The sequence below is a fragment of the Mustela lutreola genome, chromosome Y (genome assembly GCF_030435805.1).
Source record: "Mustela lutreola isolate mMusLut2 chromosome Y, mMusLut2.pri, whole genome shotgun sequence".
In the NCBI taxonomy this organism is placed as follows: domain Eukaryota; kingdom Metazoa; phylum Chordata; class Mammalia; order Carnivora; family Mustelidae; genus Mustela; species Mustela lutreola.
The window spans coordinates 309,300-380,573 of NC_081309.1; the positions used below are offsets into that span (position 1 = coordinate 309,300).

Consider the following 71,274-nt stretch of genomic DNA (forward strand, 5'->3'; position numbering starts at 1 on the left):
TATCCTTGCTACCTTCATGGAGGGACCCCGATGTGGCCGGGCTAGTGCAGGAGACTCCTGTGGCAGGGGCCCCGGCTCACGCCTCCGTGATCGGGAGGGTTTCGAATTCCTGCTTCCGGGCGGGGGTGCCCGGTGGGGCCGCAGGTTGTCCTCGATGTGCCGGGGAGGGGGCCGTGGGTCCAGCTTTCTCTGCTAGCGCCCAGCAGGGAACCACCTGACTTAACGAATGCAGCGGGCCGTGCGGGGGCGCAGGGGGCCTTGACACAATCTGTGAGGAGGGAGTGGGTCCCAGTGGTAGGGACCCAAGGCTGCACTTGCTGTGCAGACTTGCTCCGTTGTTGTAGCTCTTTCTTCTCCAGCCCTGGGAGAGTCCTTGACCCGAAGCAGTTTGGGAACCACCCGCAGCTGTCAGCCATGCTCAGTGAGCAAGATGAAGGCATACTTGGCTCCATGACGGATTTGCAGGTCTGGCCCGGGAGATGGAGGCCGGCCTGGGGGATGGGAGAAGAGGGGATAACAGAAGCGATTTCTCCCCAAGGCCAGGGGGGCAAGGGTCTGCTGGACAGAGATTTCAACCCTCCTCCCCACTTTGCCGCCCGGCAGGTGGAGGAACTCGGGTCTCCCCGTGATCGCCGCAGGGTCCTGCTCTTCTTTCGCAAGAACTCCTACTTCCGCAATGAAGTCGTTGAGAAGGAGTATGTCCTCAGGGCTGCTGGTAAGGGGGCCTCTGCGTGGAGGGGGTGGCAGCAGGTGGAGGCGGCAGGGTTGCACCTGATGCATTAGGCGGCGCCTTCGCACGTACCCATCTTCCTGCAGGGTACGAGCCGTCTCATTCCACTCCCATCCAGTGGCACCCCTGTTATGAACGGGAGGCCCGTAGCCGCAGACACCACAACAGCAGCCTAAACTTCTTCAACTGGCTCTCTGACCACAGCTTTGCCGGGTCTAGCAGGATAGCTGAGGTGGGTCCCGGGGACAGACCGCGCACGTGAACCTGGCTGTGTTCCCCAGCCGACTGGGATGGGCCTCTGAGCCCCGCCCCGTTTCCCCTGCCAGATCGTCATGGACGACCTGTGGCCCAATCCCCTGCAGTACTACATGAGGAAGAAGGCCCCAGCCGAGGAACTGAGAGGAGTGCAGGTGAGAAGACCGGGGCGTGGGTGCAGAAAATGCTCCGTAGGCCTCCGTGGGACCTGGGTGTCCCAGATGAAGAAACGGCGGCTCAGCGGAACGCTCAAGAGGCGGTGACCCCGTGTGCAAAGGGCATCAGCATGAGTCAGGGAGTGCGGTGTCAAACTGGTTCTGCCTGGGAAGCTTGAGGCACGCGGGTCAGGCCACACCAACAAGCAGAGCTGGAGAAGCAGGCGCCTCAGCTTTGAGCACCGCCTCAGTGCCTCTTGCCATCCTTGGCACAGAGTTTGGGTTCCCTGGTGTGAAGGCTCATGCGTCACCCCGTTACCTTTCTGTGTTCATCGGTAGAGTTTTCCCAGCCATCTCCCAGGGCAATCTCCTGTGCCCACCGCAAACATCCAGAGAACACTGGCCAGCATGCACAGAGATATTTGCTACGTGGTTGGAGGACATGTCAGGCGATCGCCATCAAGGCCCGGGGAGAGGGGCAGGGCAGAATGACCTCCGAACCCCGAAGGGTCTTGAACCCTCTAGCAAACCTGTGTATGGCCCATAGAGGATACTCACCGGCCTCCTCATATGTGCCTGTGTGCCTGTGTGTCTGTGTATCCGTCTCTCCCAGGAACTTCAGCATGTTGAGGTGAATACGCAAGAGCCTTGCGCTTGACCGGAAAGAGTCCAGGACCTTTCAGAGGGAGCCGAATGATCAGCTTGGGCCCTCGAGCAGGGACCCACCTCGAGCCTGGTGTCGGGAAGAAACCCAGGGCCGACTGAGGCCTCCTGTGAATTTATTAAAATGTGGAAGAGCGATGTCAGCCGTGCTTACGTGTGTTACTGTGGGTACGCTCGCACACGGTCTTCTTCATGGAAAGGGGCAGGTGGGGTGCCGGAGCTCATGGGATTCCCGTCGATGCTTACCACGCTGCCTGGGCATCCTTATTCCGTGGAAGGGAATATGCATGCTTGCCCAGAGGTCTAGGTCACACAAGCTCTGGGACTGCATCCCAGCGTGGCGGAGGTCCTTCCCCCGGGGATGGTGGAGGTGGGCGGGGAGAGGAGATGAGCGAAAGGCCAGCTGACTGAAAGGGCTCATGTCTTCCCTGGGGAAATGACAGAGGACAAGGAAAGGGAAGGACGAGCCAGGGCCAGACATGTCCAGTGTCAAGTTTTGGTGGATGGCGAGGACCCTCTTCCAGAGATGCTCCCTGGTGGATGAGCTCAGACACAGCAAGGGTGGGACGGTAGTTTCATTAGTCTCTTGAACCCCAGAGCCAGTGCTCTCCTTTCTTCTAAACAGGCGTGCCCAGGCCCTTGCTGACACAGTCATCCTCAGCCCCAGATACAGCGGGAGCGAGTGGGGGCCAGGCCCTGTGGAGGGAACGTTGGAGAGGGGAAAGTGGGACGAGGGAAGGTAGGAAAGATGACACTGTCATTCTGGCCCACGTGGCTGGACGGAAGAATGAATGCCAGGGAGAGTGTGTGTCACACACACACACACACACACAGGGACACCATCGGTTTCAAACCGCCCTAAGCCTCAGAATATTTAGCCACTCACATACCCCGACGCATACACTCAGGAGCAAAGCCAACACCCCGCACCCAACACACGGTGGTTCGGTCACTCTCATGTCCTGACGTGCACACACTCCCTCACCCTCCCAGGCACCCAAAAGTCACACACTCACATGTCCAGAGACTAGCTCACGGATAGGCAACCCCACGCTGCCCCGTGATCCCCAGTTCGCGGCTTCCCTAGGATTTTGGATCCGTGTCCCCAGATGGTCCGTAGAGGAGAGGGCAGAGTATAGCTGAATGCGAGACCCAGGACCCCCACCCGTGTGCTGTCTGACCCATGCTGACCCTGAGGCTGATATGCCTCCTTCCCCAGGGTCTGAAGGAAAGTGCCCAATACCCTCTATCCAGTTAGACCACTAAAAGGGAAATGCCTCCAGAGGGCACACCTAGTCCTCACCAACACCCCATGCAGCATGCTCCCCTGGTTAAGGGCCAAGTGCACACAGGCTGCTCCGACCATGTAGGGAAGCGTCCATCTCCTGAGGTTTTAGCCTCGCTCCTCCCACTTTCAAATTCTTTGTGACTTTGGGACTAAAAGGCAAGTCTCTCGTTCGTAGCATAGACGTGGCCAGCTTTTCAAAACCTGCTCGTTCTGCTGTCGTCCACATCGTACTCCAGTGCCGTGAAGCCCCATTAGTGAGCAGCCCCATTACTGACACAGGGCAGTCCACAATTGCACTACTTGGTGACTGTGTACTCCCTGACTGTTTCCACCCTCTATTCCTCTGTGACTTCCTCACTCGCTGTCTCATATTTTCGGGAAACGTGACAGCTGCCCTCCTGGACACCACTGGATTTAGCTCTGCTCAGCCCATTTTTGGCTTTCCCACGATTGGGGGGCGGGTCCCTTCCTCACAGGCAATGTGTCCTCTGGGTCTATACGCCTTGCAAAGTATGAATTCAGTCCTTCCCGCCCTGCCTCCGCCCTTCCTCACTGCTCCCTGCCTGTCTCTCCCTCCCCATCCCAGCACACTCCTCTCCCACCAGCCCATGTGCCTCTCTACCCTTCTCTCCCTCCCTCCCATTCCACCAGCTCTTCTTCTCCTCTGGGCTTCTCTCTCTCTCCTCCCAGTCTCCCTCTCATCCCCCTCCCGCTGTCCCCACCAGAGGCTTCTCCCTCTCCAGGGCTTTGCTCCTTTTCCTGCAGTAATCCCAGGAGGAGCCTCTTCCAACGGCTTGGGCAGGAAGGTACATGCTGGTCAGTTTAGATTGTACCAGGAATTCCGCAGTCTGCGCAGTCTCAAGGACTGTCTCAGACATTTTTTCATCTCCCCATAGACAGCCATGCATTTTTCTCCCTGCAGGGGTGTTTGTTTGTGTTGAGAAGCAGATTGAGAGAGTGACACTTGTAGCGACCACACACCCTGCACTTCACGCCAGGGAGTTCCTCCTGCTTCTTTCTGGTCAAAATCCACCCCCCCCCCCAGGACACACTGACCCATTCCTTTTAAAGGAGACCCTCCCATGATGCAACCACAAGGCTGATGGCCTTGCCGTCACTCAGGAGGCTTCCTGACCCATCAGGCGGCATGTGTCCTATCCCGCCCACCACAGTACCCGCGTCCCCCTTGGCTCTTGGACTCTATGAGGTGTGGTTCGGACCGGAAGGACGTGGTGAGTACCAGAGAAAGGGCACATGTGCTGTCAGTGCTCACTTGTCGGTCCCCTCCCCGGCTGGTACTCCACTCAGTGGCGGACACAGACTAAGGCAGAACTTGGAGCAGAGCTAGAGGAAAGACACAAGAGCCCTAGCAAGAAAGTCCGGTGATGAAGGAGAAAGCAAAGAGGAAAAGAGACACAGAGAAAAAGGGAAAGGGGTCGGGCAGAGGAAAGCACAGTGGGAGAGTTTGGCCACTGGCTTGGTCAGACAGTGTGCAGAGTTTCTCTTTGGATTAAAAGTCTGGCCCATTAGCATGCTGCCCAGTCCCATCCCGGACCTCCCCTGGCGCTGCTTTGCGGTTCTGTGGGCACCCAGGTGGTCAGGGTCCTTGGCTCTTTTCGCTAATTTAATTCAGGGAGAGTATTTTGTGTGCGGTGTCCTTCTTTAAGGAAAGCCAGGAGAGAGGTGGTGGGCACGGGAGGCAGATGGTGCCAGCACCCAGCACCTTGGTGGTAGGCTCCTGGCTCTCTCCACCACTGGGCAGGTCAAGGGGAAAACCACAGGACAGTGATGCGGCTCAGTTGGAGCACCAGCTGATGCCCCCAGGGCTTTTCCCCCATTCTGCTGAGAAGGTGCGGGGGAGGCGTTCGGGGCAGACTCGGGATTCAGCTGCTGGATTTCAATTGCGGGTGACAGGCGAGGGGTCCTGGACGGACTGATGAGAAAGGGGCGAGTGGCCCTGTGATAACCGGGGCACTTGTGGGGAAGGCCTGAGATGTGTCTCCGAAAAAAACGAGAGAGGGGTTGAGAGGCGCGGAAGCCACCGCGGTGGCGGGCAAGGGCAGGCTTCCTCGCTGGCTCTGGGGCCTGCCAGGGACAAGGCTGGTGGTGACCAAGCCCCCTGCCCCATAGCTGGTTAGACCTCGGAGCAACCAGCGTTCTGCACAGGGATCGGAGTCTGTATCCCTCCCGGGCCGCATGCGTGACTCCCCGCGAGCACGCCATGTCCGCTGTCTCAGCCCCGGATGCATGGAGGCCCTGTGCACATGGGTGCCCCAGACCCGTGCACTTGGATAAGAGGCTGCTGCCCAACATGGTTCCCGGGTGTCAGAGCTGAACCTGCCGGTCCCACTCCATCGCCTGCCCTACACAGCTGCCTGGGTTCAGGGCTAAGGCCACATGGAGAGGGAGTCGAGGTCCGGGGAAGGCGGAGCTGCCTCAGAATCCGGGACCACCTTGGTCCCAGACGGGGGCGGTGAGGAGGCGGCTGCCCTCAGGGAGACCGGCTCCTGCGGGCACGCGGGGGCGCTTCTGGCCCTGGAGGCTGCCGGGCTGGTGGCCGAGGCTTTGCATGAAGCTGAGGCCCCGTGTGGCCCAGAGGAGGCCGGCGCAGGGCTGGTGTTGGTGCTTGTGGTGCAGGATATCTTGGCGGAGGTGGAGGTGGTGGCGGTGGAAGAGGAGGAGGTACTGGCGGTGGAAGACGAGGAGGTGCTGGCGGTGGAGGACGAGGAGGTGGCGCAAGCAGAGCGGGTCAAGAAGCCGAAGGAGCTGTCGCAGGCAGAGCCAGTGCCGCGGCCCGACACAGCCAGGGCCGCCCTTGCCGCACTGCAGGTGGTTTAGGAAGTGCTCTGCTCTGTGGATGTCTTAGCCACCGCGGCCTACTTGCTCTCAACCACAGGATGAATCAGAAGCGGAGTGGTCACCTGGCTCGAAGGAGGGCCATCATCCAGGGCATCCCTGGCTTCTGGGCACGCGCCGTATCCTTCCTTCATCGCGCCGGCTCGGTTTTGGCTCCTTGGGAGGACAGTGAGAGCGGGAGCAGAGCCTGAGCAGGGGCAGGATTGCTGAGAAGCTGGGCCGGGCTCCCCAACCGTGGGCCCCACCCCTACAGCAGTGGTCACCTGCGAGCAGTAGGGTCCACTGCCAGCAGTGGGCGAAACCCCGAGGAGAGGAAACACCCTTCTACTGCACTGCCTAGGGGCCCGGGGTCCAGCAGTAGGTGTTCCCGGAGGACGTGGGTGCAGGCAGTGGGCATTGGAGGGAAAGGCAGGGGCTGAGACCTGTGGAGTCCTCTCTGAGTAGACGTTCTAGGCCAGTGCATTGGTGCTCTAGTACCCCAAGAGGCCCTTGAAGTCGGGGAACCCGTTTCAACACTCTCGACTCCTAGTGATGCCAGGCCCACTTGGCTCAGAGCACATGTTGGAAGGAAAGGATTTGGGGGTAAATGGGGCAGATGGAGAGGCTGCCCGCCTCATTCCGTGTCCTTCAAACCGTGTATCGTTGCCGAGTTCCCGGAGACCTCCGGTTCTGTGGTGCGCTTGCACTCATTGAGAGTCAGTCAGCAGGCTGCCTGATTTCAGCGGGCCCCGGGACCCTGGACACGGTGCCCCGGGTGCTACCAACTCTGTCTCCACAGGCCCTCCTGAAGCCGGCTGAGGCCCCTGGCCCAGGTGCTCCCAGACACGTTTACTCCCTCCCTGCCTCTCCCTCTCCGTGTCCCCCACCCGTGCTCGCAAGCTCCCTCTCTCTCTCTCTCTCTCAACCCTCCCAGCCCTCCGTCTATGTCTGTCGTCAGGGTTTGGGTGTCTCTGTCTCTCTGTCTCCTTCCTCCCGCCGTACCCCTTTCCTCCCTTTGTGGCTGACTCTGCCAGGCCCTTGCTCGAGACCCTGGGTGTGCAGCCATGCTGCAAGCGAGCGGAGCAGCCCCCTTGTGGGCACAGAAGGTCCCTCAAGGGCCCAGGGCCTCGGGTGAGCACACAAGCAAACGGGGCCGTGAGGGGGACCGAGACCATCCAAACATCCAGAGTGGTGACTGACTGCCTCCTGGCCCAGCCGAGCACGGGCACAGGCCAGAGAGGACGTAGGCAGGGAGAACGGGCGGGCTCTTGGCCTTGCCCTCTTGGGCCCCGGGAGCCTCAGCCCTGTTGATCCTCCAAGCCCTGCGATGCCCCAGGGTAGAGCATGGGTGACGACAGGGCAAGCGCTGGGGAGGTTGGGACGGGGCAGTGCCTGCTGCTTCTGCACAGGCCGCCTTCCGTCCCTGGCTCTTAGTCGGGAAGGGCCTGGGCGTTCCTGGTTCTCTTCCCGGCGCCCTTGACGTCGAGGCTCCTTGACCCAAGGCAGATCCTGAATCACCCCCAGTTATCAGCTGTGATAGGTGACCAGGACACAGACATGCTCAGCTACATGACCAATTTAGAGGTTAGCCGTGGAGCCTGAGGCCAGCGGTGGTGCCTTGGGAGTGGGGGTTGAGCTGGAGTGGGTGCGTTTGAGTTGCTGAGATTTGCAGTCAGTCAGTCACGCAGAACACCTAGGGTCAACGACCCCTCCCCCTGCCTCTTCTCTTGCTTTCCTGCGGCAGGTGGAGGAACTGGGTCGTCCCAAGTACCGCTGCAGGTTGATGTTTAACTTTGGGAGCAACCCCTACTTCCAGAACGACGTGATCTTTAAGGAGTATCACCTTAGCATCGGCCGTAGGTGTGTGCTTGAGGTTTAGAGGAGCTGGCTGAGGGCTTCCGGGCATGAGGGCCCAGGGGTGGAATGGGAGGAGTGCGGGGTCCTCGGGGCAGTGCAGGGATTTGGCACAGGAAGGGGGAGAAGTCGTTGGTTGAGAGTGAGAGCGAGTGTGGGTCCTAGGCTTCAGAGAGCCTCCCTTAAGTTTCCTTGTCCCGCAGGATATCGGGAGACTCGTTGCACTCCAGTCTAGTATTTCTGGGATTATGAACTTGGTGCTGACAGCTGCAGGCGAGACACCAGTCTGTTTGTCTGACCCCAGCTGCCCAGGGTCCAACAGGATCGCCGGGGTGAGGCCCCTGCGCCTTCGTCAGCAGCGCAGATGCTGGAGGCCCGACTGCTGGGGAACGGGGTCGGGGGCCCCGTGCTCAGCTCACCTTTTGTCCCCTACCAGATCATCATCGAGGACCTGTGGCCCAATCCCTTGCAGTACTACCCGAGGCAGGAAGGCGGCCTCTGGGAATGAGCTGAGAGGACGACCTGTCGGTGAGGAGCCAGGAGGGCTGGGTCCAGAGCCCTGTGGGCAGGGGTGCCAGGGGACAGTCAATTTAGTGGCGGGGAAACTGAGGCTCAGAGGAGCTTGGACCCATGGAGCAGGGGGCAGGGTGGGAAGTGAGCCTGCGGGAACTCAGAGCGCACACACAGGGCCGAGGATGGGTCTAGTCCGGCAGGTTCATGCCTGCCATGCTGTCCTTCGGAAAACCCTGGCCAATCCGGACAAGCAAGGCTCCCCCAGCCCATTTTCCTGAAGTGTCTCCCATGGCTGTCGGCCTCTCTCTCGGTCCTCCTGCCGCTCGTTCGGTTGGCGATGGCCTGCCTGTCTTTGGGAGTCGGGCTCCTTGTCCCAGCCCACTCTTGGACCACGACTCCCTGACGGCCGTCCACATGCCTGAGCACCGCGTGTCCTCCCACATCGTTCACATGTCCTTGGGAATGGTCCCAGGCCATCCCAAGCAGGGTCACGGTGCCCTGGCTGTGGAAGAACTGGGATCCCACGAGTACAAGGCATGCTCACAACATCACGTTCACTATCCCTGGCATCATACATTTTCACAAATAGCTAAGACTTTTGTGTGTATTTTCATGTTTCTCTGTGTGTGTGTGTGTGTGTGTGTGTGCGCGTGTGTGTCTGTGTGTCTGTGTGTGTGTGTCAAGGCATGGCAGCCGTGTGGAAGTGGACATCACAGAGCATCCGCGTTGCACCACCAAGAAGAATCTGATGAGGCCTCCACCGTTGAGAGACCTGCATGGGCTCTTCTCCGTGGTGCTCAGCCTGCACGGGACAGCAAAAGGGACAAGGATCAGCAGGGGCAGCGCTAGAGAGGATCCTGCCCCTAGCTGCAGGGTCAGGGAGAAAGGCCATAAACAAGTTACAAAGCACCTTGTGTTCATGCTCTCTTGCCACTCTCACTGAAAACACTTCATTGTTTTCAAGCAAAACATACTTGACATTTGGGTTTCCACAGATTTGTTTCTCAGAGGGAAGCAGAGCACCCTTGTCCGAGTCTGAAACCCATACGTGCCAGAAGGCCTCTCCTTTAAGAACTTGTTGGAAAAGAGGATCACTCTCCAGGGAATAGGTTATATTCTTCAGTGACAAGTTACCATCCCTATAACAGCCAACATGCATTTGAGGTGGCTCAAGTTCTAGAAACTGGAATTGTTCGACAGTTCTATTCAACATAGCCTAGTTTCCAAGTGTTAAATCTGTGGCAGGTTCCTCTTGATTCCACATCTCCACTTGGAAACACTTCTATCTGCAACCCCCCCAAATGTGCCTTCAGGATGTGATCTCCCAGACTGTTTTTGAGGGGAAGGCTAGGGCACTGTCCTATGCCTTCATCACACATTTGTTCCAAAGCTTCTCCTTGGAGAAACCTTGGTGTTGGCTGCAAGTTGCATTCGGCAGGGACTTGTTTCTACCCTTGGGACTAGTTGCATGAAACATTCAGGATGTTACCGACCATCAGTATGCTCTCGCCCCTCTCTTCTGAGAACAAGAAGGAATTGGAGTGTTCCTTCCTTCAACGGGATTCTGGACTTAAAGGACCAGTGGTTTCTTCATCATTCCATAGCTACACAGGAAAACTCTCCTCTATTTTGGATGCCTGTGAATACTAAATACTGTGTATTCCACAGTCCCTTTCTTGGTGGGATAGACAGGCAAGTTGCCTGAAATTCAAAGCACACTTACTTGAAGACTTGCCCCTTGCTGAGAGCTGTTGCTCCTGCCAAGATGTATTCTCCTTAGACTTGGGGCTCCATGTATAGGACATGACTTCTTTCCTAGTCACTCCCACATAGGTAGGACATTGTGTTTATCTTCTGGAAGCAAGAATTCGTTGAGAATTCTTGTCTCCATAGACTTGTATCTCAAAGTGAAATGGGCACCAATTTCCTCACGATTCCCCCTGAGCCTTGGAAAACAATTATATTTCAGGAGGCAGACATCTCATGAAGGATGTTTTCAGGGGCAAAATACCTTCCGTATATTATCACCCATACTCTTGAAGTCTATCTCTATTCTGGCAGTGAGAATGGGTAGAGAGTGCATGTTCCACTGACTTGCTGGCTCGAGTTCAATTGGTGGTGCTTTCCTGTTCTCCCACCACTCTCACTGAAAACACTTCTTCAATCAGCAAAACATCCTTGACATTTTTTCCCACAGAACAGTTTCTCAGAGGGAAGCAGAGCACCCTTCCCTGTGTCTGAAATCTATATATGCCAGAAGGCCTCTCCCTTGAAGAATATTTTGGTGGATAGGAGCACTCTCCAGAGACTAGCATCTATTCTTCAGGAACATGGCACCTTCCTTATACCAGCCAACATGCATATGAGATGTCTCAAGTTCTGGAAACTGAATTGCTTGACAGTCACATTCAAGTTAGCCTTGTGTCCAAGTGTTAAATCTTCGGTGGTTTCTTCTTGATTCCACATCTCCATTTTGAAACACTTCTATCTGCTGCCCCGAGGATATGCCTTTGGCCCTGTGGTCTTCCAGACTTGCTTTCAGATGAAAGCTAGGGAACTGTCCTTGGATTCAACACAAAGGTGGTCCCAGGCTTCTCCCTGAAGGACCTTGGTGTTGGCTGCCAGTTGCATTTGGCAGGGACTTGTTTTCACCCTTGGGATGGGAAGCATGAACTTCCCTTATGATATTGACTTCAGATTTGATCTTGACCCTCTGGAAAAAACATGGGAGTGGTGTGTAACTTCCTCCAATGTGATTCTAGACTTAAATGTACAGTGGTTTTCTCATGATGCCACAGGTACACCAGAAAATGCTCCTCTCTTCAGGATGTCTGTGAATCCTTGAACAATCTCTGTGCCACAGAATCTTTCTCAGTCAGATGGTCAGGGAACTTTCCTATACTTCAAAGCCCATTTGCTGGAAGACTTGTCTCTTGCTGAGAGCTGTTGCTCGCTCCAAGTTGCATTCTCTGTAGACTTGGAGCACCATGTAACTGACAAACTCCTTTCCTAGACACTCAGACATACCAAGGATATTGTGTTTATCTTCTGGATCCAAGGATTTGTTGTGAATGCAATCCTTCACAGACTCATATCTCAGAGAAAAATGTGCACCTGTTTCCTCATGATTCCCCTTAGGCTTGGAAAGAGAATCTATTTCAGGAATCAGAGATTCCTTGAAGGAAGGGGAGACCCAGACCTCATTCTCAGAGGAAAGGTTAGTGCACTTTCATTTGGCCTAAATACCCACCTGCTAAACGGCTTCTCCCTGGAAGAATCCTTCCTTTGGCTTACAGTTGAGAGAAGTATTACATGACGCCACACATACATTGAGAAAAGCTTCTTTCCTCAGACTAGATGGCATGACTTCAACTTTTTTTTCTGCACAAGATTGTATATCAGAGAGAAGAATGGAGTCCTTTCCTGTTGCTGAAAAACGTCCATACTGTAAGACCTCTCCCTTGTAGGGTATCATTGTCTGCTGAACGCTGCGTTCACCATGGACTTGTTTTGATGAGTCAGGGGCATGGTGCCATGCCTTTACTTGCAGGAATCTTTTTGATATTGTCTCTACTTTTTCAAAACAGGGATATCTGGCAAATGCCATTCCTCAGAAGTTATTATTAGTTTAGTTTTCTCCAGACGTGGATATAGGTGGTCTCATCATGATCACACCCATCCTTGTAAAAGCATTTCTGCCTTCCAGATGTCTGAATTTCCTTGATTGCTGTGTTCTCCAAGATCCGCTTTCTCAGAGGGAAGGATTGGACACATTTATGTTGTCTCAACACATCCATGCTGGTGATGCCTCTCTTGAAGAACTTTGAAGTTGACTGAAAGAGGCATTCTACACAAACTTCTGTCGATGTGTCAGGGTCACAGCACATTCTACATACCACCACCCATACTCTTGAAGTCAATCTCTATTCTGGGAGAGGGATTTGGTAGAGAGTTGCATGTTACTTAGTGCTGGTTCAAGATCAACCTGCCCCACTCCTCTGTTCTCCCAGCAGTCTCACTGAAAACACTTTTCTCAATAAGCAAAACATACTTGACCTTTGGATTTCCACAGATGTGTTTCTCAGAGGGAAGCAGAATGCCCTTTCCTGGCTCCTAAACCCATCCATGCAAGAAGGCCTCTCCTTTTAGAACTTGTTGGCAAACAGGAGCACTCTCCAGGGAATAGGATATATTCTTCAGCAACATGGCACCTTCCCTATACTAGCCAACATGCATTTGAGTTGGCTCCAAGTTCTGGAAACCGGAATTGTTGGACAGTTCCCTTTGGTATAGCCTTGTTTCCCAGTGTTAAATCAGAAGTGTGTTCCCCTTCATTCCACATCTCCAAATGAAAACGCTCCTATCTGCAGCCCCCAAAATGTGCCTTCAGCCTATGGTATCCCCAGACTTGTTTTTCAGAGGAAGGCTAGAGCACTGTCCTGTGGCTTCAACACATTTGTATCCTGAGCTTTTCTCTGGAGGAACCTTGGTGTTGGCTGCAAGTTGCATTCAGCAGGGATTTGTTTCTACCCTTGGGACTTATTGCATGTAATATTCCAGATGATACCAACCTTCGATCTTACTGCTCTCTTCCAGAATCAAGAAGGAAGAGGATTGTTCATTCCTTAAATAGGATTCCAGAATTAAAGGACCAGAGTTTTCCTCATCATTCCACTGGTACAGAGGTACAGTTTTCCTCTGTACCTGTATTCTTCAGCAACATGGCACCTTCCCTATACTAGCCAACATGCATTTGAGTTGGCTCCAAGTTCTGGAAAGAGAGTTTTCCTCATCATTCCACTGGTACAGAGGTACAGTTTTCCTCTGTACCTGTGGAATGATGAGGAAAACTCTCTTCTCTTTCAGGTGCCTGTGAATCCCTAAACACTGTGGATTCCACAGATTCTATTTCGGTGGGATAGATAGGGACCTTGACTGAACTTCAAAGCACACTCGCTGGAACACTTGTCCCTTGCTGAGAGCTGTTGCTCCCTCCAAGTTGCATTCTCATAATTTGGGGCTCCACATAAGTGACATGACTTCTTTACTAGACACTCCCACATAAGTAGAATATTGCATTTATCTTCTGGATGCAAAAATTCATTGAGAATGAAATTCCCCGCAGATTCATATCTCAGAGTGAAATGGGCGCCAGTTCCTCATGATTCCCCTCAAATCTTGGAAAGTGATTCTATTTCAGGAGGGAGAGATTCCCTGAAGGAAGTTTTCAACACAGACCTCATTCTCAGAGGGAATGTTAGGGCATTTTTCTTTTGAGTAAACACATGCCTGCTAAAAGTTTTCTCCCTGGAAGTATCCTGCCTTTGGCTTAGACTTGAGAGCTGTATGACATGATGCCACACCTACATTGAAAAGTGCTTTTTTCCTTAGGCCAGATGCATGACTTGGACCTTTTGTTCTACACAGGATTGTTTCTCAGAGAGATGGGTGGGGACTTTTCCTGTTGCTGAAACACATCCATGCTGTAAAACTTCCCTTGTAGGATATTGTTGTCTGCTGAGCATTACATTGTACATAAACTTCTTTTGACGTGTGAGGGAAATGGCACCATGCCTTTTCTTCTAGGCATCTCTTTGATATCATCTCTACCTTCTCAAAACAGGGATACCTAGAGAATGCCATTCCTCACAGGTTATTATCAGTTTAGTTTTCCTCAGTCATGGGTGTAGGCTGTTTCTTCATGATGATGCCCATGAACCTAAAAACATTTCTGACTCTTGGATATACGTGTTTCCTTGATTGTTTTGTTCTCCATGATCTGCTTTCTCAAAAGGAAGTATGGGGTGTTCATACTACCTGAACGCATCCATGTTAGATGAGGTTTTTCTTTCAGTACTTTGAAGTTGGCTGAAAGTGGCATTCTACACAAACTCCTGTTGATGTGTCAGGGTCAGGGCACATTCCCATACTACCACTCATACTCTTGAAGTCAATCTCTTTTCTGGAATAGGAAATTGGTAGAGAGTTTCATGTTACTCAGTACTAGTTCAAGCTCAACCTGCACCACTCTCCTATTCTCCTAGCAGTCTCGCTGAAAACACTTCTTTCTCAGTAAGCATAACATACTTCACATTTTTATTTCCAGAGATATGTTTCTGAGAGGGAAACAGAGCACCCTTTCTTTGGTCTGAAACCCATACCTGCCAGAAGGCCTCTCCTTTAAGAACATGTTCAAGGGGGAGGAGCACTCTCCAGGGAATAGGATATATTCTTTAGCAACATGGCACTTTCCATATACCAGCCAACATGCGTTTGAGATTGCTCCATGTTCTGGAACTGAATTGTTCCATAGTTCCATGAAACATAGCCTTGTTTCCAAGGGTTAAATCTGTGGCAGTTTCCCCTTGATTCTACATCTATACTTGGAAACACTTCTTTTTTTTTTTTTAATTTTTTCAATTTATTTATTTTCAGAAAAACAGTATTCATTATTTTTTTTTGAATATATATATAATTTTTTATTTTTTATAAACATATATTTTTATCCCCAGGGGTACAGGTCTGTGAATCACCAGGTTTAGACACTTCACAGCACTCACCATAGCACATACCCTCCCCAATGTCCATAATCCCACCCCCTTCTCCCAAACCCCCTCCCCCCAGCAACCCTCAGTTTGTTTTGTCACCACACCCAGTGCTCCATGCAATCCGTGCCCTCTATTATCCTACCACCTGGTACCCCAATGTCCCACCCCCCGCCACTTTAAACCCCTCAGATTGTTTTTCAGAGTCCATAGTCTCTCATGGTTCACCTTCCCTTCCAATTTCCCCCAACTCCCTTCTCCTCTCTAACACCCCTTGTCCTCCATGATATTTATTATGCTCCACAAATAAGTGAAACCATATGATAATTGATTCTCTCTGCTTGGCGTATTTCACTCAACATAATCTCTCCCAGTCCCATCCATGTTGCTACAAAAGTTGGATATTCATCCTTTCTGATGGAGGCATAATACTCCATAGTGTATATGGACCACATCTTCCTTATCCATTCGTCCGTTGAAGGGCATCTTGGTTCTTTCCATAGTTTGGCAACCGTGGCCATTGCTGCTATAAACATTGGGGTACAGATGGCCCTTCTTTTCATGACATCTGTATCTTTGGGATAAACACCCAGGAGTGCAATGGCAAGATCATAGGGAAACGCTTCTATCTGTGACCCCCAAGTTGTGCCTTCAGCCTGTGGTCTCCCCAGACTTGTTTTCATGGGAAGGCTAGGGCACTGTCCTATGGCTTCAACAAATACACGTTCTGAGGTTTCTCCCTGGAGGAACCTTGGTGTTGGATGCAAGTTGCATTTGGCAGGGGCTTGTTTCTACCCTTGGGACTAGTTGCATGGAACATTCAGGATAGTACTGACCATCAATTTGATCTCTCACCTGTCTTCTGGAAACACGAAGGAAAGGGAGTGTTCCTTCCTTCAATGGACTTAAAGGACCAGTGGTTTCCTCATCATTCCACAGTTACATGGGATAACTCTTCACTCTTTCAGATTTCTATGAGTCCCTAAATACAGTGTATTTCACAGACTCTTTCTCAGTGGGATAGACAGGGAACTTGTCTGAACTTCAAAGCACACTCACTGAAGATTTGTCCCTTACTGAGAGCTGTTGCTCACTCCAAGTTGCATTCTCCTTAGACTTGGGGCTCCATGTAAACAACGTGAATCCTTTTCTAGACACTGCTGCATAGGGAGGACATTGCATTTATCATCTGGAGGCAAGAATTTGTTGAAAAGACAATTCTGCACACACTCCTATCTCAGAATGAAAAGGGTGCCAATTTTCACACAATTCCCTTCAAGTCTTGGAAAACAATTCTAACTCAGAATGCAGAGATTCTTTGAGGATGTTTTTTACACCAACCTGGTTCTCAGAGGGAAGTCTAGGGCACTTTCATTTTGTCTAAACACCTGCCTGCTAAGAGGCTTCTTCCAGGAAGAATCCTGCCTTTGGCTTAGAGTTCAGAACTGTATTACATGATGTCACAACTGCATTAACAAATTCTTCTTTCCTCACACCAGAAACCATTACTTAGACCTACTGTTCTATACAGGATTGTTTCTCAGAGAGAAGGGTGGGGCCCTTTCCTGTTGCTGAAACACATCCGTGCTCTAAGACCTCCCCTTGTAGGATATCATTGTCTGCTGAGCATTGCATTTTCCATACAATTCTTTTGATTCGTGAGGTATATGGTGCCATGCCTTTGCTTCCAGTTTGTCTCTTCGATATCCTCTCTACCTTCTCGAAACCTGATACCTAGAGAATGCCACTCCTCTCAGGTTATTATTAGTTTAGTTTTCCTTAGATGTGGATATAGGCAGTTTCCTCATGATGCCACCCATGTACCAAAAGCATTTCTGACTCCTGGATGTCCAAGTTTCCTTGATCGCTGTGTTCTCCAAAATCTGCTTTCTCAGAGGGAACTATCAGGCACAACTTTGTGTTGTCTAAACACATACATGCTAGAGGACACCTCTCTTAACATACCGTGAAGTTGGCTGAAAGTGGCATTCAACACAAATTTCTGTCAATGTGTAAGGTTCATGGCAACTTCCACATACTTCCATCCATACTCTTCAAGTCAATTTCTCTTCTGGCAATGAGAATTGGTGGAGAGTTGCCTATTCCTCAGACATGCTGGTTCAGGCTCAATCTGTGTCACTCTCCTGTTCTGCCACCAGTCTTACTGAAAACACTTCTTCGTCAATAAGCAGTACACATACCTGACATTTGGATTTTCACAACATGTGTATGAGAGGGAAGCAGAGTGCCCTTTCCTGGCTCTGAAAACCATCCATGCCAGAGGCCTCTCCTTTAAGAACTTGTTGGTGGAGAGGAGCACTCTCCAGGGAATAGGACATACTCTTCAGCGATATGGCACCTTCCCTATACTAGCCAACATGCACTTGAAATGGCTCCAAGTTTTGGAAATGGGAACTGTTCAACAGTTCCCTTTGGTATAGCCTTGTTTCCAAGTATTAAATCTGCTGTGGGATCCCCTTCATTTCCAAGGGTCTCCATTTGGAAACATTTTTACCTGCAGCCCCCAAAATGTGCCTTCAGTTTGTGGTCTGTCTGGACTTGTTTTTCAGGGAAAGGTTAGAGTGCTGCCCAGTGGCTACAACACATGTTCTGAGGCTTCTCCCTGGAGGAACTTTGATGTTGGCTGAAAGTTGCATTCATCAAAGACTAGTTTCTACCCCTGGGACCTGTTGTATGGAACATTCCAGATGCTACTGACCATCGATGTGCTCTCACCCCTCTCTTCTGGAAACAAGTAGTAAGTGGAGTGTTCCTTCCTTCAATGTGACTCTGGACTTAAAGGACCAGTGGTTTTTCCTCATCATTCCACAGGAAAACTCTCCTCTCTCTAGCATGCCTCATAACCCCTAAATGCTGTGTATTCCATGACCCTTTCTCAGTGGGATAGACAGGGAACTTCCCTGAACTTCAAAGCACACTCCCTGGAAGACTTGTCCTTTGCTGAGAGCTGTTGCTCACTCCAAGTTGCATTCTCCGTAGACTTGGGGCTCCATGTAAGTGACATGACTTCTTTCCTAGACACTCCTACATAAGTAGAATATTGCTTTTATCTTCTGGAAGCAAGAATTTGTTGTGAATGCAAATCTCCCCACACTTGTAAGTCAGAGTGAAATGGGCTGAGTTTCCTCATGAATCCTCTCAAACTTTGGTAAGTGATTTTACTGCAGGATGCAGAGATTCCTTGCAGGATGTTTTCTATAAAGACCTAATTCTCAGGGGAAGGCTAGGGCACTTTCATTTTACATAAACACTTGCCTGCTAAATGGCTTCTTTATGGAAGGATCTTGCCTTGGTGTAGAGTTGAAAGCTGTATTACATGATGCCACACCTCTATTGAGAAATGCTTCTTTCCTCAGGCCTGTAGCAATGACTTGGACCTTTTATTCTTCATAGAAATGTTTCTCAGAGAAAAGGGCGTGGCCCTTTCCTGTTGATATACACATTATTGCTATAAGACCTCTCTCCCTTGAAAGATATCATTATCTGCTGAACATTGCATTCTCCATAGATTTGTTTTGACAGGTCAGGGACTTGGCGCCATGCCTTACTCCCAGGTGTATCTTTGATATCATCTCTACCATCTCAAAACAAGAATTCCTGGAGAATGTTATTTCTCACAGGTTATTATTAGTTTAGCTTTCCTCAGATATGGATATAGACAGTTTCTTCATGATGCCACCCATCCAGTAAAAACATTTCTGTCTTCTGGATATCCGAGTGTCCTTGATTGTTGTGTTCTCCACAAAATGCTTTTTCAGAGGAAAAGTATTGGACATGTTTGTGTTGTCCAAACACATCCATGATGGACGATGCCTCTGTTGATGTACCTTGAGTTGGATGAAGGTAGCATTTTTCTCTAACTCCTGTCACTATGTCCGGGTCAGGTAACTTCCATATACTACCACCTGTACTCTGGAATTGATCTCTCTTCTGGCAGTGATAATGGGTACAGAGTTTCATGTTCCTCAGACTTCCAGGTTCAAGCTCAATCTGTGGTGCTTTCCTTTTCACCCACCACTCTAACTGAAAACACTTCTTTGTCAATAAGCAAAACATACCTGACATTTGATTGTCCACAGATCTCTTTCTCTGAAGCAGAGTGGCCATTCCTTTGTCCAAAACCCATACATACCAGAAGGCCTCTCCTTTTAAGAATTTGTTGACCAATGGAGCACTCTCCTGAGACTAGTGAATATTCTTCAGGGACATGGCACCACCCCTATACCAGTCAACATGCATTTGAGATGGCTCTAAATTCTGGAAACTGGAATTGTTCAACAGTTCTGCTTGACCTTGCCTTGTTTCTGAGTGTTAAATCTATGGTGTGTTCCCCTTGATTCCAAAGATCACTTGGAAATGCTTCTATCTGCTGCCCTCAAGATGTGGCTTCAGCCTTTTGGTCTCCCCAGACTCATTTTTCAGGGGAAGTCTAAGGCGCTTTCCTGAGGCTCAATGCATATGAGTTCTGAGGCTTCTCCCTAGAGGAACCTTAGTGTTGGCTGCAAGATGCATTTGATAGTAACTTATTTCTACCCTTGGGATGTATTGCATAGAACTTTCCAGATTCTACTGACCATTGATTTTATCTCACTCCTCTCTTCCTGAAACAAGAAGGGAGTGGAGTGTTATTTCCTCCAAAGTGTTTCTGAACTTAAGGGACCAGTGGTATCCTCATGATTCTACATGATTCTGGAGAATGCTCTTCTCTTCAGGATGACTGTGAATCCCTGAATGCTGTGTATTCCACAGACTCTTTCTTATTGGGAACCACAGGGAGCTTTCCTGTGGCTTCAAGAGCATACACCCTGGAAGACTTGTATCTTGTTGAGAGTTGTTGTTCACTCCATAGTGCATTCTCCATAGACTTGTAGCTCCATGTAAGTGACATGACCCCTTTCTAGACACTCACACAGGTGTACAACATAGCCTTCATCTTATGGAATGGATAATTCATTGAGGATGCCATTCACCACATATTCATATCCCAGAGTGAAATGGGCATTGGTGTCTTCATGATGTGCCTGATGCATTGCAAAACATGTCTATTTCAGGAAGCAGAGATTCCTTGAAGTCTGTTTCTATACAGACTTCATTCTCAGAAGGAAGGCTAGGGCATTTTTGTGTTGCATATACAATCACCCAAAAAAAGGTTTCTACCTGGAAATATCCAACCTTGGGCTGAGAATTCCACTCTCCACCATGTTGTTTCTACCAGTCAGGGAAATTGCTCCCTACCCATACTACCCCACCTACCTTGGATAGCCCTTCTATTTCCCAGGAACTGGACTCACTCTGAACTCCATTCTGCAGAGACTTGTTTCTCAGAATTAAAGCGTTGTCATTTTCCTCAGGATGCCACACATACTTTGAGAAATGCTTATTTCTTCAGGCCAGAGGCATGACTTGAACCTTTTGTTTTCCACAGGATTGTTTCTCAGAGAGAAGAGTAGGGCACCTTCCTGTTGCTGAAACACATACATGCTGTTAGGACTCTTCTTGGTAGGACATTGTTGTCTGCTGAACATTAAATTCTCCACAGACTTGTTTCAATCCCTCAGGGACATGATGGCATGCCTGTCCTCCCAGGAGTCTCTTTGATATTGTCTCTACCTTCTCAAAACAAAGATATGTGGAGAATACCATTCCTCACAGGTTATTATTATTTGTTTGCCTTTTTAAAAAAATTTCCTCAGGATTTGACCTAGGTGGTTTCCTCATAATTCTATCCACGTATGTAAAAATGTTGTGCCTTCTAGATGTCAGAGTTTCCTTGAAAATTGCATTCACCGATATCTGCTTTCTCAGAGGGAAGGATAGGACACGTTCATATTCTCAAAACACAGCCATGCTGGAAGACATCTCTGTTGAACTACCTTGATGTTGGCTGAGTGTGGCATACTACTCAGACCCTGTCAATATATCAGGTCAGGGTACCTTCTTTATATTGCCACACATATACTTGAAGTCGATCTATATTCTGGAAATGAGAATTGGTGGAGACTTCCATGATCCACAGACTTGTGGGTTTGAGTTCAATCTTTGAGTTCTTTTATCCCACCACTCCCACTGAAAATACTTCTCTAATAGGCAAAATCGTACTTGACATTTGGTTTTCCACAGGGCATTTGGTTTTCTCAGAGGGGAGCATAGCACCCTTTCAATGTTTGAAAGCCATACATGCCAGAAGTCTTCTCTCTATAAGAACTTGTGGGCTGAAAGGAGCACTCTTCACAAACTATTGCATATATACCCACCTGCTAAAAGGCTTCTCCCTGAAAGAAGTCTGCCTTTGGCTGAGAGGTCCACTCTCCACAGGTTTGTTTTGACCAGTCAGGGGATTGCTCCCTACCTATACTATCACACCTACATTGGATAGCCCTTCTGTGTTTTGGCCAGAAATCATGACTTGAACCATTTGTTATCTACAGGATTGTTTCTCAGATGAAGGGTAGGGCACTTCCCTGTTGCTGAAACACATACATGCTGTAAGGCCTCTCCCTGGGAGGATATTGTTGTCTGCTAAACATTTTGTTCTCCATAAATTTGTTTTGATACCTCAGGGACATGGCACCATTCCTGTCCTCACAGGAATCTCTTTCATATCATCTCTACCTTCTCAATACAAAGACACATGGAGAATGCCATTCCTCACAGGTTACTATTAGTTTTGTTTTCCTCGGAGGTTGATCTAGGTGGTTTCCTCATGATTCTGCCCATCCACATAAAAATATTTCTATCTTCAGGATGTCCAATTTTCCTTGAATGTGTGTTCTCCAATGACTGTTTTCTCCAAGGGGAAGGATAGGGCATGTCCTTGTTGTTTGAACACATCCATGCTGGACGATGTATCTCTTGGTATACCTTAATTTTGGCTGAGAGTAGCATTCTACATAGACTCCTGTCAATGTGTCAGGGCCAGGGAAACTTCTCTATACTACCAACCATACACTTGATGTTGATCTTTTTCTAGAAGTGAGATATTGGTTTGGTTGTTCCATGCTCCACAGACTTATGGGTTCATATAAATCTGCATACTTTGCTTTTCTCCCACCACTACCACTGAAAATACATCTTTAATAAGAAAAAAGGTACTTGACATTAGATTTTCCACAGACCTGTTTCTCAGAGGGAAGCATAATACCCTTTCCCATGTCTGAAAGCCATACATGACAGAAGCCTCCTCCCTTTAGGAACTTGTGGGGTGAGAGGATCACTCTCCACAGACTAGAGGATATTCTTCAGTGATATGGCAGCCCCCTATACCAGCCAACATGCATTTGAGATGGCTCCCTGTTCTGGAAGCCAGAATTGTTAGATAGTTCCATTCGATATAGACTCGTTCTCACGTGTTAAATCTGCAGTGGGTTCCTCTTGATTGCACATCTCCACTTAGAAACACTTCTATCAGGAGCCCCTGATTTGTGCCATCTGCCATGTGGTCTGCCCGGACTTGTTTTTCATGGGAAGGCTAAGGCTCTTTCTTGTGGCTTCAACACATGTGTTCCAAGGCTTTTTCCTGAAGGAAAGTTGGTGTTGGGTGCTGCTTGTATTCTGCAGGGACTTGTTTCCACACTTGGTACTTGTTGCATGGAACTTTCTGGACACTTCAGACTGTGATTTGATCTCGCCCCTGTCTTCTTGAAACCAGAAGGGAGTGGAGTGTTTCATCACCCAATGTGTTTCTGGACATTAAAAAACAGTTTCGGGACATTAAAGAACAGTTGTTTCCTCATGATCCTGCAGGTACACTGGAAAACACTTCTAACTTTAGAATACCTGTAAATCCCTAAATGTTGTGTATTCCACAGACTTACTTGGTGGAAAGGACAGGGAACTTTTCTGTGGCTTCAGAGCACACAAACTAGAAAACGTATCCATTGGTAAGAGATGTTGCTCACTCCAAGTTGAAGTCTCTATACACTTTAGACTCCACATAACAGACATGACTCCCACCCTAGACACTCACACATAGGTATAACACTGCGTTTAACTTCTGGAAGCAGAAATTCATTGAAAATGCCATGCTCCACATTCTCATCTCTCAAGTGAAATGGGCACCAAAATCCTAACAATTCCCCTGAGTCTTGCAAAATGCTCTATTTCAGGAAGTAGTGATTCCTTGAAGCCTGTTTCTACACAGACCTCATTCTCATAGGGCAAGCTGGGGCACTTTTGTATTGCATATACACCTACCCACTAAAATGCTTCTGCCTGGAAGAATCTTGCCTTTGACTGAGAGGTTCACTCTCCACAGTGTTGTTTTGACCAGTCAGGAGCATGGTTCACTACCTATATTACCACACCTACATTGGATAGCCCTTCTACTTCCAGGAACTGGAACTCACTCTAAATTCCATTCTGCATAAAGTTGTTTCTCAGAATTAAAACCTTTTCATTTTCCTCAGGATGCCACACATACTTAGAAATGCTTCTTTTCTCAGGTGAGAAGACATGACTTGAATCTTTTGTGCTTCACAAAATTGTTTCTAAGAGAGAAGAGTAGGGCACTTTCCTGTTGTTGAAACACATACAGGCTGTATGGAATCTCCCTGGGAGGTATAGTTGTCTGCCGAACTTTGCATTCTCCATAGACTTGTTTCAATGCCGCAGGGACATGGCACCATTTCCTTCCTCCCAAATATCGCTTTGATATCGGGTCTACCTTCTCGAAACCAGGACATGTGGAGAATGTCATTCTTTAGGTTATTATTAGTCTTGCTTTCCCCAGAGGTTAATCTAGGGGGTTTCTTCATGATTCTGTGTGTCCATGTAAAACCGTTTCTATTTGAAAGATGTCCGAATTACCTTGATTGTTGTGTTCTCCAGTGACTGCTTTCCCCAAGGGAAGGATAGGGAATGCCTGTGTTGTTTGAGCACATCCATGCTGGAAGATGTGTCTCTTGAAGTCCCTTGATGTTGGCTGAAAGTGGCATTCTACACAGACTCTTGTTGATGTGGCAGGGTCAGGGCACTTTCCCTATACTATCGCCCATCTTTGTGAAGATGATCTCTCCTCTAGAAGTGAGATTTAGGGGGGAGTTCCATGCTCCACAGACTTATGGGTTCATGTTCAATCTGCTGCCCTTTCCTTTTCTTCCACCATTCCCACTGAAAATCTTCAATAAGCAAAAATGGTACTTGACATTTGGTTTTCCACAAACCTGTTTCTCAGAGGGAAACATAATGCCCTTACCCATGTTTGAAATCCAGACATGACAGAGGCTTCTCCCTTTAAGAACTTGTGGGCTGAGAGGAGCACTCTCCACAGACTAGGGGATATTCTTCAGAGTATGGCACTTTCCTTATTCCAGCCAACAAGCATTTGAGATGGCTCCATGTTATGCAAACCAGAATTGCTTGACAGTTTCATTTGATATTGACTCATTCCCATGTTTAATGCTGCAGCAGGTTCCTCTTGCTTGCACATCTCCACTTGGAAAGTTTCTATCAGGAGCCCCCCGATAGATGTACCTTAAATGTTGTGGTCTCCTTGACTTGTTTTTCAGGGGAATGCTAGGGCACTTACAAAAGGCTTTAACACATACATGTTCCAAGGCTTTTCCCTGGAGGAAACTTGGTGTTGTCTGCTGGTTGCACTCTTCAGGGACTTGCTTTGACACTTGGAACTTGTTGTGTGGAATCTTCCAGGATGCTATCTGATCTCGCCCCTCTCTTCTGAAAACAAGAGGGGAGTGGAGTGTTTCTTCCTCCCATGTGTTTCTGAACTAAAAAAACAGTAGTTTCTTCATGATTCTGCAGGTATACTGGAAAATGCTTCTATCTTCAGAATACCTGTGAATCCCTGTACACTGTGTATTCCACAGACTCTTTCTTGGTGGGAAGGTCAGGAACTTTCCTATGGCTTCAGAGCACACAAACTAGAAGACTTGTCCATTGGAGAGAGCTGTTGCTCACTCCAAGTCGCATTCTGCATAGACTTGGGGCTCCATATCAGTGACATGACTCCTTCCCTAGAAACTTTCATAGACGTAAATTACGCTTATCTTCTGGAAGGAAAAATTTTTCAAGAATGCCATTCTCCACATGCTCATATCTCATAGCAAAATGGGAGCTAGCAAAATGGGCACTAGTGTCCTAAGTATTCCCCTCATGCCCTGAAAAACACTTCTATTTCAGGAAGCAGAGATTTCTTGAATGCTGTTTCTGCACAGACCTTGTTCTTAGAGGGAAGGCTAAGGCATTTTCATATTCCATATACACCCACCCGCTAAAAGGCTTCCCCCTTTATGAATCCTGCCTTTTGCTGAGAGGTCTATTCTCCACAGTGTTGTTTTGTCCAGTAAGGGGCATTGATATACGATCACATCTCTGTTAAATAACCTTTCTGTCTACTGGGAACTAGAACTCGCTCTGAATTACATTCTGCATAGACTTGTTTTTCAGAATTAAAGCCTTGTCATTTTCCTCATGATGCCACACATACTTTGCGAAATGCTTTCTTCAGGACAGAAGGCATGACTTGAACATTCTGTTCTCTTCAGCACTGTTCTCATATGAATGATAGGGCACCTTCCTGTTGCTGAAACACATACATGATGCAAGGTCTCTCCCTGGTAGGATACTGTTGTCTGTTGAGCATTGTGTTGTCCATAGACTTCATTCCATGCCTCAGGGACATGACACCATTTCTGTCCTCCTCCTATGCATTTCTTTGATATAATCTTAACATTCTCAAAACAAGGATACATGGAGAATGCCATTCCTCACAGGTCAGTATTAGTTTTGTTTTCCACAGAGGTTGATCCAGGAGGTTTCCTCATAATTCTGCCCATCCACATAAAAACTTCTTTTTCTTCAGGATGTCTGAGTTTCCTTGAATGTTGTGCTCTCCAACAACTGCTTTCTCCAAAGGAAGGATATGGCATCTCCGTGTTGTCTGAGCACATCCATGCTGGAAGACATGTACCTAGATGTACCTTGAAAGTGGCATTCTACACAGACTCCTATCAATCTGTCAGGGTCAGGGAAGCTTCTCTATACTACCTTCCATTTACTTGAAGTCAATCTCTTTTCAAGAAGTGAGAATTGGTGGGAGTTCCATGTTCCACAGACTTATGGGTTCGTGTACAATCTGTAGCCCTTTCCTTTTCTTACACCATTCCCATTGAAAATATTTATTTAATAAGCAAAAGATACTTGATATTTAGATTTCCACAGACCTCTTCTCATAGAGAAGGAAAACTTTCTTTCCTGTGTCTGAAAGCCATAAGCCTTCTCCCCTTAAGAACTTGTGGGCTTCCCTTGCTTCCCTTGCCTTTGGCGTTGTTCCTAGGAAGATGTTGCTGCGGCTGAGGTCGAAGAGGTTGCTGCCCGTGTTCTCCTCAAGGATTTTGATGGATTCCTTTTGCACATTGAGGTCCTTCATCCATTTTGAGTCTATGTTTGTGTGTGTTGTAAGGAAATGGTCCAATTTCATTTTTCTGCATGTGGCTGTCCAATTTTCCCAGCACCATTTATTGAAGAAGCTGTCTTTTTTCCATTGGACATTCTTTCCTGCTTTGTCGAAGATTAGTTGACTGTAGAGTTGAGGGTCTATTTCTGGGCTCTCTATTCTGTTCCATTGATCTATGTGTCTGTTTTTGTGCCAGTACCATGCTGTCTTGATGATGACAGCTTTGTAATAGAGCTTGAAGTCCAGAATTGTGATGCCACCAACGTTGGCTTTCTTTTTCAATATCCCTTTGGCTATTCGAGGTCTTTTCTGGTTCCATATAAATTTTAGCATTATTTGTTCCATTTCTTTGAAAAAGATGGATGGTACTTTGATGGGAATTGCATTAAATGTGTAGATTGCTTTAGGTAGCATAGACATTTTCACAATATTTATTCTTCCAATCCAGGAGCATGGAACATTTTTCCATTTCTTTGTGTCTTCCTCAATTTCTTTCATGAGTACATTATAGTTTTCTGAGTATAGATTCTGTGCCTCTTTGGTTAGGTTTATTCCTAGGTATCTTATGGTTTGGGGTGCAATTGTAAATGGGATTGACTCCTTAATTTCTCTTTCTTCTGTCTTGCTGTTGGTGTAGAGAAATGCAACTGATTTCTGTGCATTGATTTTATATCCTGACACTTTACTGAATTCCTGTATAAGTTCTAGCAGTTTTGGAGTGGAGTCTTGGGTTTTCCACATATAGTATCATATTATCTGCAAAGAGTGATAATTTGACTTCTTCTTTGCCGATTTGGATGCCTTTAATTTCCTTTTGTTGTCTGATTGCTGAGGCTAGGACCTCTAGTACTATGTTGAATAGCAGTGGTGATAATGGACATCCCTGCCGTGTTCCTGACCTTAGAGGAAAAGCTTTCAGTTTTTCTCCATTGAGAATGATATTTGCGGTGGGTTTTTCATAGATGGCTTTGATGATATTGAGGTATGTGCCCTCTATCCCTGCACTTTGAAGAGTTTTGATCAGGAAGGGATACTGTACTTTGTCAAATGCCTTTTCAGCATCTATTGAGAGTATCATATGGTTCTTGTTCTTTCTTTTATTGATGTGTTGTATCACATTGACTGATTTGCGGATGTTGAACCAACCTTGCAGCCCTGGAATAAATCCCACTTGGTTGTGGTGAATAATCCTTTTAATGTACTGTTGAATCCTATTGGCTAGTATTTTGTTGAGTATTTTCGCATCTGTGTTCATCAAGGATATTGGTCTATAACTCTCTTTTTTGATGGGATCCTTGTCAGGTTTTGGAATCAAGGTGATGCTGGCCTCATAAAATGAGTTTGGAAGTTTTGGGATTTCATCAAGATCAAAAGCTTTTGCACAGCAAAGGAAACAGTTAGCAAAGTCAAAAGACAACTGACAGAATGGGAGAAGATATTTGCAAACGACATATCAGATAAAGGACTGGTGTCCAGAATCTATAAAAAACTTAGCAAACTCAACACCCGAACAAATAATCCAATCAAGAAATGGGCAGAGGACATGAACAGACATTTCTGCAAAGAAGACATCCAGATGGCCAACAAACACATGAAAAAGTGCTCCATATCACTCGGCATCAGGGAAATACAAATCAAAACCACAATGAGATATCACCTCACACCAGTCAGAATGGCTAAAATAAGTCAGGGAATGACAGATGCTGGCAAGGATGCGGAGAAAGGGGAACCCTCCTATACTGTTGGTGGGAATGCAAGCTGGTGCAGCCACTCTGGAAAACAGCATGGAGGTTTCTCAAAATGTTGAAAATAGAACTGCCCTATGACCCAGCAATTGCACTATTGGGTATTTACCCTAAAGATACAAACATAGTGATCCAAAGGGGCACGTGCACCCGAATGTTTATAGCAGCAATGTCCACAATAGCCAAACTATGGAAAGAACCTAGATGTCCATCAACAGATGAATGGATTGGTATATATACACAATGGAATACTATGCAGCCATCAAAAGAAATGAAATCTTGCCATTTGCGACAACATGGATGGAACTAGAGCGTATCATGCTTAGCGAAATAAGTCAAGCAGAGAAAGACAACTATCATATGATCTCCCTGATATGAGGAAGTGGTGATGCAACATGGGGGCTTAAGTGGGTAGGAGAAGAATCAATGAAACAAGATGGGATTGGGAGGGAGACAAACCATAAGTGACTCTTAATCTCACAAAACAAGCTGAGGGTTGCTGGGGGGAGGGGGCTTGGGAGAAGAGGGTGGGATTATGGACATTGGGGAGGGTATTTGCTTTGGTGAGTGCTGTGAAGTGTGTAAACCTGGTAATTCACGGACCTGTACCCCTGGGGATAAAAATATATGTTTATAAAAAAATAAAAAATTATATATAAAAAAAAAGAACTTGTGGGCTGGCTGAGCACTCTCCACAGACTAGGGGATACTCTTCACTGATATGGCACCCTCCCTATACCAGCCAACATGTATTTGAGATGGCTCCAAGTTTCTGCAGAACAGAATTTTTCAACAGATCCATCCAATATAGATTCATTCCCATGTGTTAAATCTGCAGCGGGTTCCTCTTGATTACACATCTCTGTTTGGAAACACTTCTATCGGAAGCCCCCCAAGTTGTACCTTCAGCCTTGTGGTCTCCCTGGACTTGTTTTTCATGGGAAGGCTAGGGCATTCTCTTGTGGCTTCAACAAATATGTGCTCCAAGGCTCTTCTCTGGAGGATCCTTGGTTTTGGGTGCTGGTTGCATTCTACAGGGACTTTTTTTTTTTTTTTTTGACAGTTGGGACTTGTTTCATAGAACCTTCCATATGCTACCAACCATGGATTTGATCTCACCCCTCTCTTCTGAAAACCAGGAGGGAGTGGAGTTTTTCTTCTTCCAATGTGTTACTGGACTTAAAGGACCAGTGGTTTCCTTATGGTTCCAGAGGTACACTGGGAAATGCTTCTAACTTCAGAATACTTGTAAATCCCTAAATGCTGTATATTCCAAAGATTCGTTCTAAATGCGAAGGACAGGAGAGCTTTCCTGTGGCTTCAGAACACACAAGCTGCTGGAAGACTTGTCCCTTGGTGAGAGCTGTTGCTCTTTCCAGGTTAAAGACTTGATACACTTTGAGCTCCACGTAACCGACATAACTCCTTCCCTAGACAAACACCCAGAGGCACGGCATTGCATTTATCTTCTAGAAGCAAAATTTCATTGAGAATGCCATTCTCCACAAGCTCATATCTAAAGCAAAATGGGTGCCAGTATCCTAATGATTCCCCTGTGCCTTGCAAAAGGCTTCTATTTAAGGAAGCAGGGATTCTTTTTTTTTTTTTTTTAAGATTTTATTTATTTATTTGACAGAGAGAGATTACAAGTAGGCAGAGAGGCAAGCAGAGAGAGAGGAGGAAGCAGGATCCCTGCTGAGCAGAGAGCCCGATGTGGGACTCCATCCCAGGACCCTGAGATCATGACCTGAGCCAAAGGCAGCAGCTTAACCCACTGAGCCACCCAGGCGCCCGCAAGCAGAGATTCTTTGAATGCTCTTTTTTCACATATCTCATTCTCAGAGAAAAGGCAAGGGCACTTTTGTGTAGTTTATTCATGCACCCATTAAGAACCTTCTCCCTGGAAGTATCCTGCCTTTGGCTGAGAAGTCCACTCTCCACAGTGTTGTTTCCACCAGTCAGGGGCAAAGCTCCCTACCTATACTGCTACAACTACATTGGATAGCTTTCTGTTTTCCAGGAACTGGAACTCAGTCTGAATTCCATTCTGCAGAGACTTATTTCTCAGAATTAAAGCATTGCCATGTTCCTCATGATGCCACATGCATACTGAGAAATGCTTCTTTCCTCATACCAGAAGGCATCACTTAAACCTTTTGTTATTCACAGGATTGTTTCTCAGAGAGAAGGGTAGAGCACTTGCCTCTTGCTGAAACACATACATGTTGTAATGGCTTCTCCCTGATAGCATGTTGTTATCTGCAGAACATTGCATTCATATGGAAGGTGCCATGGCCCATCCATGTGGAAATGAGTTTGTGGAGAACGCATTCTTCATTGACCTCCAAGAATCTTCAAAAGAGAAGCCAGTCTGGTGTGCATCTGTGGAAACAAATACCTTCACCTTCCTGTGAGCAGGAAGGTGTACAGGACAAAGCATTCTAGTATTCTTCTTCTTAAAGATCGAAGAATTTTCAAAGGCACATGGGGGAATCTTTGGGACGCCCACCCTGTTTTAACTCTGAGACACTGGTCCATGAGAAAAGGGTGCCTGAACTCCTTCTGGTTCCAGAAGACAGAAGACAGATGAAATTGAGGTGTGGTAATGGAGGGAATGTGCCATGTCTGTGATGCTTTGTCAAAAGTCTGTGGAGAAGTCAATGTTCACTGAGAACATTTCTGGAAGTGGGAAGACTTCAAGCATGTAGGTGCTTAAGAAATGGGAAAGTGCCCTAACCTTCCCTGTGAGAAAGAAGTCTGTGTGGCAAACAGCCTTCAAGGAACCTCTGCTTCCTGGAATGGAAATGTTCTCAGGTAGAGTCAGGAGGACACTGGTACTGATTTCATTATGAAATCAGAGAAGAAATGGGTGCCAAGGGAACCTCAACAGACTTGTGAATGGAACTCTCAATGATTTCTGTTTTCTAGAGGGGAGATTGAGATGAAATCCTTTGTGTGTTAAGATATGGAAGATGTTAGGTTGCTGACACGTAGAAATAAGTCTGTGGGGAAAGCTGCTTCCCACATACAGCAAGTCTCCTCAATTAAGAACCTTGGAGCATGGAGGTGTTTCAGCAGCAGGAATGGGCCCTATCTTCCCCCCTGCAAAAGAAGTCTTAGGAGGGTACAATGCTTAGGGAAAAGTTTTCCTCCTCAAGATAAGTGGGTTTTGCAATGAACAGGTGGAATCCTGAAAATACCACTGCATCTTGATCTCTGAAACACAAGTCCCTGCAGAGAAGGGAGATATCCATTAATTCTTCTTTCAAAAGGTGAGAGCCATATCTAATACCCTTGAACTGGAATGCAGAAGATTCTGAGTCCCAGAAGTGCAGAAACCAGTCTGAAGAGAATGCACCTTTGAGCAAACAATGAGAAACTTCAATTGAGAGCCTTCTGCCTTATCCGTGTGCAAGAATCAGGAAAGTGCCCTATCCTTCCCTCTGAGAAAGTAGTCAGCAGAGAAAACATTATTCAATTCAACTCTGACATCCTGATGACAGAGCGGTTTTCAAATAGCTGTATGGAATCACGAGGAACCTGCAACCCTTGAACCTCTGAGAAATCTCCAAGGGATGGAATTCTCAATGTATACTTGTTGCAAATGGAGAGGCTATATCAAGTATGAATCTGGTAGGATAGGACAGGTGCCATTTCCCTAAAGCATGGAAACAAGTCTCTGGAGCACAGAACATTGAGGGAACAAAATATCTTTTAAGGGGAAGCCTTACTGCATGTATGTGTTGAAGCAACTGGCAAGTGTCTGCCCCTTCCCTGTGAGAACAAGCCTAGGTAGAATAAAACATTCCAGTCATGTCTTGTTCTCTGGAGGGAAGCGGCTTTCTATTTCTTTCTTTATTTTCTTTTCTTTCTTTTTTTTTTTTTTTTTTGGATGGTTTTTTTTTTTTTTTTTTAATTGTATTATGTGGTCAACTAAAATACATCCTTGGTATGGATGGTTTATTTTTATTGTGTTATGTGGTCACCTAAAATACCCCTTTGGTACCTTGTTCTAAGACTCCTTGAGAATCTACAATATCTGGTAGATTTGAGCATTTTTAAGTGCACATCTGGAATCCTGAGGTAAATAGCAAAGACTTAACTCTGAGAAAGGAGTCTATGGAGTACAGAATTTGCAACCCTTTCTGGTTCCCAGAAGACAGAGGGTATGTTCAAATATGGAGGGGGCCGTGTCCATGATGTGTAGAAGTAATTCTGTGGTGAGGGTATCTTTATTCAAACCATAGGATCCTCCATGAAGATGCATTGGCATGTATGCATTTAAGGAATGCGGACATGGCCTATCCAATGGTGAGAGAAAGAAGTCTGTGGAGAACAGAATGTTCAAGTCACCTACTTCTTTCCTAACATTGAAACATTATCACCTGGAGGTGTGGAATCATGGGCAAACCACCTGACCTTTGACTCTAAGCACCTAGTTTGGAAGGAGGGAATTATCCAACTATTCTTGTTTTCAGAAGATAGGGGCAGTATCAAATGTATTTATGGTAATATATGGAAGGTGCAATAGCCCATCTGAGGGGAAACAACTCTGTGTGGAGCACATTCTTCACTGACCTCCATGAATCTTCAAAGAAGAAGCCAATCTGGCTTCTGTCTGTGAAAAGATATACCTTCTCCTTCGTGTGAGTGGGAGGGTGTGCAGGAAAAATGGTCCAGAGGTCTCTTCGTTCCTGAAGAGAGAAGCATTTTCAAAGGCACATGGTGGGGGGATCCTCAGGAGGCCCACCCCACTTTAATTCTGAGAAACAGTTCCATGGAAAATGAATGCCTAGACTACTTCTGCTTTCAGATGACAGAAGACTGATCAAATCTAGGTGTGGTAATCAAGGGAATGTGACATGTCTGTGATGATTAGGCAAATGTCTGTGGAGAAGACAATGTTCAGTGAGTGTTTCTGCAAGTGGGAAGCTTTCAAGTATGTAAGTGCTTAAGAAACAGGAAAGTGCTGTGACTTTACCTGTAACAATGAAGTCTGTGTGCCAAACAGCCTTCAAGGAACCTCTACTTCCTGAAATGGAAACATTTTCCAAGGCTTGGATAGAGTCAAGAGGAACCTAGTGCTGATTTCATTGTTAGAGATGAATCAGGGTTGGAGGGAATTCTCCACACACGCTGGCTTCCAGAGGAGAGATGCCCTCTTGGAGATGTGCATGATAGGAGAGGGAAGGTGCCATGCACCTCAAGGGCAGAAAGAAGTGTGTGGAGAATGAAACTTTGAGTGAACAAGGAACATCAAGCCAGAAGCCCTCCTGCATTTGTGTTTGCAATCACGGAAACATTCCCTATTCATCCCTCTGAGCAAGCATGTGTGGAGAATACAGCATTGAACTAATCCCTTGGTGAAAATAGAAGCCTTTTTTCAATTCACATGCAGAATCATGAGGAAAACACCGCTCTCCGAACTCAAGACACAAGTTTTAGGAAGGAACACCCAACTACCTTTTTAATGTCAGAAAGAGACATGATATCCAATCCAAGGGTGGTAAATTATGGAAGGACTGTTATTCCAAAATTGCAGAAGCAAGTCCCTGCAGAAGGAAATGTTCACCCAATAATAAGATTCCTCATGGGAGAAGCCCTCAGGCATGTATGTCTTGATGCTACATGAAAGTGTGCCCTCCTCCAGCCCTTGAATCAAGTCTGGGTATATCACATCACTTCAGGAACATTATGATTACTGCAGACAGAAGCACTTTTCCAATGGACATGTGCAATCTAGAGGGAAAGGCTGCAGATGGAATACCAAGAAACAAGTCCATGGAGAATGAAATGGTCAAATATTGCTTGTTACCAGAATATAGAGACAATGCCCAGTGTCTGTGTGAGTGGATACAGAAGGGGTCATGGTCCTTGGCAATAGATCCCCATCCTTGGAGAGTGCTACCCATAGCCAACAAGTTCCTCAGCAGAGAATCTTATGAGCATGCATGTGTATCTGGAGCAGGAACCAACGCTATTCTTCCCTCTGAGAAAGTGTTCTGTGGAGAACCCCATGTCAGGTGACATTGTGCTCCTTGAAGAAGAAATGTTTCTTAATGCAAAGTGTGGATGAAGAGGAAATGAGTGCTGAGGGAACCTCGACAGTCTTCACTGTGGTGGATGGAACTCTCAACGAATTCTGTTTTCTAGAGGGGAGATCGAGAGCAAATCCTTGTGTGCTATGATACAGAAGATGTCAGGTCCCTGATATGTAGAAATAAGTCTATGGGTAATTCCACTTTCAGTAAATAACCAATCTCCCCTAAAGGGAGGAATATTGGAATATGGAGATGTTTCAGCTTTGGGAATGGGCCCTATCTTTCCCACTGCAAAACAATTCTGAGGCAGGCACAGTGTGTAGGGAACAGCTTTCCTCCTGAAGATAGGTGGGTTTTGCAATGGATGGGTGGCATCCTGAGGATACCACCATGGCTGGATCTCTGAAACATAGGTCTGTGAAGAAAGGAACTCTCAAGTAATTCTGTCAGCAGAGACAGACCATATCTAATACCTGTGATCTGCTATATGGAAGGCTCTGAGTGCCTGTGCAGAAACCAGTCTGAGGAGTTGCAACTTCGAGCATACAATAAGAAATGTCAGTGGAGAGCCTTCTGCCTTGTATGTGTGTCAAGAAGCAACATTGAGTAAACAAGTGACATCAAGGCAGAAGCCATCCAGTATGTCTGATTTAAGCACCAGGAAAATTACCCTCTCTCTCCCTCTGAGAGTACATCTGAGGAGTACATTCATTGAAGCAGTCACTTGCATGGTGAAGGTAGAAGGTAGAAGCCTTTCCCATTGAAGAGTCATGAGGATACCACCATTATTTTAACTCTAGACACAAGTTTAAGAAGGAACACTCACTACCTTCTTGATTCCAGAAGAGAGCCACGACATCCAATCCAAGTGCAGTAGCCTACAGATGATTCCATATTCGGAAGGCACAGAAACAAGTCTGTGCAGAAGGCAATGTTCAGCCAATAAGAAGTTTCATCAAGGGAGAAGCCCTCGACAACATATATTTCAAAGCAAAAGGAAGACATCCTATCCTTCCAATGAAAACAGGTCTAGGGAGACCACAAAACTTCAGGAACATCTTGATCTGTGAGGTCTGTGGAGAACCAGACATGAATATGTCTGGTTTGAGAACCAAATCTCCCGTGACATGTTGTTCCTCAAAGAAGAAGTGTCTTTCAAATGGACATGTGGGAGAAGAGGAAATTAGTGCAGAGGTAGCCCAATCAAACTCCTATGTGGAGAATGGGACTCTCAACAAATTCTGGGTTCCGGAGGAATGTTTCAGCATAACAGAATTCATTGTTTTTGCATCACAACCAGTGCTCCATGCAATACATGCCCTCCTCAATATCCTCTACCTGCCCCCCCCCCAACCTCCCAACCTTCACCCCTCAGGTTGTTTTTCAGAGTCCATAGTCTCTCATGGTTCACATCCCCTTCCAATTTCCCTCAACTCCCATCTCCTCTCCATCTCCCAATGTCCTCCATGTTATTTGTTATGCTCCACAAATAGGTGAAACCATATGATACTTGACTCTCTCTGCTTGACTTATTTCACTCAGCATATTCTCTTCCAGTCCCGCCCATGTTGCTACAAAAGTTGGATATTTATCCTTTCTGATGGAGGCTTAATACTCCATTGTACATGGACCACATCTTCCTTATCCATTCATCCGTTGAAGGGCATCTTGGTTCTCTCCACAGTTTGGTGACCATGGCCATTGCTGCTATAAACATTGGGGTACAGATGGCCCTTCTTTTCACTACATCTGTACCTTTGGGGTAAAACCCCAGTAGTGCAATTGCAGGGTCATAGGGAAGCTCTATTTTTAATTTTGTGAGGAATCTCCACACTGTTCTCTAAAGAGGCTGCACCAACTTTCATTCCCACCAACAGTGTAAGAGGGCTCCCCTTTCTCCACATTCTCTCCAAAACATGTGGTTTCCTGTCTTGCTAATTTTGGCCATTCTAACTGGTATAAGGTGATATCTCAATGTGGTTTTAATTTGAATTTCCCTGATGGCTAGTGATGATGAACATTTTTTCCAGAGGAGAGACCTAGAGCAAAACTATGCCTGCTAATGGTAGGGAAGGTGCCATGTCCCTGACACGTAAAAAGAAGTCTGTGGCACATGCCACTTTCAGCAAACAAGTATCCTCAATGGAGGGACCTGGGAGTATGTATGTGCTCAAGCAATGGTTATATGGGCCCTTCTTTCCCCCAGAGAAAGAATTATTCAGAGGGCACAAGGTATAAGGAATAACTTTCCTTTGGGGGATAGGCAGGTTTTCCAATGGATGTGTGGAATCATGAGGATGTTGTTGATCCACTGCCATGGGTTCTCTGAGAGACAAGTCTGTAAAGAATGGAAGAATGGAAGAAGAATGGAAGTCTCAACTAATTTTCCTTTCCAGCAGATGCAGGCCATATTGAATACATGTGCACTTGTATAGAGAAGGTTCCGAGACTCTAAAGGGCAGAAAGAAGTCTGTGAGAGGGGAGACAAGATGGCGGGGAAGTAGGAGGAGGTGCCCTTTCAACCTGTACCCTAAAGTGAGCTGATTACCTTCCAAAGAACTCAGATCACCCATGAAATCAGCCTGAGATCAGAATTATACACGTCTGGATCTCTACCAGAGCAGAAGACACCAGGGGGCAGGTAAAGTGGAGTGGGAAATTTGGACTGATATCAGAAGATAAACAAAAGGGGGAGGGAGTCACCAGAGGAGACCCATTGGAAAGTAATATCCCAATAGGAGAGTGCCCTACCCCTGGGGACCAGCATTAACTTGGGAGTCTGGTAGAAAGCACTCAAAAAGAGCAAAGGATCATTGGGGGGGGGATGTGGGAATCAGGGTGTTAGGGACAGGGACTTAAGTCCCCAGACCCAGGACAGCCACCCCGGGCATGGAGCCAGAGAAGTGCAGCAGAGAAACCAGGTCTTGGTCCCTGAAACAACAGCGCCCCTGAGAGCACGTGGGACCTGGCTCCCGTGAGGGGCTGGGAGCCTCACCAGCCAACGAAGCACAGCCTTTTTGCAGTCTCCACGTGAGTGCCCTGCCATGCCATCAGAGTCCAAGTCGCGGCCTGCGCTGCCCTTCCCTGAGAGAATTGCGCATAGGCACCAGCCCGGTGCTCTCGAACCTGGAAAGACCAGGCACTCCCAGCCTGGGCCAGCAGGAAAATCTCAGTGTGCAATCACTGCTTGGAAACTCTCCAGCAGTCTGGAGCCACCCAGACAGCCTCTGCTGCCGTGATTTTGGGTACAAACAAAAAATCCTGCATCCCCAGGGACTGTGACTGGGAACCTGCTCTGCCAGCACCCAAGGGAGGATTTATATGGGCTGGAATGAGGCTTCTCTCTGAGAGGGAGGTCAGGGTGCAGTTTGCTTTCCTCTAAACCTACAAAAACGATCAAAAGCAGTCAAGGCGAGAGAGAAAAACAAAAGTGAACAAATATAAAAACCTCCAGAGAAAAGACTGAAAAAAAAAAAAGTTTCCTCAGAACCCATCCCCTTGGGGGGGGGGGAGGACTTAACTCAGAGAACATCATTGACTGAAAATCCATGTGACAGGCCCCAGAAAACCAACCAGGAAATTAAAAAAAAAAAAAAAAAAAGAAGAAGAAGAAGAAGAAGAAGACAAGAGAACAACCATCACTACTTCATAGGACAATTTTTATTATTAATTCATTCCCACTATTTTGGCTCATGTTTTTATATAGATAATTTTTTATCATTATATAGATAATTTTAACCTATTTACCATCACAGCGAGCTGTCCAGTACATCAAATTGCATAATAACCTTCTAACCTGAACTTTTTAATACATACACCTGTGTTTTCCTTTTGCATTTCTATTTTTTTTAATTTCTTTTTTTTAAGTTTTAGTTTATTTTAGTCTAGTTTATTCTTTTTTTTAAATTTTTATTTTCTAATATAGAGTTAAATTTCAAGGTAAACCCATTTCCCCAATCAATGGTACCCCTATAGGTAAACCAATTCTTAATCCCCCTTTATCTTGGGAAAGTTGAGTCCTTTAACAAAGATATCAAGATACATCCAGGAAGAATCAAAACAACCTTCCTCACCCACACTGAGAATTTATAACCACTCTCCCATCTTCTTCCACCACTGTTTCTGTGTTTTTGTGTTTGTCCTGATAGCATATAAATCCTACACTTGGGGTTCTTTTTGATGAGGTTCTTCCTTTATTTGCATATATATATCTGCAAATATATATAATAATTTTTTCTCTTCTCATATGCTTTTATCAGTCTTTTTGTTTGTTTTTGTTTGTCTACTTCATAAATCTTACCTTGGGGCCCATTTGGGCTGAAACTTCTCTTTTATCTCACCTTTCATCCCTGTCTCTCTCTGTTTCTCTTTTTTTTTTCTTTTCCTTTTCTTTTTTCTCTCATTTGGGTGGGGAACCCTGATTGCTCAGAAGCGTTCCAGGGTGCACCTTGACTGCACCATGGTCAATACATCCAGTTACACCTGTTCAGCCATCTCTCACCAAAATGATTAGGAGGAGGAATGCTCAACAGAAGAAAAATACACAGGATGAGCCTTCTGCAACAGAGCTAATGGCTATCAACATAGACAATATGTTGGAAAGAGAATTCCGGCTAACAATTATCGAGGCAATAGCTAGGTTGGAGAAAGCCATGAGTGACCAAATGGAATTGATTAGGGCCAAACTGAAAACAACCAGAAATCACGTTTCCAATGTTAGGGAAGAGCTGAAAGCGACCAGGGAGGAGGTTCACCATGCTCTCAATGTGTTCCATCTAAACTAAATTCTCTCAAAGCTAGAGGTAACTGAAACAGAAAATAGAATTAGTGATCTGGAGGACAAACAGATAGAGAGAAAGGATCAGGAGGAAGCCTGGAACAAACAGGTTAGAAGCCACATAAACAGGGAAATCAGGGAAATAAATAATGCCATGAAACGTTCCAATGTCAGAATTATTGGAATCCCTGAAGGGGAGGACAAAGAAAGAAGTCTAGAAGATATAGTGGAACAAGTTCTTCATGAAAATTTTCTGAATCTCGAAATGGAACCAGCATTCACATACTAGAGGCCAAATGGTTTCCTCCCAAGATTACAGATTCTTGAAAGTCCTCGAGACATCTAAAATAAGAATGAAGAATTATAATTGTAGGCAGAAACTCTTGATATGAGAATTGCTACCCCAGCCTTCTTTTTAGGCACATTGGCCTGAAAATGCTTCTACGTCCCTTCTCTTTCAGTCTGGGTGTATCTTTAGGTTCAAAATGGGTCTCTTGTAGACAACCTATGGATGGGTCCTGTCATTTTACCCAATCTGCAACCCTGTGCCATTTTATGGGCGTATTTAGGCCGTTCACATTGAGAGTGATTATTGATAGATACGTTTTTATTGACATCGAGTTACCTTTGAAGTCTTTCTTCCTGTAGATTGTCTCTATATTTCTGTTCAATGCTATTCTTAGGATTTTTCCTCTTTTATGGAACCCCCCTTAATATTTCACTTGTGGGGAAGGCCTGAGATGTGTCTCTGAAAAAAACGAGAGGAGTTGAGAGGCATGGAGGCCACCACCCGGTAGAGCGGCAAGGGCAGGCTTCCTGGCTGGCTCTGGGGCCTGCCAGGGACAAGGCTGGTGGTGACGCCGTCCAATGCTGTATCCCGCCCAGGCTGCATGCGTGACTTCCCCCGAGCAAGCCCTGTCCTCCCTCTCAGCCGCGGCCCCGGATGCCCCAAGGCCCTGTACACATGCGTGCCCCAGACTCGCACACTGGGATAAGTGGCTGAGCCCACCACGGTTCCCGGATTTCCGAACTGAACCTGCCCTCCGCAGCTGCCTGGGTTCAGGGCCACCGCCACATGGAGAGGGAGTCAAGGTCCAGGGAAGGCGGAGCTGCCCCAGAATCCGGGACCACCTTGGTCCCACACGGGGGCGGTGAGGAGGCGGCTGCCCTCAGGGAGACCGGCTCCTGCGGGCACGCGGGGGCGCTTCTGGCCCTGGAGGCTGCCGGTTTGGTGGCCGCGGCTGTGCGGGAAGCTGAGGCCCCGCGTGGCCCAGAGGAAGCCGGCGCTGGGCAGGTGTTGGTGCTTGTGGTGCAGGATATGGTGGCGGAGGTGGAGGTGGTGGCGGTGGAAGACCAGGAGGTGCTGACTGTGGAATGCGAGGAGGTGCTGGCGGTGGAAGACTTGGAGGTGGTGGCGGTGGAATGCGAGGAGTTGGTGGCGGTGGAAGACGAGGAGGTGCTGGCGGCGGAAGACGAGGAGGTGGTGGCGGTGGAAGACGAGGAGGTGGCGCAAGCAGAGCGGGTCGAGAAGCCGAAGGAGCTGTCGCAGGCAGAGCCGGTGCCGCGGCCCGACACAGCCGGGGCCGCCCTTGCCGCGCTGCAGGTGGTTCAGGAAGCGCTCCGCTCTGTGGATGTCCAAGCCACCAGGGCCTACCTGCGGCTCAAGCGCAGGATGAATCAGAAGCGGAGTGGTCACCTGGCTCGAAGGAGGGCCATCATCCAGGGCATCCCTGGCTTCTGGGCACGCGCCGTATCCTTCCTTCATCGCGCCGGCTGGGTTTAGGCCCCTGGGGAGGACAGTGGGAGCAGGGCAGCATGGAGCAGAGCCTGAGCCTGAGCCAGGGGCTAGAGAACTGCAAAGCTGGGCCGGGCTCCCCCAACCATGGCCCCCACCCCTCCAGCAATGGGCACCTGCCAGCAGTAGGCCGCTGGGCCCGCAGGGAGCGCAAAGCCCCGAGCCCTGGGCCTACCCTTCTAAGGCACTGCCTAGGGGGCCGAGGTCCAGCAGTGAGTGGTCCGGGAGGAGGTGGGTGCGGGGAGTGCGCGTTGGCGGGAAAGCCAGAGCCTGAGACCTGTGGAGTCCTCTGTGTGTGGAAGCTCCGCGCCAGTGCTTTGGGGCTGCAGCACCCCCACACGCCTCTGCGGTCCCGGAACCGTGTCAACACTCTGGACTCCTAGTGAAGCCCAGCCCACTTGGCTCAGAGCACATGTTGGAAGGAAAGGATTTTGGGGGTAAATTGGGCAGATGGAGAGGCTGCCCGCCTCATTCCGTGTCCTTCTAACCGTGTATGGTTGCCGAGTTCCCGGGAGACCTAGGGTTCTGTGCTGCGCTTGCACTCATTGAGAGTCAGTCAGCAGGCTGCCTGATTTCAGCGGGCCCCGGGACCCTGGACACGGTGCCCGCGGTGCTACACACTCTGTCTCAACAGGCCCTCCTGAAGCAGTCCGGGGCCCCTGGCCCAGGTGCTCACAGACACGTTCCTCCCTCCCTGCCTCTCCCTCTCCATGTTCCCCACCCGCGCTCACTCGCTCTCTCTCTCTCTCTCTCTCTCTCTCTCTCACCCTCCCAGCCCTCCATCTATGTCTGTCGTCAGGGTTTGGGTGTCTCTGTCTCTCTGTCTCCCTCCCGCCCTACCCTTTCCTCCGTGTGTGGCTGACTCTGCCAGGCCCTTACTCGGGACCCTGGGTGTGCAGCCATGCTGCAAGCGAGCGGAGCAGCCCCCTTGTGGGCACAGAGGGTCCCTCAAGGGTCCAGGGCCTCAGGTGAGCACACAAGCAAACGGGCCCGTGAGGGGGACCGAGCCCATCCAGACATCCAGAGTGGTGACTGACTGCCTCCTGGCCCAGCCTAGCACGGGCACAGGCCAGAGAGGACGTAGGCAGGGAGAGCGGGCGGGCTCTTGGCCTTGCCCTCTTGGGCCCCAGGAGCCTCAGCCCTGTTGATCCTCGAAGCCCTGGGATGCCCCAGGGCAGAGCATGGGTGACGAAAGGGCAAGCGCTGGGGAGGTTGGGACGGGGAAGTGCCTGCTGTTTCTGCACAGGCCGCATTCCGTCCCTGGCTCTCAGTCGGGAAGGGCCGGGGCATTCCTGGTTCTCTTCCCGGCCCCCTTGACGTCGAGGCTCCTTGACCCAAGGCAGATCCTGAATCACCCCCAGTTATCAGCTGTGATAGGTGACCAGGACACAGACATGCTCAGCTACATGACCAATTTAGAGGTTAGCCCTGGAGCCTGAGGCCAGCGGTGGTGCCTTGGGAGTGGGGGTTGAGCTGGAGTGGGTGCGTTTGAGTTGCTGAGAGTTGCGGTCAGTCAGTCACGCAGAACACCTAGGGTCAACGACCCCTCCCCCTCCCCCTTCTCTTGCTTTCCTGCGGCAGGTGGAGGAACTGGGTCGTCCCAAGTACCGCTGCAGGTTGATGTTTTACTTTGGGAGCAACCCCTACTTCCAGAACGACGTGATCGTTAAGGAGTATCACCTGAGCATCGGCGGTAGGTGAGGGCTTGAGGTGCAGAGGAGCTGGCGGAGGGCTTCCCGGCATGAGGGCCCGGGGGTGGAAAGGGAAGAGTGTGGGGTCCTCGGGGCAGTGCAGGGATTTGGCACAGGAAGGGGGACAGGTCGTCGGTTGAGATCGAGAGCTGGCGTGGGTCCTAGGCCTCGGAGAGCCTCCCTTAAGTTTCCTCGTCCCGCAGGATATCGGGAGACTCGTTGCACTCCAGTCCAGTGGTTCTGGGATTATGAACGTGGTGCTGCCAGCCGCAGGCGAGACCCCAGCGGCCTGAACTTCTTCAACTGGTTGTGTGACCCCAGCTGCCCAGGGTCCAACAGGATCGCCGGGGTGAGGCCCCTGCGCCTTCGTCAGCAGCGCAGATGCTGGAGGCCCGACTGCTGGGGAACGGGGTCGGGGGCCCCGTGCTCAGCTCACCTTTTGTCCCCTACCAGATCATCATCGAGGACCTGTGGCCCAATCCCTTGCAGTACTACCCGAGGCAGGAAGGCGGCCTCTGGGAATGAGCTGAGAGGACGACCTGTCGGTGAGGAGCCAGGAGGGCTGGGTCCAGAGCCCTGTGGGCAGGGGTGCCAGGGGACAGTCAATTTAGTGGCGGGGAAACTGAGGCTCAGAGGAGCTTGGAACCATGGAGCAGGGGGCAGGGTGGGAAGTGAGCCTGCGGGAACTCAGAGCGCACACACAGGGCCGAGGATGGGTGTAGTCTGGCAGGTTCATGCCTGCCATGCTGTCCTTCGGAAAACCCCTGGCCAATCCGGACAAGCAAGGCTCCCCCAGCCCATTTTCCTGAAGTGTCTCCCATGGCTGTCGGCCTCTCTCTCGGTCCTCCTGCCGCTCGTTCGGTTGGCGATGGCCTGCCTGTCTTTGGGAGTCGGGCTCCTTGTCCCAGCCCACTCTTGGACCACGACTCCCTGACGGCCGTCCACATGCCTGAGCACCGCGTGTCCTCCCACATCGTTCACATGTCCTTGGGAATGGTCCCAGGCCATCCCAAGCAGGGTCACGGTGCCCTGGCTGTGGAGGAACTGGGATCCCACGAGTACAAGGCATGCTCACAACATCACGTTCACTATCCCTGGCATCATACATTTTCACAAATAGCTAAGACTTTTGTGTGTATTTTCATGTTTCTGTGTGTGTGTGTGTGTGCGTGCGTGTGTGTCTGTGTGTCTGTGTGTGTGTGTCAAGGCATGGCAGCCTTGTGGAAGTGGACATCACAGAGCATCCGCGTTGCACCACCAAGAAGAATCTGATGAGGCCTCCACCGTTGAGAGACCTGCATGGGCTCTTCTCCGTGGTGCTCAGCCTGCACGGGACAGCAAAAGGGACAAGGATCAGCAGGGGCAGCGCTAGAGAGGATCCTGCCCCTAGCTGCAGGGTCAGGGAGAAGGGCCATAAACAAGTTACAAAGCACCTTGTGTCCATGTGTGGTTTTATATTGGGGGCACAGGAAATGGCAAGGAGGCAAGAAGCCTGGTGGGACCCTCCAACCCCCATCCTGTTGGATTCCATGGGTGGGGTGATGGAGAGCAAGGGGCCAGGGCACAGCCGTTCTTGGCCTGCGGACAGAACCCCACCCTTCCAAGCAGGATCTGCAGAGGAAGGGAAGAGGCGGGGCTCTCTTGGGAAGTCTTGTTCTGTAGAGCGGGGCACACAGGAGGGGTAAGGTGCTCCCGAGTGGGGCCCTGGGGTCCCCTGGGCTCCTCGTACCACCGTATTCACATGGCTTGGAGAGCTTTTTCTGTTGCCCTTCAACCTGGAACTGTGACCAATGCATGCTCTTAGTCAGCTCCAGCACAAAACCAAGGGTCGTGGGAGGACCAAAGATGAGGTGGTCGCTCACGATCCCTCCCTGTGGCAACAGATCCTCCTGCAGCTCAGGGGACAGTTCCACGGATGTGTGAGGGAACGCAGGTGTGCTCCATGGGATGGGTGACATCCTGAGTGTTTATGTGTGAGGGAGCCGCTGAGGGCAGGTCCGCGCCTGCACACGGCCATTTTGTGTGTGTGTGTGTGTGAATGGGCAGTGGTGAACGGCCCTATGCCCTCGACCATGTGTATGCATTGTGTGCCTCCTCTTCAATAAAGAACATGTAGCGCATGTGTGTGTGTATGTGTCTCTCTGGGGCCTTCTTTGTACAAGTGCTGGAGAGCTATGGTGTGTGTTGTGGGTGTATGTTCCATGTGCAGTTCTGTGTCCAGTGTTTGGGCTGAAGGTGCATGAGTCCGTGACAGAGATAGGATGTGTGCAGGGAATGCATGTGGGTTTGCATGGGCTTTTGTGCGTGTGCGTGCACATGTGGGTGTTTTTGAGCGATTGAGTGTGCATTTCTATGTCAGGGAGGTCGTGTGTTTTCCTCGCATGTGTCTGCATCCTCGGGGAGTGTGCATAGGAGTATGTGTTTTGGACAGGTGAGAATGCCAGTGTGTCCAATTCTGTGGATGTTTATGGATTGCGGGGGACCAGGGGCAGACTTCTTTTTTGAGCAGGGTCAACTGTGTACGCCTATACCAGAGACCTTGTATGTGTTGTCCGTGTGTGCATGTGCTTGCAAGCATAGCTGTGTGTTGGGGAGGGCAGGGATGCATGCCTGCGCGTGCTCCGTGTGTGTGTTTGGTGTATGTACGTAGAGAGCTCATTTTTATTGTGTAAGCATGATATGGTGTCAGTGTGTGTGTGTGTGTGTGAGAGAGAGAGAGAGAGAGAGAGAGGGAGAGGGAGTGGCTAAATGTGTGTTCTTTATGATAGAGATGATGGGTTTAGCTTACGTGCTTCTGTACCCTTAGGGCTATGAGCGTGTGTGCATGCTCGGATGTGTCACCGTCAGTTGTATATGCTGTGGGCTCGAGGCCATAGAGGTGGTAGGGTATGCATGTTAGTGTTTTTGGGCACACACGTGTATGATTTTTATGGTGAGGCCAAATGCGTATGCCTGTGCCAGAGACATTGTGGCAATTGGGTGTTTCCCGAGCGTTTTTGCAAACACCTATGTGTCTGCATGCAAGGGATGGTGTGCAGGCCTCAGATCCATATGCACGAGTGTGTATGTAGTGTGTACAGTGGGTTCGCATGAACGCACGCCTGTGTGTGTGCCTGTGTGTGAGTGTGTGTGTGTGTGCAGGCTTGTGTACACGTGCGTTCTTTGAGGATGCAGAAAAAGGGTTTTGCTTACATTCTTCCCTTTCCTCAAGGGTAATTTTGTGTGAGTGTGCATGCTCCGATGTGCTGGGGTCAGTTGTGTATGCCTGTCTGCCATAGGCTTTGGATGTGGTCTCTTGTGTGTGTGACTACGAGTGTTCCAGGTCACACCTGGGTACATCTATTTCAGTTGGGACCAAATGTGTATGCCTGTGCCAGAGACGTTCTGTGAGAGCTCTATGGTGTGTGTGTGTGTGTGCTTACGAGCACCTCTGTGCCTGCATGCATGTCTGGTGTACATGCCTGAGTTGCAGAGATACATGTGTGTATTTAGTGTGTTTGGTGGGTTTGCATGAGCACATGTGTATGTGTGTGTCTGTGTGTTTGAAAGGAGCCCGATGGGGTGTGTTTGTATTTTCACTCTGTGTGTGTGTGTGCGTATGTGTGCAGCCGTGTGTGTGTCTGTGTGTACATGTGCCATCTCCTATCTTTTGTTTCAGGACCAGGTGTGGGAATGCAGAGCCCTCTTCTGAGTGCCTGAGTGCCCGTGTGTCCGTGTGTGTGTGTCTGCATATCTGTCCCACCCCGGGAGGTTCATGCTGCTGAGATGCATATGAGGAAGCATCGCCCTTGACCAGAAGCCATGAAAACTTCCCACGGAGCCTGGTGCCGGGGTGAAAGACAAGGTCGACTGAGGCCCCCGAGGAAAACCACTGAAATGTAGAAGACCGATGTCACCCGTGTTCCTGTATGTTCCTGTGTGGAGGCTCACGAATGAGCTCCTTCTCAGAAAGGAGCAGGTGGTGTGCCTGAGCTCCTGGTATAAGGTTGGTGCTTACGATGCTGCCTTGGAATCCCCATTCCGAGGAAGGGATGGGCCCTCATGCTTGCCCAGAGGTTTGGGACACATAAGCTCTGGGACGGCATCCCAGCAGGGGGAGGTCCTTCCCGTGCGGATGGTGGTGCTGGGCAGCGGGAGTTGATGAACAAAAGGCCAGCTATCAGATCTCATGTCTTCCCTGGGGTAAAGACAGAGGTCAAGGCTAGGGAAGGATGAGCCAGCGCCAAACATGGCCAGTGTCTGGGTTTGGGGGATGGCGATGCCAGTCCTCCAGAGGGCTCCCTGGGGATGTCCTCAAGCACATCCACTGCACACAGCAGGGCTGGGCCTGTAGTTCATTTTCCCTTGGACCCCAGTGCCCGTGTTCGCTACCGGTCTGGCAAGGGGCCTGCCTCTTGCTGACACGGTCATCCTCTCCGGCACAGAAACAATGCTGTGGAGGGAGTGGAGGCCAGGCCTGTGCCGTCACGTCTCTGATGTCGCATCCCTGCCTGGGCCCATATCAGCGCAGCTGGGCCTGCATAATGGCCTTTGGCCCTGGTGAGTCTCTGCTTTGCCACAGATGCGGGGCTGTTGGCCCGACCTGGGTTTGTATGAATTTCTCTCGCGGAGACAATCTGCCTGGGCCCTGTGGGCCCCATGTTCTTCAACATGGAGTCAGATGAGGCCGGGGCTGTCTCAGTACTCTTCGAGGAGTCCTTGGCTGCCAGCTCCGTAAGCCATGTGGTGACGCATCCTTGGGAACAGAGGAACACCCAGTTCTTTCTGCGGCCAGCGACGGGGAGGGATCTCCGGGGCCACGCCTAGGTCATCAGGTCACTCATCTCTCTCACTCATCCCACTTTCAAGTACACTATGGCTACGGGACGAAAAGGTCAGTCTCTCACACGGAGCATAGGCAGGGGCAGCTTTTTAAAGGCTGCCCATTGTGCCGTCGTCTACATCGTCCTAGATGGCTGTGAAGACACCTCACTGACCGGGACCGCCTGGCGCCCAGGATTGCTAGACCCGGTTCCTGTGTAAGCCCCTGTCTGTTTTCCACCCTCTCCTCTGCTGCCGTGACTTCCTCTTTGGCTGTCTGACCGGTGTTTTCAGGGAACACGATTGCTGACCTCTTTGACACCACTGGATGGAGCTCTGCTCAGCGGACCGTTGGCTTCCGCAATCGGGTGTGTGTTGGGGGGGTCCCTTCTGCATAGGCGGTATGTCTTTCGGGCCAGTACGCCTTGCACCCTCTGTACGACCAAAGCCTCCCTCTGTGCCTCCGGCCTTCCTCGCTCCGTCGCTGTGTTTCCATCCCCACACCTGCACACTCGTGTCTGTCCTGAACTCTGTCCGTCAATCCCATCGCCCCCCTCGCTCCCCAGCTCTTCTTCTCCCCCTGGGCTATGGTGCTCTCCTCCCAGGCTCCCTGGCTTCCCCCTCTCTCTGTCACCACCGCAGCCTCCCCCATCTGCAAGGCTGTGCTGTTTCGAGGGCACTTCTGCCTCTGGACCCTCAGGACCCTCCTCTAGGTCAGTTTGGATTGCACCAGTCACACCAACGCCGGGACCTTTTCAGGGACAGTCTCAGATAATTTGCCTGCTCGCCACAGGCGGCCATGCCTTTTTCTCACTGCAGGCGTCCCTCTCTGCACTGAGAGCTAACGTGGGCAACGGAGACACTTGGGCCCACCAAGCAGCCTGCCCTTCATCTCAAGGAAGCTCCTCCTGCTTCTTTCAGCTCCCAAACCCCCAGGACACACCCACCCATCCTTGGTATGTGAGGCCCTCCCATGAGGCAAGCACAAGGCTGGCAGCCTTGCCATGCCCCGCGTGGACTTCCTCACACCTCCGGTGGCCGGCGTCCTATGTGGCCCATGATCCCCCCCTGGCGTGCACCTGCATGAGGGGTGGTTCGGACCCGAAGGACGTGCTGAGAAAGGACACATTTGCTGTCAATGCGCACCTGGTTGGTGCGCCATCCCCTCCCCGGCTGGTACTCCACTCAGCGACGGACCCAGACAAAGGGAGCACTCGGAGCAAAGTTGCAAGGAAGACCCCGAGAGCCCTTGGATGAAGGTCTGGCGGCGACGGAAGAGAACGCAAAGAGGAAAAGAGACACAGACAGGAAAGAGAAAGAGGTCGGGCAGAGGAAAGTCCAGCGGGAGCGGGTTTTAGCAGCGGCGGGCTCCCAGAAAGATGCAGTTGGTCCTCGGACTTAAAGTCTGGCCCGTTAGCATGCCTCCCAGTGCCAGTGGGGGAGCTGGCTGGGGCCGGCTTAGAAGCTCTGTGTGCACCCTGGTGGCCAGGGACTGTGGCTCTTGGCTACGTAATTTCAGGGCAAGGACATTGTGTGCAGATTCCTTCTCTGAAGGAAAGCTGGGTGGAGCGCGGTGGTGCTGGGGTGTGGAGGGGGGTGGTCCCTGCACGCAGCAGCTTGGTGGTAGGCTCCTGGCTCCCTCCACCGCTGGGTTGTTCCAGGGCAAAAGCCCGACAACAGTGACGCGGCTCCGTTGGAGCACCAGCCGATGCCCCCAGGGCTTTCCCCGGGTTCCGCTAAGAAGCAGCGTGGGAGGCTTTCGGGCTGCGGGGAGACACGGGATTCAGCCGCTGGATTTCAAATGTTAGCGACAGGCGAGGGGTCCCAGAGGGACGGATGTGAAAGGGACGAGCGGGACTGTGACACGAGGGCACCGGCGGGAAGGCCTGCGAGGTGTCTGTGCAGAAACGTTAGGGGTTGGGAGGCGCGGAGGGCACCGCGGGGGAGCGTCCCGGGCGGCCTTCCTGGCTAGCTCTGGCGCCTGCAAGGGCCCAGGAGGGTGGTGGCCACGCCCACGGCCCTATCCCGGGCGAGACCCCTGAGCACTCCCATCCTCTTGGGGCTCGGAGTCTCTGTCGCTCCCAGGACGCATGCGTGACTCCTCCCGGCACGCCCCGCCTCGCGCCGATAGGCCGCGGCACCCACCGCCCCGGGTCCCTGTGCGCATGCGTGCCCCAGGCCCGCGCACTCAGACAGGCGGCTGCTGCCCACCGCCGACGCCGGGCGCGGACCTGAACCTGCGGTTCCCGCCTCCATCGCTTGCCCTCCGCAGCTGCCTGGGTTGAGGGGCACGGCCACATGGAGAGGGAGTCGAGGTCCGGGGAAGGCAGAGCTGCCCCAGAATCCGGGACCACCTTGGTCCCAGACGGGGGCGGTGTGGAGGCGGCTGCCCTCAGGGAGACTGGCTCCTGCGGGCACGCGGGGGCGCTTCTGGCCCTGGAGGCTGCTGGTTTTGTGGCAGCGGCTGTGCGGGAAGCTGAGGCCCCGCGTGGCCCAGAGGAGGCCGGCGTGGGGCAGGTGTTGGTGCTTGTGGTGCAGGATATGGTTAGGAAGGTGGAGGTGGTGGCGGTGGAAGACGAGGAGGTGCTGGCGCTGGCGGTGGAATGCGAGGAGGGGGTGGAGGTGGAATGCGAGGAGGTGGAGGTGGAAGACGAGGAGGTGGTGGCGGTGGAAGACGAGGAGGTGGCGCAAGCAGAGCGGGTCGAGAAGCCAAAGGAGCTGTCGCAGGCAGAGCCGGTGCCGCGGCCCGACACAGCCGGGGCCGCCCTTGCCGCGCTGCAGGTGGTTCAGGAAGCGCTCCGCTCTGTGGATGTCCAAGCCACCAGGGCCTACCTGCGGCTCAAGCGCAGGATGAATCAGAAGCGGAGTGGTCACCTGGCTCGAAGGAGGGCCATCATCCAGGGCATCCCTGGCTTCTGGGCACGCGCCGTATCCTTCCTTCATCGCGCCGGCTGGGTTTTGGCTCCTGTGGACGACAGTGGGACCAGGGCAGCAGGGAGTAGAGAGTGAGCCCGGGGAAGTAGTGTTGAGAAGATGGACTCGGCTCCTCTAACCATGGGCCCCACTTCTCCAGCTGTGGGCACCTGCCAGCAGTAGTCCGCACTGCCAGCCCCGAGGTGTGGGCACGCCCTTCTATTGCACAGCCTAGGGGGCCAGGGTGTAGAAGAGGGTGGTCCCGAAGGACGTGGGTGCAGGCAGTGGGCGTTGGTTGGAAAGGCAGGGGCTGAGACCTGTGGAGTCTTCTCTGAGTAGACACTCTGGGCCAGTGCTTTGAACTTTGCACCCCAACAGGCCTTTGTTGTCGGGGAAATCGTTTCAACACTCTCGACTCCTAGTGAAGCCCAGCCCACTTGGCTCAGAGCACATGTTGGAAGGAAAGGATTTGGGGGATATCTGGGGCTGGTGGAGAGGCTACCCAACTCATTCCTTGTCTTCCGAACCCTGTATCGTTGCCGAGTTTCCATGAGATCTAGAGTTCTGTGCACTTGCACTAATTGAGAGTCAGACAGCAGGCTGCCAGACTTCAGTGTCCCGGGGATCCTGGACATGGTGCTCGGAGTGCTACAAACTCTGTCTCCACAGGCCCTCCTGAAGCAGGCCGAAGCCCTTGGGCGAGGTGCTAAAAGACACATTTCCTCACTCCCTGCCTCTGCTTCTTCATGTCCCCCATTGGCGCTCGCTCATTCTCTCTCTCAAACCTCCCACCCCTCCATCTACATCTGTTGTCAGGGTTTGGGTGTCTCTGTCTCTGTCTCCTTCCTCCCGCCCTACCCCTTTCCTCCCTGTGTGGCTGACTCTGCCAGGCCCTTGCTCAGGACCCTGGGTGTGCAGCCATGCTGCAAGTGAGCGGAGCATCCCCCTGTGGGCACAGAAGGTCCCTCAAGGGCCCAGGGCCTCGGGTGAGCACACAAGCAAACGGGGCCGTGAGGGGGACCGAGCCCATCCAGACATCCAGAGTGGTGACTGACTGCCTCCTGGCCCAGCCTAGCACGGGCACAGGCCAGAGAGGATGTAGGCAGGGAGAGCGGGCGGGCTCTTGGCCTTGCCCTCTTGGGCCCCAGGAGCCTCAGCCCTGTTGATCCTCCAAGCCCTGCGATGCCCCAGGGCAGAGCATGGGTGACAAAAGTGAAAGCACTGGGGAGGTTGGGAGGGGACAGTGCCTGCTGTTTCTGCACAGGCCGCCTTCCGTCCCTGGCTCTCAGTCGGGAAGGGCCTGGGCGTTCCTGGTTCTCTTCCCGGCGCCCTTGACTTCGAGGATCCTTGACCCAAGGCAGATCCTGAATCACCCCCAGTTATCAGCTGTGATAGGTGACCAGACATGCTCAGTGGGCATGGGAAACATGTGATAGGCTCCTTGACCCAATGCAGATCCTGAATCACCCCCAGTTATCACCTGTGTTAGGTGACACAGATATGCTCAGCTACATGACCAATTTAGAGGTCAGCCCTGGAGCCTGAGGCCAACAGTGGTGCCTTGGGAGTGGGGTTTGTGCTGGAGTGGGTGCGGTTGAGTCGCTGAGAGCCACGGTCCCTCAGTCAAGCAGAACACCTAGGGTCAACGACTCTTTCCCCTCCGCCTCCTCTTGTTTTCCTGAGGGAGGTGGAGGAACTGGGTCGTTCCAAATGCCACTGCTTGTTGATGTTTTACTTTGGGAACAACCCCTACTTCCAGACGACTTGATCGTTAAGGAGTATCACCTTAGCATTGGCGGTTAGGTGTGGGCTTAAGGTTCAGAGGAGCTGGCGGAGGGCTTCCTGGCATGAGGGCCTGGGGGTGGAATGGGAGGAATGTGGGGTCCTCGGGGCAGTCCAGGGATTTTGCACAGGAAGGGGGAGAGGTTGTCAGTTGAGAGGAGAGCGGGCGTGGGTCCTAGGCCTGGACAGCATCCCTTAGGTTTCCTCGTCCCACAGGATATAGGGAGACTCGTTGCACTCCAGTCCAGTGGTTCTGGGATTATGAACGTTGTGCTGCCAGCCGCAGGCGAGACCTCAGCAGCCTGAACTTCTTCGTCTGGTTGTGTGACCCCAGCTGCCCAGGGTCCAACAGGATCACCGGGGTGAGGCCCCTGCAGTCTTCGTCAGCAGCAGAGATGCTGGAGTCCCGGCTGCTGGGGAACAGGGTCGGGGGCCCCGTGCTCAGCTGACCTTTTGTCCCCTACCAGATCATCATCGAGGACCTGTGGCCCAATCCCTCCCAGTACTACCAGAGGCAGGAAGGCAGCCTATGGAAATGAGCTGAGAGGACGACCTGTCGGTGAGGAGGTGCCAGGAGGGCTGGGCCAGTGCCATGTGGGGAGGGGTGCCAGGGGACAGTCAATTTAGTGGCGGGGAAACTGAGGCTCAGAGGAGCTTGGACCCATGGAGCAGGGGGCAGGGTGGGAAGTGAGCCTGCGGGAACTCAGAGCGCACACACAGGGCCGAGGATGGGTGTAGTCTGGCAGGTTCATGCCTGCCATGCTGTCCTTCGTAAAACCCCTGGCCAATCCAGACAAGCAAGGCTCCTCCAGCTCATTTTCCTGAAGTGTCTCCCATGGCTGTGGCCTCTCTCTCGGTCCTGCTGCCGCTCGTTCGGTTGGCGATGGCCTGCCTGTGTTTGGGAGTCGGGCTCCTTGTCCCAGCCCACTCTTGAACCACGACTCCCTGTCGGCCGTCCACATGCCTGAGCACCGCATGTCCTCCCACAGACGTTCACATGTCCTTGGGAATGTTCCCACGCCATCTAAGCACGGTCACAGTGCCCTCGCTGTGGAAGAACCGGGATCCCACGAGGACAAGGCATGCTCACAACATCACGTTCACTATCCCTGGCATCATACATTTTCACAAATAGCTAAGACTTTTGTGTGTATTTTCATGTTTCTCTGTGTGCGTGTGTGTGTGTGTGTGTGTGTGTGTGTGTCTTGGCATGGCAGCTGTGTTGAAGTGGACAACACAGAGCATCTGCGTTGGACCCCTACAAAGAATCTGATGAGGCCTCTACTGTTGAGCAACATGGATGGGCTCCTCTACTTCGTGCTCTGCCTGCACGGGACAGCAAAAGGGACAAGGATCAGCAGGGGCAGCGCTAGAGAGGATCCTGCCCCTAGCTGCAGGGTCAGGGAGAAGGGCCATAAACAAGTTACAAAGCGGGGGAGGAGTCAAGATGGCGGAGAAGTAGCAAGCTGAGACTGCTTCAGCTAGCCGGAGATCAGCTAGATAGCTTATCTAAAGATTGCAAACACCTGAAAATCCATCGGCAGATCGAAGAGAAGAAGAACAGCAATTCTGGAAACAGAAAAACAACCACTTTCTGAAAGGTAGGACCGGCGGAGAAGTGAATCCAAAGCGACGGGAAGATAGACCCCGGGGGGAGGGGCCGGCTCCCGGCAAGCAGCGGAGCAACCGTGCACAAAATCAGGACTTTTAAAAGTCTGTTCCGCTGAGGGACATCGCTCCAGAGGCTAAACCGGGGCGAAACCCACGCGGGGTCAGCGTGGCCTCAGGTCCCGCAGGGTCACAGAAGGATCGGGGGTGTCTGAGTGTCACAGAGCTTGCAGGTATTGGAATGGGAAAGCCGGCTACAGAGACAGAGCCAACAGTAAGCTCGCAGCTCGGTGTTACCTTGAACCGGTCAAAGGCTCGGTGAGCTCGGAGCGCGGCCGGAGGTCAGGCAGACGGGAGTAACTGGGCGCTGTTCTCTGAGGGCGCACTGAGGAGTGGGGCCCTGGGCTCTGGGCTCCTCCGGGCCGGAGACCAGGAGGCCGCCATTTGTATTCCCGTCCTCCGGAACTCTACGGAAAGCGCTCAGGTAACAAAAGCTCCTGAAAGCAAACCCGAGCGGATTACTCACCCCGGCCCCAGGTAAGGGCGGTGTAATTCCGCCTGGGGCAAAGACACTTGAGAATCACTACACCAGGCCCCTCCCCCAGAAGATCAACAAGAAATCCAGCCGAGACCAAGTTCACCTACCAAGGAGTGCGGTTTCAATACCAAGGAAAGCAGCAGAATTCCAGAGGAGGAGAAAGCCAAACACGGAACTCATGGCTTTTTTCCTGTGATTTTTTTTAGTCTTGCAGTTAATTTAATTTTTTCTTTTTCGTTTTTTTTTTCCGCGCCTTCAGGTAAAATTTTTTTTTTTAACTGTTACCTTTTTCTTTTTTAACGATTTTTTACTAGTTTATCTAATACATATATTTTATCTTTTTTACATTTTTCTTAGGTGTTTTCTTTTTTTAAAAATTCTTTTCTTTTCTTTTCTTTTTTTTTTCTTTTCTTTTTGTTTTTTTTTTTCTTTCTTCCTTTTTGAACCTCTTTTTATCCCCTTTCTCCCCACTCACGATTTTGGATCTCTTCTAATTTGGTTAAAGCATATTTTCCTGGGGTTGTTGCCACCCTTTTAGTATTTTACTTGCCCCTTCATTTACTCTTATCTGGACAAAATGACAAGACATAAAAATTCAACACAAAAAAAAGAACAAGAGGCAGTACCGAAGGCTAGGGACCTAATCAATACAGACATCGGTAATATGTCAGATCTAGAGTTCAGAATGACAATTCTCAAGGTTCTAGCCGGGCTCGAAAAAGGCATGGAAGATATTAGAGAAACCCTCTCGAGAGATATAAAAGCCCTTTCTGGAGAAATAAAAGAACTAAAATCTAACCAAGTTGAAATCAAAAAAGCTATTAATGAGATGCAATCAAAAATGGAGGCTCTAACTGCTAGGATAAATGAGGCAGAAGAAAGAATTAGTGATATAGAAGACCAAATGACAGAGAATAAAGAAGCTGAGCAAAAGAGGGACAAACAGCTACTGGACCACGAGGGGAGAATTCGAGAGATAAGTGACACCATAAGACGAAACAACATTAGAATAATTGGGATTCCAGAAGAAGAAGAAAGTGAGAGGGGAACAGAAGGTATACTGGAGAGAATTATTGGGGAGAATTTCCCCAATATGGCAAAGGGAACGAGCATCAAAATTCAGGAGGTTCAGAGAACACCCTTCAAAATCAATAAGAATAGGCCCACACCCCGTCACCTAATAGTAAAATTTACAAGTCTCAATGACAAAGAGAAAATCCTGAAAGCAGCCCGGGAAAAGAAGTCTGTAACATACAATGGTAAAAATATTAGATTGGCAGCTGACTTATCCACAGAGACCTGGCAGGCCAGAAAGAGCTGGCATGATATTTTCAGAGCACTAAACGAAAAAAACATGCAGCCAAGAATACTATATCCAGCTAGGCTATCATTGAAAATAGAAGGAGAGATTAAAAGCTTCCAGGACAAACAACAACTGAAAGAATTTGCAAATACCAAACCAGCTCTACAGGAAATATTGAATGGGGTCCTCTAAGCAAAGAGAGAGCCTACAAGTGGTAGATCAGAAAGAAACAGAGACCATATACAGTAACAGTCACCTTACAGGCAATACAATGGCACTAAATTCATATCTCTCAATAGTTACCCTGAATGTGAATGGGCTAAATGCCCCTGTCAAAAGACACAGGGTATCAGAATGGATAAAAAAACAAAACCCATCTATATGTTGCCTCCAAGAAACACAGTTTAAGCCCGAAGACACCTCCAGATTTAAAGTGAGGGGGTGGAAAAGAATTTACCATGCTAATGGACATCAGAAGAAAGCAGGAGTGGCAATCCTTATATCAGATCAATTAGATTTTAAGCCAAAGACTATAATAAGAGATGAGGAAGGACACTATATCATACTCAAAGGGTCTGTCCAACAAGAAGATTTAACAATTTTAAATATCTATGCCCCCAATGTGGGAGCAGCCAACTATATAAACCAATTAATAACAAAATCAAAGAAACACATCAACAACAACACAATAATAGTAGGGGACTTTAACACTCCCCTGACTGAAATGGACAGGTCATCCAAGCAAAAGATCAGCAAGGAAATAAAGGCCTTAAACGACACACTGGACCAGATGGACATCACAGATATATTCAGAACATTTCATCCCAAAGCAACAGAATACACATTCTTCTCTAGTGCACATGGAACATTCTCCAGAATAGATCACATCCTCGGTCCTAAATCAGGACTCAACCGGTATCAAAAGATTGGGATCATTCCCTGCATATTTTCAGACCACAATGCTCTAAAGCTAGAACTCAACCACAAAAGGAAGTTTGGAAAGCACCCAAATACATGGAGACTAAACAGTATCCTTCTAAAGAATGAATGGGTCAACCGGGAAATTAAAGAAGAATTGAAAAAAATCATGGAAACAAATGATAATGAAAATACAACGGTTCAAAATCTGTGGGACACAACAAAGGCAGTCCTGAGAGGAAAATATATAGCGGTACAAGCCTTTCTCAAGAAACAAGAAAGGTCTCAGGTACACAACCTAACCCTACACCTAAAGGAGCTGGAGAAAGAACAAGAAAGAAACCCTAAGCCCAGCAGGAGAAGAGAAATCATAAAGATCAGAGCAGAAATCAATGAAATAGAAACCAAAAAAAACAATAGAACAAATCAACGAAACGAGGAGCTGGTTCTTTGAAAGAATTAATAAAATTGATAAACCCCTGGCCCGACTTATCAAAAAGAAAAGAGAAAGGACCCAAATAAATAAAATCATGAATGAAAGAGGAGAGATCACAACTAACACCAAAGAAATACAAACTATTATAAGAACATACTATGAGCAACTCTACGACAATAAATTTGACAATCTGGAAGAAATGGATGCATTCCTAGAAACATATAAACTACCACAACTGAACCAGGAAGAAATAGAAAGCCTGAACAGACCCATAACCAGTAAGGAGATTGAAACAGTCATTAAAAATCTCCAAACAAACAAAAGCCCAGGGCCAGACGGCTTCCCGGGGGAATTCTACCAAACATTTAAAGAAGAACTAATTCCTATTCTCCTGAAACTGTTCCAAAAAATAGAAATGGAAGGAAAACTTCCAAACTCATTTTATGAAGCCAGCATCACCTTGATCCCAAAACCAGACAAGGATCCCACCAAAAAAGAGAGCTATAGACCGATATCCTTGATGAACACAGATGCGAAAATACTCAACAAAATACTAGCCAATAGGATTCAACAGTACATTAAAAAGATTATTCACCACGACCAAGTGGGATTTATTCCAGGGCTGCAAGGTTGGTTCAACATCCGCAAATCAGTCAATGTGATACAACACATCAATAAAAGAAAGAACAAGAACCATATGATACTCTCAATAGATGCTGAAAAAGCATTTGACAAAGTACAACATCCCTTCCTGATCAAAACTCTTCAAAGTGTAGGGATAGAGGGCACATACCTCAATATCATCAAAGCCATCTATGAAAAACCCACCGCAAATATCATTCTCAATGGAGAAAAACTGAAAGCTTTTCCTCTAAGGTCAGGAACACGGCAGGGATGTCCATTATCACCACTGCTATTCAACATCGTACTAGAGGTCCTAGCCTCAGCAATCAGACAACAAAAGGAAATTAAAGGCATCCAAATCGGCAAAGAAGAAGTCAAATTATCACTCTTCGCAGGTGATACGATACTATATGTGGAAAACCCAAAAGACTCCACTCCAAAACTGCTAGAACTTATACAGGAATTCAGTAAAGTGTCAGGATATAAAATCAATGCACAGAAATCAGTTACATTTCTCTACACCAACAGCAAGACAGAAGAAAGAGATATTAAGGAGTCAATCCCATTTACAATTGCATCCAAAACCATAAGATACCTAGGAATAAACCTAACCAAAGAGACACAGAATCTATACTCAGAAAACTATAAAGTACTCATGAAAGAAATTGAGGAAGACACAAAGAAATGGAAAAATGTTCCATGCTCCTGGATTGGAAAAATAAATATTGTGAAAATGTCTATGCTACCTACAGCAATCTACACATTTAATGCAATTCCCATCAAAGTACCATCCATCTTTTTCAAAGAAATGGAACAAATAATGCTAAAATTTATATGGAACCAGAAAAGACCTCGAATAGCCAAAGGGATATTGAAAAAGAAAGCCAACGTTGGTGGCATCACAATTCTGGACTTCAAGCTCTATTACAAAGCTGTCATCATCAAGACAGCATGGTACTGGCACAAAAACAGACACATAGATCAATGGAACAGAATAGAGAGCCCAGAAACAGACCCTCAACTCTACGGTCAACTAATCTTCGACAAAGCAGGAAAGAATGTCCAATGGAAAAAAGACAGCCTTTTCAATAAATGGTGCTGGGAAAATTGGACAGCCACATGCAGAAAAATGAAATTGGACCATTTCCTTACACCACACATAAAAATAGACTCAAAATGGATGAAGGACCTCAATGTACGAAAGGAATCCATCAAAATCCTTGAGGAGAACACGGGCAGCAACCTCTTTGACCTCTGCCGCAGCAACATCTTCCTAGGAACAACGCAAAAGGCAAGGGACGCAAGGGAAAAAATGAACTACTGGGATTTCATCAAGATCAAAAGCTTTTGCACAGCAAAGGAAACAGTTAACAAAATCAAAAGACAACTGACAGAATGGGAGAAGATATTTGCAAACGACATATCAGATAAAGGACTAGTGTCCAGAATCTATAAAGAACTTAGCAAACTCAACACCCAAAGAACAAATAATCCAATCAAGAAATGGGCAGAGGACATGAACAGACATTTCTGCAAAGAAGACATCCAGATGGCGAACAGACACATGAAAAAGTGCTCCATATCACTCGGCATCAGGGAAATACAAATCAAAACCACAATGAGGTATCACCTCACACCAGTCAGAATGGCTAAAATCAACAAGTCAGGAAATGACAGATGCTGGCGAGGATGCGGAGAAAGGGGAACCCTCCTACACTGTTGGTGGGAATGCAAGCTGGTGCAGCCACTCTGGAAAACAGCATGGAGGTTCCTCAAAATGTTGAAAATAGAACTGCCCTATGACCCAGCAATTGCACTATTGGGTATTTACCCTAAAGATACAAATGTAGTGATCCAAAGGGGCACATGCACCCGAATGTTTATAGCAGCAATGTCCACAATAGCCAAACTATGGAAAGAACCTAGATGTCCATCAACAGATGAATGGATCAAGAAGATGTGGTATATATACACAATGGAATACTATGCAGCCATCAAAAGAAATGAAATCTTGCCATTTGCAACAACATGGATGGAACTAGAGCGTATCATGCTTAGCGAAATAAGTCAAGCAGAGAAAGACAACTATCATATGATCTCACTGATATGAGGAAGTGGTGATGCAACATGGAGGCTTAAGTGGGTAGAAGAAGAATAAATGAAACAAGATGGGATTGGGAGGGAGACAAACCATAAGTGACTTTTAATCTCACAAAACAAACTGAGGGTTGCCGAGGGGAGGGGGTTTGGGAGAAGGGGTTGGGATTATGGACATTGGGGAGGGCATGTGATTTGGTGAGTGCTGTGAAGTGTGTAAACCTGGTGATTCACAGACCTGTACCCCTGGGGATAAAAATATATGTTTATAAAAAATAAAAAAATTATATAAAAAAAAAAAAAAACCAAGTTACAAAGCACCTTGTGTCCATGTGTGGGTTTATATTGGGGGCACAGGAAATAGCAAGGAGGCAAAAAGGCTGGTGGGATTCTCCAGCCCCCATCCTGTTGGATTTTGAGGGAGTCCTGTGAGCATGAACCCCACTGTTGTAGAGCTTCCAAGCAGGCAAAGAGCTTCCAAGAACTGTTATGAACTAGGAGGTGTTACACATGATGTTAAGAACTGTTATGAACTAGGAGGTGTTACACAGGATGTTATAGCTGAGCGCAGATTGACCACCGGGACATGGTGTACGTGCTACAAGCAACATCGCTCGAGCAGCAGACGAGCAGCATCGCACGTATAGCAGACCGCAGATTAACCGCAAGCGCCCTTGACGCAGTGACCACTGGCATAGAAGCAACACTGGCCCTCTGCTTGTCAGAGTGTGCTCTTGGGACACTCTCGCTCAGATCATCCTCCCGGTCGATGCACCCAAAAGGTGTGCTCCAGGGATCGGGTCGGTCACCTTCTGGGTCAATGCACCCAAATGGTGTGCTCCAGAGAAGGGGATCGAGCGGGAGTACCCTGGGCCCTCTCCCTAGCTCACGCGGCTAGTGTTGTCCTTCTTGTATTAGCAGTTATGTGATACGCGCTAATAAACAGCTTTCGCTTTCAGTTATTGTGTGTGACCCGTTTGCTTCCACCATCGGACCGGCTCACTCCCCTGGGAGCTCCGTGAGCGGCAGAGAGCTCCCAGTTGGCGAGCCAGCCAGGAGTCAGCCAGAAAGGCACAGACGAGGTAGAGTGAGCCATCCTTCAAGCCTCTAAAGCCTCAATGGTGAGTACTCCCTGAGATCTTTTTTTTTTTTTTTTTTTAAGATTTTATTTATTTATTTGTCAGAGAGAGAGAGAGCGAGCGAGAGTGAGCACAGGCAGACAGAGTGGAAGGCAGAGTCAGAGGGAGAAGCAGGCTCCCCGCGGAGCAAGGATCCCGATGTGGGACTCGATCCAGGACGCTGGGATCATGACCTGAGCCGAAAGTACCTGCTCAACCAACTGAGCCACCCAGGCCTCCCACTCCCTGAGATCTTGAAACGGAGATCTGCGACTGTCCCAGGAGGGGATAATAGAAGCAGCCATGGGGGCTGGATTAAGTAAGAGTGATGAGAAGCGGTTGCAACTGGTCTTCAAGGCGATATCGAGAGGAAGGAAATGTTTGGGGAGTAAAGAGACAGTTACCAGGTGTAACTGTATCTGGGCCTTGAAGACAGCCATTGAGGCAACCGGGACGCCAGTTAAGGAGGTGACAGAGGAATCACTAGAGGACTTAATTCAGAGATGGATGGAAGCAAAAGGAAACAAACCAGATGGGTTATACAAGGTCTTCTTGGAAACTTTATGTTGCATTTGGTGTCTTCTTAAAAAATTTAAAATAAGAGAGTTGTCAGAGGGACTTGTGCAATACAAGCTTTGTCATCCAGGCTTTGGAGATGAGGATGTCAAAAATCCCCCAAAGCAGGATGATCAAAAGGTCCAGGCTGCATATCCAGTAGTTGTTAGGCATGGCCAACAAGAATATGAACAATTTAATCCTAGATTCTATAGCAGTTGGATAGGCAAGGTACAGGAGTCCGGACTTCTTGCTCAGGCAACTCTCCAATATTTTGGGATCATCATGGCAAGTAGTACTTCGCCGGAGATGAATGGGCTTTTAGACATAGTCCCAGGGGCCTCAGGGCAAAAGGAACTTTTGCTCGCCAAATTGAATGAGAGGCTAGAAGAATATGAGAGGATGCATCCACCACCAGGCCGTGGTGCAGCAGGACCTCGCCACCTAACGGTGGCAGAAATTAGAGGTCTGAACATGACAAACGAAGAAGCTGCCAGACCAGAATGGAATGTGGCTAGAAACCTATATAGAAACGTGATTCTTGAAGCCTTCCAGGATGCCATCAGAGTCTATAAAGGGGCTCCTAAGGCCACATCCATCAGACAGGGCCCAAAAGAACCTTATCCAGATTTCATAGATAGATTATTCGGCCAAATAGATCAAGAAATAACAGATCAGGAAATCAAGGCATACCTAAAACAGCAGCTAAGTATAAATAATGCTAATGAGGACTGCAAGGCTGCCATGAGAAATCTAAGACCAGAAGGTCCTCTAGAGGACAAAATGTATGCCTGTAGGGAGATAGCGTCAAATAAACACAAAATGGCTCTCCTAGCCGAAGCCCGGCAGGCGGGGCTGCGACAAGGAAGGAGGGGAAATGGAGGAAAATGTTTTAACTGTGGCAAACCTGGTCACATAGCAAGGCAATGTCGGGCGCCCAAGGAACAACAAAAAATGACTTGCTTTAAATGTGGAAAACCAGGCCACATGCAGAAGGAGTGCAAACAGGGAAACGGGCAGCACCCCCAGGAGATGTCCCCTGGGAAGGTAATGCAAGCAGGCGAATCTGCCCATGGGCGGGGGGGGGGGACCAAAAAACTATATCCCTCCCTGTCCTTAGCCTAAATAGTAGGCCTATAACCCCAGTGTATATTAATGAAAATGAGATTCATATGCTGGTAGACACTGGGGCCGACACATCAATTATAAGCAACAAGGAAGCAAGAAAATTGGATCTAGGACCATGCTTAGAGGTAGTCAACATAATTGGAGTAGGGGGTCTCCAAAGATTTCAAAAATATGGTCCCTTAAATATTCAAGTAGGAGAAAAAAGGATTTCTTCAAAAATCTTGGTAGGAGAAGTCCCCTTGAATCTCTTGGGAAGAGATATTTTAAAGAAACTAAAATTAATATGTGCTAAACTATCAGATAAGATTAGGCCCTACAAGGTACAACTTAAAGATCCTACTAAGGGACCCCAAATAAAACAATGGCCCCTTAGCAAGGATAAGTTAGAGGGAATTACAGAAATCATAGAGAAGTTATTAAAGGAAGGGAAAATAGAAGAAGCAGCATGGGATAACCCTTGGAATACACCCATATTTTGCATAAAAAAGAAGTCGGGGAAATACAGGCTTTTAATAGATTTCAGAGCGCTTAATAAGATGACTTTAAAGGGAGAAGAAATACAATTAGGAATACCCTTCCCTGCAGGGTTGCCAAAAAAGAAATATATAACTGTTTTAGATATAGCAGATGCCTACTTTACTATCCCATTGGATCCTGATTTTAGGCCTTACACAGCATTCACCCTACCTTCCTTAAACAATCAAGGACCAGCCAGAAGGTTCCAATGGTGCTGTCTCCCACAAGGCTGGAGTCACAGCCCTGCTATATATCAAGGCACCCTCAGAGATATTCTCTTGCCCTGGAGAGAACAACATCCTGAGATAGTATTATATCAATACATGGATGATTTACTAATAGGATCAGATTTAAGCAAAAGGGAACATCAAAAGGTAGTGCAAAATCTTAGAGACATGCTACTTCAATGGGGGTTTGAGACCCCAGAGGAAAAACTACAGGGAACTCCCCCATATAACTGGATGGGGTATGAACTAGAACCCAAAACCTGGAAATTGCAAAAATGGGAACTGGAAATCCCAGAAAAACCAACTTTAAACCAACTGCAAAAACTATTAGGAAAGATCAGTTGGGCTAGCTCCATGATACCAGGATTGAAGATAAAATCTTATGTAAGTTAATGAGAGGCAATAAGCAATTAGACTCCCATAGGGAATGGACAACAGAGGCTTTAGAGGAAGTAAAATATGCCCAACAAAAGATAGCAGAAAATCAAGGATATCATTACTACATACCAGAAAAAGAGGTTTATTGCAAAATTGTAAAAGATTCTCAGGAAATAAATTATGGAATATATCAGGAAGAGCAAGGGAAAAAACAAATGCTATGGGTTGGAAGACAATCATTAAAGAGGGATATTGGGAAATCTATCTTAGATAAATTGGCCATAGCTATTCAGAATATTTGCACAGAATGCAAAATCAGGTTAGGGGTAGAACCCATTTTTCTACTCCCCATGGAAAAAAGAACCTTAGAAAATAGGTACAGCCAACAAAATTATCTTTGCTGGTTTCCCCATGTCAAACTAATAAATGCAGATTTAATGTTTAAGGGAGTCCTAACAAACCAAAGTGATGATCCTTTAGAGGGTGTGGAAGTCTTCTATACAGATGGAGGGAGAAAGGAACAACAAACAAAGGCAGGGTATGTTACTTCCACAGGAAAAAATAGAATAAAACATATAATAGGATCGAATCAGCAAGCAGAAAAATATGCAATAAAAATGGCCTTTCAAGATTCAGGTCCGCAAGTTAACATCATCACAGATAGCAAGTACTGCTTCTCCGTTTTAAGAGCTAGACCAGACCCAGAAACCATAGATGATAGTTTATGGAAGGAGATGATTTCATTAGCTATGAAAAAGGACAATTGATATATAGGATGGGTACCAGGACATAAGGGGGTACCTGAAAACACAGAAGCAGACCAATTAGTATCTATTGTTGTGGAGGGAGAGAATGTTAAGGACAAAAGACCAGAAGATGATGTAGGCTATGATCTATGTACCCCAAAAGATTTATTTCTATTACCTAGGGAGATTGTAAAACTAAACATAGAAACAAAAATAGAGATCCCAGGAGGATACTGGGGTTGGATAACCCAAAAATCATCCCTAGGCTCAAAAGGTCTACAAATCCAGGGAGGAATTATTGATCAAGGATTTAGAGGTGATATTCAAGTTCTGTTACTAAAGGGAGGAAAGAGGGGAATTTCGTTACAATCAGGACAAAAAATAGCACAATTAATCATCTTACCCTTATTTCATGAGCTCTTAAACAAGGCACAGTAGATAAAAATACAGAAAGGGGACAACAAGGGTTTGGCAGCACAGGTGTCTTTTTCAACTGGGTAGACAACCTGAATCAAATAAAGGAAGAACATGAGAAATGGCATAATAATTGGAAGGATTTAAAATTAAAATATGGTCTTCCTACCACAGTGGCAAAAGAAATAATTAAACAATGCCCAAATTGCATTAAAGGGGCAAACCCCATAAGAGGCATCAACCCTGTAGACTCCCAACTGTGGCAGATAGACTGTACTCATATGGGAGAAAGGATAATCTTTACTGCTTGTCACAGCTCCTCAGGATACTTGCATGCACTTATCCTGCCCTCAGAATCAGGAAAAGCCACTGCTATAGCCATATTAAATTTATACAAACTATAGAATGTAAACTGGATCCACACAGATAATGGGCCAAATTTTACATCCAGACAGGTGGAGGGAATATGTCAATACTTAAACATAAAACACACATATGGCATTCCATGGAATCCTCAAAGTCAGGCCATAGTAAAAAATAAGCATAAGAAATTAAAAAGACTGACTAATCAGTTCAGAGAGCAAACAGAGACATTACAAGCCGCACTGGATCTAGCACTAAGAGTGCTCAATAAAAAACAAAGGGGGGGGGGGAATAGGGGAATGTCACACCTTGGGAACTAATGATATAAAAAATTCTGTTATTACAGACTTCAGCAAGGAAAGCAAAAGGGGAATTGGCAAGGTCCTGCCTGTATCCTTTGGAAAGGAGAAGGTGCTATAGTAATACAAACAACTGATGGGCCAATCCTCATCCCTAATAAGAACTTTAAGGAGGTGCCTAACCCAGAGGACCAGGCCACAAAACTTATGGAGAACAACCTTTAGTAGCACCCAAAAAACCAATGTCATTAGAATCACAAGCTGTAAAAGAGGAACCCAAGAATTTCACATCAGACAGGAATTAGGCTTCCTCAAAAGAAGAAGTCAAGAAGACATGAGGGAGCTATATAGGGTAAATTTAGGCATGCAGAATATAGAAAATGAAGCTATCTGGTACAACAGATATAAGGTAGTGATAGGAACCAAGGTTAATTGGGAAGAATGGGAAGGAAAATGGGATAGGCCAGGAGCGTTTGGCCTGTTATGCCGTTTAGCATCCTGTGGGAAGCACACCTCAAATTGGTGGAGACTCCTCTTAACAGGACAAAAACCCCCAAGATGCTATGAATGTGCTTTGCTAGCGTAACTCGTGCTTGTGCATAAAGTGCACTTTCCACTGCCAGCTTTGCTTTCTTCAGAAATATTTTTGTGTCTAACGAACTTTGCAGTATTGCATTACTAACCTTTCTAGTACTCTTACCAACCAAACCATGATCTCAAAACCGATCTTTGGACCTAATGGAACACTTTATGGGAGCATGTCTGGCGTTGACAAATGTAACTACACATATCATTGGATACCAAGAAATATGTCTGTCACTGCTCCAGAACCATCTGGAAACAAAGGGTATCAACACAAGGCAACTTTTGGGGTTTTCCCCTATCCTATTTGAGCTATAAGGAAAAAAGGTATGGGCAATTGAAATGCAATTACACTGGTGACCCTTGGAGACCAGATGGAGCAATATTAAATCTCTGGAAGGTCAATACAAGCCGCCTTCAAGAAAACCCTGCCAGGTGGTTCCTATTTCCTTGCCACTCAAAGAACTTTACCGTTCTCATACAACGTCCTTGCATAGATGGCAAAAAACCAAAGTTCTCCCTGCGGTAACACAAATGACACCTCAGTAGATTGGAACAACTGTACAATAGCAAAGAATATTCCCTTCTGGGATGGAGGAGCCGGAGGGTTAATAGCTGATTGGAGCAGAACATCCCTCAAAAGCATGACAGGGAACTGGACATGCTATAATGCCTGGAAAGGGTTCTATAACAGCAGCTGTAATAATAATTCTAGTGATGAAGGTGAGTGCTCATGCCAAAATAATACCATTACTCCATAGTCAAACAACGTTCAATAGGAGTGTTCAGGGAAAGTGAATTCCCAATGTGGGGGTCCAAAAGGTCGATTGGCAGGAGGAAAAGAGCTGTACAGGTACCATTGCTTCTGTTCTCCTTGCTGATGAGTGGAATCGGAGCCGCATCAGGGATAACTGGAGTGCTCCAAACTTCCGGGCTGGTAGGAGTCTTAAAGGAGCAACAGAAACTCCTGAGAGGCATCCTTGAAACCCAGGGATTGTTGTTGCACAGACAGGAGGCCCTGGAGGCAGGCCTGATGGAACTGGAGGCAAGAGTAGACAGAATCCATTGGATCCTGGGAACAACCCAACTAATGACTTTGGCCGGTTGTGAGAGTTTTACCCGAGTATGTCTGACCCACCTTGTCTGGGATTCCACATATAACATCACCATGAAGAATAGGACTATGAGCAACTGGTTAAACCAAAGCAGGACATATAAGGAGTTAATACTGCAGCAACTGGCTGAGAGTGGTGCCTCGTTCCAATCATTAGAGAGGTACAACTCAAAAATTTGGGGGAGTCAAATTGGCTAACTACCATATGGAATAAGTTCGAGGATCTGTGGAGATCATGGGGTGTTCTAGCACGTATAGAGCTGCTCTTACTTCTTTTCGGGCCATGCCTCTTTCAATGCGTTCAAAATATGCTTTATAAGTTTGTAGGTTACTCTCTTACACCTGGACAGGACCAGATCCTTCCGGCCATTTCTATGGCAGACCAGATAATGAGGGCAGACGTTTTTGGGGAAGCAGACGTAAAGCTCGGCGACGAATCATCACTCGAGCAAGGCGTCGAGCCTGGAAAAGGCTGGAAGCCCAATTTGCGCGGCTCCACTTGGTGGATGAGTGTTCGAGACAGAGTCCAGAACATCAGGACAAACTGCCCCGAAACAAGACATCCTGGACTTCCCACAGAGAGTAGGGAGCACCATCATAAGAATTAATCCCACCATCCTGCCTCAAAAGAAAAGGAAAGGGGGGACTGAGGGAGTCCTGTGAGCATGAACCCCACTGTTGTAGAGCTTCCAGGCAGGCAAAGAGCTTCCAAGAACTGTTATGAACTAGGCGGTGTTACACAGGATGTTATAGCTGACCGCAGATTGACCACCGGGACATGGTGAATGTGCTACAAGCAACATCGCACTAGCAGCAGATGAGCAGCCTCACATGTACAACAAACCGCAGATTAACCACAAGCGCCTTTGACGTAGTGACTGAACTTGCATATAAGCAGGAGGCAGAGTGTGCTTGTCAGAGTGTGCTCTTGGGACACTCTCGCTCAGATCATCCTCCCGGTCGATGCACCCAATAGGCGTGCTCCAGGGAGGGGATCGGTCACCTTCTCGGTCGATGCACCCACACGGTGTGCTCCAGAGAAGGGGATCGAGCGGGAGTACCCTGGGCCCACGCGGCTAGAGTTGTCTGTCTTAGCTATTGTGTGGTACGCGCTAATAAACAGCTTTCGCTTTCAGTTATTGTGTGTGACCCGTTTGCTTCCACCATCAGACCGGCTCACTCCCCTGGGAGCTCCGTGAGTGGCAGAGGGCTCCCAGATTCCATGGGTGGGGGTGATGGAGAGAATGGGGGCAGGGCACAGCCATACTTGGCCTGGGGAGAGAACCCCACCCTTCCAAGCAGGATCTGGCAGAGGATTGAAGAGGCGGGGCTCTCTTGGGAAGTCTTGTTCTGTAGAGCGGGGCACACAGGAGGGGTAAGGTGCTCCTGAGCGGGGCCCTGGGGGCCCCTGGGCTCCTCGTACCACCGTATTCACATGGCTTGGAGAGCTTTTTCTGTTCCCCTGCTCCTGGAACTGTGCCCTGCATTGCTGAGATGCGATGCCATGCATGCTCTTGGTCTGGTCCAGTGCAAAACCAAGGATCACGGGAGGACAAAAGAGGAGGGGGTCCCTCACGGTCCCTGTGGACTCCAGACCCTCCTGCGGGTAACCCCACCAGGCACAGGGGACAGTTCCATGGAATATTGGGGGAACTCAGGTTTGCTCCATGTGTTGGGTGCATCGTGAGTGTGCTGTGTGTAATGGAGCCGCTGTGGGCAGGTCCACGAGCATGTGTGTGTGTGTGTGTGTGTTGCACGCATGCGGATGCGGTGTGACTTGGCATGCCTGAGCGTTCCTCCTAGCTGGGCACATGTATGTATGCTTGTGCACGTGTGTGTGTGTGTGGACTTGCGTGTCCTCCTTGCTCCCCTGTGTGTAGGCCGTCATGTGTGCGTCGTTGCTGTGTGTGTGTGTTTTGTGTGCCCCTGTGTGTGTGTGTAACAATTGTGGATGGATGCCTGCATCCCGGAGACAGTGTGTGTGTACGTTTTGGGTCTGTTTGCACACCCATGGGTGAAAGTGTTACGAGGCCTCGTGTGTCCCCATGCACGTGGGCTCGTGTGTGTTCCCACCTGCCCCATGCGCCGGCTTCACGGTTCAGGCCTGAACATCGATAAGTCTGCCTGCTCTTGGTCAGCGCTGGGGATCTCAAGTCCGATGCAGCCCCTCAGGGAGAATTCTAGGGTGGTGGTTAGCACCGGGCCAAAGGAAGACTGCTCAGGCCGTCGTCACGTCTTCTGGTCTCCTTGTCGCCTAAGCTGGAGAGTAGCCTCACGGCTCCCCCAGGCCAGTCTCTAGGATTCATCATGTCGACAAGGTGGAGGTGAAGTCCCAGGCATGCTGATGGTTGCAGCGGGGCTGCCAGTGGGGTTCCAGACCCGGAGGACCCCAGAATGTGCTGTGCTCACCCCACCCACTTTGCCTCGAACCCTCGACGGCTCACTCCTCAGGGCTTTTAGGAAGGGCCTGCCGAGCTCTAAACGGGAGAGGAAAGGCCGGATGGTGCTGCTAAAACCCCTCCCATGTGTCTCCCATAAACAGGTGCTCTGCTTCCTTGACTGGGGGATGCCCCGCCTGCCCTGTAAAGAGGTGTTTAGGATTGGACCCATGCCTCAAGTAGCATGCCTCAGGTAGCAACGGCTTAAGCTGTTGGTCACATCATAAGGACATCGGGTCTCCTCCCAGGGCCTTAGGGTGCAAAGCAGGGGATGTGGCTCGTGAACATCTCTCTGGAGTTCAGAGCAGCTTCAGGGCAAGCAGGTATGTGGCACAAGAGGGCTGAGCCCCTCCTGAAGAAGACCGCCAGCTTCAGGGGCTCAATGGCCAGAGCTGCTGGGAGACGGATGCTTGCTACAGGACTGCAGGACCCAGGGCAACGGTCTTTCATAAATGTGGCCTCGCAGGCAAGGGATGGGGTGCGCAGAATGCGTGTGTGCTTTCCAGTGTACATGTGTCTAGGCACAGGGGACCAGAAACAGGGAAGGTACCCTTGAGACCGAGCCTCCCGTGATGTCTCCGTGCCAGGATGCTTACCTCTTGTCCTTTGGCCCCTGTCGTGTTCCTTCCCTAGCAGGGCAATGCCAGATGCCTGTCATTGCATGAATGTCTCCCTGGATTGGGAGTGGACGTGGAGATCATCCACATGATGGCTGAACAGATGGAAACCACAGTCCAAGGCAGTGGGGGTGCATATGAAATCCAGTCCACGGCAAACCCTTGGATTTCCGGCTGGGAACGGAATAGGCCGGTCGGTGCACACGCTTCCACGTGCACCTGTGTGTACATGGAAGGCAACGCCTCTGTACCCCTTCCCCCACGGTGTCACATCCAGCTGCATACACGTGTACCTGTGGGCACACAAAGAAACCTTGGTCTGAACACACATGGGCATGTCAGCCCACGGCTGTACTGAACACCGCTGGCACCTCAGAGTGCAGCCGGCATGAACTCTGCACAGCTCGAACCCCCGCGATAACATTAGTCCGGCCGCCCTAGGAGTGGAGCCACGGCGCAGAGCCATGCATCCACCGCGGATTCAGGAGACGGAGCCGAAGAAGACCTGTGCGAGGGTACAGAAGAAGCCGTGGCTGGCGGGAAGAATCGGTATGGACCTGCTGGGTACACATAGAGGTTGAAGAACCGCCAGAGCAACCACAACCAGCACTTCCTTGTACAGGACGCGGCATATGTGGCCCTTTGATGATTGAGATGACTGAGATGTGGTTGTAAGAAACCCGTCTGTTGCTGTAATGCTGGGGGAGACCGGCTTGCAATGGCTCCACACCAACTTGTGGCTCCCCAAGCCTACCTTGTTGGCCCGAAGCCACACTTTGGGTATCCTCTCTCCATGAGTGGGGGCCAGCACTGGGGACGTGCTTGCCCAGCCTGAAGTTCAGCTCGCGGCCTGACCTGTTCAGCTGCAGGGGAAGGCTAGAGAAGATGTGTTCTCCTCTGTAGGCAGACAGGCTGGGAACGCCTTCCCCATGGCATTGAAGTTTCACCCGATGGCAACGGAAGACACGCTGTCTCTGCAAGTGAAGGTATGGGCCTACATGCTGTGTCACCTAGGAGCCGGCCTCAGCTTCTTGTCTCTGCCCTTCCAAAGGGTGCACCCTGTAGTCCCCAGAGGGCACACCTAGTCCTCACCAACACCCCATGCAGCAAGCTCCCCTGGTTAAGGGCCAAGTACACACGACCATGTAGGGCAGCGTCCATCTTCGGAGGTTTTAGCTCCTCCCACTTTCAAATTCTTTGTGACTTTGGGACTAAAAGGCCAGTCTCTCGTTCGTAGCATAGACGTGGCCAGCTTTTCAAAACCTGCTCGTTCTGCTGTCGTCCACATCGTACTCCAGTGCCATGAAGCCCCATTACTGAGCAGCCCCATTACTGACACAGGGCAGTCCACAATTGCACTACTCGGTGACTGTGTACTCCCTGACTGTTTCCACCCTCTATTCCTCTGTGACTTCCTCACTCGCTGTCTCATATTTTCG

General features: G+C 49.0%; 2 protein-coding genes across 2 annotated transcripts in view; both read left to right on the plus strand.

Moving 5' to 3' along the window:
- The window catches only part of LOC131822505 (testis-specific Y-encoded-like protein 4), a 3,333-nt gene extending 1,408 nt beyond the window's left edge, over nucleotides 1-1,925 (plus strand). Inside the window, exons 2-6 of the mRNA XM_059158816.1 lie at nucleotides 388-465; nucleotides 604-715; nucleotides 817-962; nucleotides 1,057-1,140; nucleotides 1,754-1,925. Of these exons, the coding sequence (XP_059014799.1) occupies nucleotides 388-465; nucleotides 604-715; nucleotides 817-962; nucleotides 1,057-1,140; nucleotides 1,754-1,798 (465 nt within the window). The 3' untranslated portion in view covers nucleotides 1,799-1,925. The remainder of the gene's footprint in view (nucleotides 1-387; nucleotides 466-603; nucleotides 716-816; nucleotides 963-1,056; nucleotides 1,141-1,753) is intronic.
- Nucleotides 1,926-40,507: 38,582 nt separating this feature from the next.
- LOC131822506 (testis-specific Y-encoded protein 1-like) lies at nucleotides 40,508-52,265 on the plus strand. The gene is made up of 4 exons (XM_059158817.1): nucleotides 40,508-40,585; nucleotides 41,974-42,051; nucleotides 42,212-42,323; nucleotides 52,033-52,265. Exons 1-4 carry the CDS (start codon nucleotides 40,508-40,510, stop codon nucleotides 52,263-52,265), a joined length of 501 nt encoding a protein of 166 aa, XP_059014800.1.
- The last annotated feature ends 19,009 nt before the right edge of the window (nucleotides 52,266-71,274 follow it).

What these genes read in the sequence shown, in the direction of transcription:
- LOC131822506 (XM_059158817.1), top strand. Translation starts at nt 40,508, where the DNA reads ATGAATCAGAAGCGGAGTGGTCACCTGGCTCGAAGGAGGGCCATCATC. An exon ending in CTGGCTTCTGGGCACGCGCC is followed by an intron (nt 40,586 to 41,973) that starts GTATCCTTCCTT and finishes GACCCAAGGCAG; the next exon opens with ATCCTGAATCACCCCCAGTT. An exon ending in GTATCACCTGAGCATCGGCG is followed by an intron (nt 42,324 to 52,032) that starts GTAGGTGAGGGC and finishes CTCGTCCCACAG; the next exon opens with GATATAGGGAGACTCGTTGC.